The sequence below is a fragment of the Etheostoma spectabile genome, unplaced genomic scaffold (assembly GCF_008692095.1).
Source record: "Etheostoma spectabile isolate EspeVRDwgs_2016 unplaced genomic scaffold, UIUC_Espe_1.0 scaffold00000662, whole genome shotgun sequence".
NCBI lineage: Eukaryota > Metazoa > Chordata > Actinopteri > Perciformes > Percidae > Etheostoma > Etheostoma spectabile.
In genome coordinates, this window is record NW_022602627.1 from 24944 (window position 1) to 97032 (window position 72089).

At 40.9% G+C, this 72089-nt stretch overlaps 1 protein-coding gene and 12 non-coding genes across 13 annotated transcripts; 6 read left to right on the forward strand and 7 right to left on the reverse strand.

The window, feature by feature from the left end:
* Window positions 1-28381: 28381 nt before the first annotated feature.
* On the reverse strand, window positions 28382-28453 carry trnam-cau (transfer RNA methionine (anticodon CAU)). Its single transcript has one exon. It is a non-coding gene; the product is annotated as a tRNA-Met (tRNA).
* A 1005-nt stretch (window positions 28454-29458) lies between these two features.
* On the reverse strand, window positions 29459-29532 carry trnat-agu (transfer RNA threonine (anticodon AGU)). Its single transcript has one exon. It is a non-coding gene; the product is annotated as a tRNA-Thr (tRNA).
* Window positions 29533-30155: 623 nt separating this feature from the next.
* On the forward strand, window positions 30156-30228 carry trnat-ugu (transfer RNA threonine (anticodon UGU)). The gene has a single exon. It is a non-coding gene; the product is annotated as a tRNA-Thr (tRNA).
* A 705-nt stretch (window positions 30229-30933) lies between these two features.
* trnat-agu (transfer RNA threonine (anticodon AGU)) lies at window positions 30934-31007 on the forward strand. The gene has a single exon. It is a non-coding gene; the product is annotated as a tRNA-Thr (tRNA).
* Window positions 31008-34196: 3189 nt separating this feature from the next.
* trnaq-uug (transfer RNA glutamine (anticodon UUG)) lies at window positions 34197-34268 on the reverse strand. Its single transcript has one exon. It is a non-coding gene; the product is annotated as a tRNA-Gln (tRNA).
* Window positions 34269-36010: 1742 nt separating this feature from the next.
* On the reverse strand, window positions 36011-36083 carry trnat-cgu (transfer RNA threonine (anticodon CGU)). Its single transcript has one exon. It is a non-coding gene; the product is annotated as a tRNA-Thr (tRNA).
* A 1847-nt stretch (window positions 36084-37930) lies between these two features.
* LOC116674538 (small nucleolar RNA U3) lies at window positions 37931-38146 on the reverse strand. The gene has a single exon (XR_004328123.1). It is a non-coding gene; the product is annotated as a small nucleolar RNA U3 (small nucleolar RNA).
* Window positions 38147-39504: 1358 nt separating this feature from the next.
* Window positions 39505-39576, forward strand: trnap-ugg (transfer RNA proline (anticodon UGG)). The gene has a single exon. It is a non-coding gene; the product is annotated as a tRNA-Pro (tRNA).
* A 7456-nt stretch (window positions 39577-47032) lies between these two features.
* LOC116674533 (zinc finger protein 239-like) lies at window positions 47033-51933 on the forward strand. Its single transcript, XM_032506959.1, has 3 exons — window positions 47033-47039; window positions 47270-47352; window positions 50300-51933. The coding sequence occupies exons 1-3, from the start codon at window positions 47033-47035 to the stop codon at window positions 51254-51256; spliced, it is 1047 nt and encodes a 348-aa protein (XP_032362850.1). The 3' UTR covers window positions 51257-51933.
* Window positions 51934-58453: 6520 nt separating this feature from the next.
* trnas-uga (transfer RNA serine (anticodon UGA)) lies at window positions 58454-58536 on the reverse strand. The gene has a single exon. It is a non-coding gene; the product is annotated as a tRNA-Ser (tRNA).
* A 374-nt stretch (window positions 58537-58910) lies between these two features.
* trnaq-cug (transfer RNA glutamine (anticodon CUG)) lies at window positions 58911-58982 on the forward strand. Its single transcript has one exon. It is a non-coding gene; the product is annotated as a tRNA-Gln (tRNA).
* Window positions 58983-68327: 9345 nt separating this feature from the next.
* LOC116674540 (U5 spliceosomal RNA) lies at window positions 68328-68439 on the forward strand. Its single transcript, XR_004328125.1, has one exon. It is a non-coding gene; the product is annotated as a U5 spliceosomal RNA (small nuclear RNA).
* A 2017-nt stretch (window positions 68440-70456) lies between these two features.
* On the reverse strand, window positions 70457-70528 carry trnae-cuc (transfer RNA glutamic acid (anticodon CUC)). Its single transcript has one exon. It is a non-coding gene; the product is annotated as a tRNA-Glu (tRNA).
* Between the last annotated feature and the right edge of the window lie 1561 nt (window positions 70529-72089).

Consider the following 72089-nt stretch of genomic DNA (forward strand, 5'->3'; position numbering starts at 1 on the left):
AGGATGGATTGAGGGAGAAGGCGCCGTCCCCGGAAAGTGAATGAAATAGTGAAGTATGAAAAAAGTAAGTTGGAGTATGCGGAAAGGCAGGCAGAGGAGAAAGAAAAGAAAATGGTTTAAATTGACTAAACCAAAGCAGATGGAGTATGAAGCGCAGAAAGAGAAATATGGGGTGGGGTTGAAAATGACAAATGCAATACAGAAACAATTGGGATTGACAAAACAAGATGACAAAAGTTCACCAAAAACTGAGACAGAAGCTGAACAGAATAAAACCGTTAGCGCAGAGAAAACCCCGCTGCCCGCTGAGGCGCCCCCGCCAACAAACCCTTTTTATCCAGACATAAGAAACCTAAGAATTTCCGCTCCACCGCCGCCGTATACAGGTCCAACGGCATCAAAACCCACAGTCCAAGCCCCAGTGGTAACTGCCCATTTACAGCCAAATGCATTACAAATAGACGTACCACAGGACCCATTGATACCGGCATTAGAGGGCCGCGTACAGGATTTAGAATGTTATCTAAATTTAATGGTACAGTCAGCGCCAGGGGGAGCAGCAGCGGCTCCACCACAACCAGCGGCTACAGTCCCAGCCGGCCCAAGCAAAGCTAGTACCCCATATTCAGCGTCTTTTTGCCAACAAATCCAGAGCATTTTCACATGTCAGTAAAAGGACCCAGTCCACCTCACCATAGTACCCCACAAGACTCAGGAAGTAAGGAAGATAGCGAACAGTCAGACAGCAGCAGGAAAGTGAGCAAACAGACAGAAGCTCCAGCTCTAGGGAAAGGACTAAAAAACGACATAAACGCAGGCCCAGATCTAGATCACAAAGTCCTCAAGACGTTTTTGTAGCAGGCACATTTAAAGGTAAATTTACCAACGAGGACCCTGACGAAGTTATGCTGCGAAGATCAACTAGAATAAGGGAAAAACTTAACAAAGAGTTCAGAGAGATAAAAAGCAGCAAGAGCAGCTGCGTCTAACAGTAAATGAGCTCAGTGAGGGAGAGCAGACGCGCCACACACCAGAGGCGGGGCTACAATGCCCACTCCGCCCAGTAGGAGGAGGAGGAGGACTGTTGATGTACACCCCTTACAGTTTTGGTGACTTAGATTCTCTGTGTGCAAAACTCCCCTCCCTGACAGGAGGGGCTGAGCATTTCCTCACAGCTTTCAATAGTCTTACAGCAGGAGTGCAGCTGTGTTTGGGAGATCTCAGAGCAGTATTGGGTAGAGTAATGGGAGCAGATGAAGCTAGTGCTGCCCTCACCAGAGGGGGAGCTGGACCCACTGTTCCCGCATCAGTGCCTGCATCAGCAGTAACCCCTGGCATTTGGGCTGAGCTGCACCGCATGTATCCCACAGTTGGGGATCATGCAGCATGGCATGATTTAAAAAGACTAAGTGATGAAAATTTTGATGCCTATGCAGATAGAGCAAAAAAGATTTGGCAGCGTGCTATGAGGGAACCGTGGGACCAGTCCGCCGCCACAGTGGCGCTGTTCCGCCATGGGGTACTAGGGGATTACCCACAGCAGTTCAGACACAGTTAGGAGGAGTAGTAGGCCTGCAAACAATGACCGATGCAACATGGGGCGAGAATGTGCGTCATTTCCTGTCAAAACACCAAAAAGGAGCAGAGCAACAAGAAGATGAATTAAAAAGACTACAAACTCAATTGTTAAAGAAACAACTGGAAGAATTAAACAAGCCCAAGCCCAGCAAAGCTAAACAAATGACAGTCTCACAGAACCCCCAACAGTCAGAAGCCCCTCACAGTTGCAGACATGCTGTCTTTTCTGGGCCTCACAGGATACAGCCGCTCACATATCCCTGACTATACCAACAGAACTCATCGCTGTCTCACCGCCCCCCTCCTATGGACAACAGAGGCCGAGGCCGCCTTCTCTGACCTCAAAAGTGCCCTAGCAAGGGCAGAGACACTCACCTCCCCAGACTACTCACTCCCATTTCATATGGATGTTTCTGAAAACAATGGCTTTCTCAATGCCATTTTATTTCAGAAAAAAGGGGGAGACAGACATGTACTGATGTACCACTCATCAAGGAAAGATAGCAGCATCAGCCGAGATGTGCAGAATGTTGCTACCTGAGGCACACAGACCAACACATGAAGGAAGAAAACAGACTCTCCTGAATCTGTCTGAGCTGTGGTGGCACCCCAATTTGAGGGACATGGTGACACATTTTTGTCAGGAATGCAGGGTGTGTGGAGAGCATAATGTTCAGAAACCATACACCACACTAAAAGGAGCGTACCCAGTCCCCACAGCTTGTTTTCAAGATATCAGTATAGATTATACTGATATGGGCGCAGAAAATGTGGTAGGGGGAAAAGGTATCTTCTGGTGATGGTAGACAGGTTCTCTAGGTGGGTAGAAGCCATTCCCACCGGAAAAGAGGACGCAAAAACAGTGGTGAAATGGCTCAAAACTGAACTCATCCCGAGGTATGGGGTCCCCAGGCAAATAAGGTCAGATAATGGCACACATTTTAACAACAAACTACTAAGAGAAGTAGAACAGGCCCTGGGAATCACTCATGCCTTCGGATCAGTTTATCATCCACAGTCACAGGGAATGGTGGAAAGAGCAAACCAGACATTGAAGGCTAAGATAGCCAAGGCATGTGCAGGAAGCAAGTTAACATGGGTAGAAGCGCTCCCATTGGCCCTCATGGCTATGAGGTCCTCAGAAGGACGAGAAACACATTTGACCCCACATGAAATAATGACAGGGAGAAAAATGCCAGGACCTCCACTAGATGGAGGCCACATGCCAATGTTAGATGTTCAGCAAATAGAAATGACAGACTATATGAAAAAGCTAACATCTCTGGTTTCAGCCCTTTCTACGCAGGTCCAGTTGGCGAACAGGAAACCGCAGGAGGAAGCAACACTACCTGTCAAGGTAGGCGACTGGGTCAGGGTCAAAGTTCACAAGAGGAAGTGGACTGACCCCAGGTGGTCCGGGCCGTACGAAGTGGGGGAGGTTACTTCACACTCGGTCCAGGTTAAAGGTAAAAAAGGAGCACCTTGGCACCACCTGACACATTGTGCCCCAGCCGCACCTCCTAGCCGCCCATTGGCAGAAATTAGAAAAGCAATCCAAAATGTATAGATGGAAGAGATGTTTTGGCGGGGAACAGCCCCGCATAGTACATCCATAACTTGGAAGGCAATGGGGTTTGGGAAAAAGACAACAGTTGTCCTAGCAGTAGTAGTAGTAGTGGGAGTTGCAGCATTAGTTCTGGGGTTGGAACATGCGTATGGGGACCGAGACCACAAAGAACAATCACCCGGTAGTGTCCAACCACCTCTCAGTAACAAAGGAAATGAAACTAGACGAGAGAGAAGAAGAGCAGTTTGGGCAGTAGTGAAGCAACACACTAAGGCCCATCCCCAAGGTGCGGTGCCAGATTGACTCTCCCCTATGTGAGAGACTCAACCACGTCATTTACCTTTGATTTGTGTCAGGCTATAGACTGCGGGGGGTATAATAGTTTCTACAAAAACACAGATGTGTACATCTGTGACGACTATCAAAAGGTAGAGGACTGTGAAAGGAGCGCTTCCGGACAGGTGAAAGGTAGTCTCTGTAACAGCTGGTATGACGCGGGTTGGACAACAGGAGGGTGGAAACCATGGGCGAGGTTGACAGACAAAAGAGATTGGTGGGTACAACAAGATGAATGGGAGATATTATCTATACAGCGGGACTATAGTTCAGACCCCACGAAAAATCCCATAACCCTGTCAGTAAATAGAGCAATTGGGAGCAGGAACGGTCAGGATGTGTGGATGTTAGCCATAGGTGTATGGATAGCAGGAAGTGACCAGATAACCCCCCTGCAGATAAATATTTTGGATCCCCTCACGCACACACAGAATGACACTGACATGGCAGAGACTACAGTAAAACCCCCCCTGAAGGAGGAAGACGTAATAGTGCAGGACTTCTCTAAAATGAGGGTGGAAGATGTGTTAGAGTTATCAGCAGGTGCAGGCCAGGACAATTTATGGATCAGGTGGCTAATACAGAATGCCAAAGAACAACACATGGAAGGGTGCGTGGCCTGTGCCACAGCTAGACCAGTCATGTTCACTAACCCGGCCCCGTTGTTTCCTAATGAGGACCCAGCAGGATATGCATGCATGTTGAACTTCACACACTCTAAGACAGCTTCCCGCAATTGTACTACCCTAGCATCCCTCTTTCCCCCAGGCTTTGAAAAACCAGGGTATTTTACCGCCATAAAGGGGGAGGGTGCAAGATATCACTGTTTCAATCTCACCGGATCAAGCAAGCCCACAATCAAACTAGGTGATATACCCCAGACTGGTGTAATACAACTGTACAAAACAAAACAGCCCTAGGCCCAGTGGCTAGAATAGGACTATTCTACTATTGTGGTGGTCTTAGGTTGTACTCCCAGATAAAGTTCCCAAATCAAACGTCAGGAGTTTGTGCTATGGTTAGATTAGCTATGCCCATATCTTTGGTGGGGAGTAGAGTCCACTATACCCACCATAAGGCTGTGCAACTGACCGTAAAGAGAAGGCGCAGGGCCCGTAGTATGCAAGGCCCGGCTTTTGATCCATGGGCGGGAACCCCAACCTATATAGACAGCATAGGAGTTCCTAGGGGTGTCCCGAATGAATACAAATTGGCAGATCAAATAGCCGCAGGATTTGAGAATATACCACTGCTTTCAGCCATCTTCCCCGTCACTCCCAGCAAAAATGTAGATAGGATAAATTTTGTGCATTATAATGTTTTACGCTTGAGCAATGCAACTAGGGATGCCATCGAAGGCCTGGCCGAGCAGACGGCCCCAACGTCCCTCATGGCGCTCCAGAATAGGATGGCGCTGGACATGCTGTTGGCTGAAAAAGGAGGAGTCTGTTCCATGTTCGGAGAGATGTGCTGTACGGTCATCCCTAACAACACTGCCCCGGATGGGAAGGTCACCAGGGCTTTGAACCAACTTCGAGCCCTTTCCCAGGAGATGCATGACGCCTCAGGTGTATCAAATCCATTGGAGGGGTGGATGACAACCTTTTTTGGCAAATGGAAGAATCTTATCACTGCTTGTTGACATCTATTGCTGTTTTTTTCGCTATTCTAGTTACCTGTGGGTGTTGCTGTGTGCCCTGCCTGCGGACCATGACATCCCGCGTCATCACCACTGCCTTGTCCAAAGAAAAAGCGCCGCCTCCCTATTCCGCTGGGATGCTGCCATTACTCACCATGCCAGAGGACGGGGAGGACGTTGAGGCACTGCAGTTAGTGTAAAAGGTGTTCGCACCTAGTAGGTGCGAAAAGGGGGAATTTGTGGAAAATAATACAATGACTGAGGTGGTGATGAACAGGGCACTCAGGAACGGCCACGTAAAAGCTGGCTTAAAGTATATACTGAATTAACCAAAGACTAAATAAGAGTGTGTGTATGTGTGACATATTATACATTATGCTTTGCAGCTGGGTTACAGCTAAGGAGGGAGAGAACAGACAGGGCTATCTTAGTCAGATATGCTACAGTGAGCACAGAAGAGGAGATGGTGAGGCCAAGGACACTGAAGTTCAGGACGGTCTGATAACTCAGAGAACAGGACATACCAACTTAGAAGGGAGTGGACATAGCTGTCTTGTGAAGTAAATGATAACTGAAAATAATAGACATGCAAGAAGGGAGAGGCAGAGCAGGGATTGTAACCCAGCAACAGTATAGCTGACCAATCAGGCCCCACAAGGGGAACCAATATAACCTTGAGCACAATATTGTCTAAGTGCCTTTTTGGGAACCTCTGTACTAGACAAGTTTCCATCAGGTCCGTGCATGTAGAATTGCTCGGAAACGCATTTCATCTGTTGACCACAAGAATAAACGCTGTGTTAATTCATCATGGAGTCAGTTGTCAGTTTATAGAAGGATTTCCCCAACACTAAATTAGCCCTCAAAGACAGACCTGGATTGATGCCTGTTTATAAGTTGATTAGTGAGTTCATATTTTATGTTAAATGATCAATTAAAATCACTGTTAACCTAGCCGTTCCTCATTGGTAATGTGAATTGTACGTATAAGGTGTGAATGTCTAGTATGTTAGGTTCATTTTGGCTGTGTGTAGCCTTTTAACTGTCTAGTAATCTGAGCCACCCTACGTGTAAAATTGGTATGATCCAGTTTTAGGGGTGGGGTCCAGGCCTATATAGGTAGGTAGTTGAATGTTTTCTAGAGGAGAGCATGAGGGAAACAGAGGGTATAGGACGGAAGTCTGTCGGATGTTCTCTGGAATGACATGTCTTAGGTCATTGAGAAACAGTGTCAAATCAATTACTTTTACTTTTGGGGGAATTGTTTTGTCTTTCATTAATTCCATTATTTTGTAAACACTATTTTGCCTTATCGGCTGTACTCTAGGTCTTATAAATATCCCCTCTTACCAACTGCAACTGGCTTAACTTCTGGCTACATCTACCCACAACATGGACTTAGACAGTTAATATAAAATATTAATAAAGGGGTGACAGTTCCCTCACTCATCGGGAAGGGAAAAGTACAACGCTTAAAAAAATGAGGTAACGGGCGGATCTCTGCTACAAAGACAAGCAAGCTAAAGTCTAGTCCTGCCTACTTCATTTAAACAGCTCCTGAATACCCTAAACACCTAATGGCCTTTAGGTTGGCTCAATAAACATGGTAAAAAATGAAAAGAAGACCATTGAATATAGGTTTACTGCGTGTATTAGAAATACAAAACGAATTAAACATCGGACACACAACTGTTTGACCTCTCTCTGGCCTCTCACAGACTGTATATTTGTTGATGGACAGTGCATTTGGTTCGACAAGTGCTGCAAGTGTGGAAGTAACTTCAACGTGCATGTCAAGGCTAAATGTGGCAAAAATTAAAACTGACGGGGCAAACAGTAGCAGGACATTATTGGTGCATTATGGGTATTACAGTTAACCAAACATTATAAGAAACTTGGTTATACATGTGCTAATAGTTAGCGTTTGATAATGATAAGCATTAGCCAATCCCTGATTTGCATTTTGCTGACGGAAGAGTAAAATTTGATTTGCAGAAAATTAACGTTAGCATGTTTTATCATAGCTAGCTAAGTGGCAAGCTAACGTTACAGACAATTTACATGGTAACTTCAGATACATTTACTTTACAATGTGACTCGTTCTATGTAATAACTATGGGACAAAGATATACTTACTGTTAGGTCTGCTGCTGCTCCACAACCAGGATGGCTGCACCCATAACCACACACTCGACGACTCATATCAGATCTCTACAGACCGATGGGTGACGTCACACATGCTCTGTCCATTAATATTAACGGTCTATGGTTAGTTATGACGGTTATGGAAATATTCAAAATTAGACATTAACATAAAAATAATTATCAGTGTAATACTGCAGCGTTTCCTCTCTGTCAAACAGAGAGGAAACATGAAACAACACGTCAGGATCCTCTTATTGGGGGAGCGTAAGTCATTGGCCCTGAAAGCTGAAACGTATATCACGAGCTAAAAGACTAGCAACCAGCTGCTGGAGCTCGGTTACTCCTGCTGGTTAGTTCACTGTCTTAGGGAAATAGAGAAAGGGATGCATTTTTGCCCTAATTGTATGTATTTTTAATGTTACCGTAGAGAAGTTACATTAGGAAACCTGTTATTGTTGTTTTGTCGTCTAATCAGCTGCCATCTACTGTAAGCTGCATTACACGATAAACAACGGCAACGTTACTTCAGTATTCTGCGATTTAAAACATTTAGCTAAGTTAGAGCGCACAGACGTGCTAGCTGACTGTTAACCGGATAGTAGCTAGCTGTCATGAAGTAGCTACGTTAGTAGGCTACTATAGGTTAAGGAGCGTTGCCAACACGTGCACACAAATACATGAAAATGTGTGTAATCTGCAATCTGCAAAACACGGTGCAAAATTCCTCATAGAGTTTATTGGGAAATCTTCGTGAAATCACTCAACACCAACCAAAACAACACCTCTTTGGGGCCATGCTGCATCGCCATACTTAAACGTAGAACCATAATTAAAGGTTTAAACCGAAGACAAGACTTTGGTGTTTATTGGGCTGAATGGGCATTCAGATATCAAGCACGGTTTCTACTAACTTCTATTAACTGGCACATGGCTGGTTCCTTTTAGATATTGTATCTGGAACAAAGTGAGGGAATTACGTTTGAAAATATTGCATAAAACATACCCTACAAATTTATTTATCTTGATATTCATGCCAGTTGACAATCACTGCAGTTTTTGTAAGATCGAGCAAGAATGGTTAACTCATCTCTTTATGATTGTTCATTTTATATTTTATTATACATTATATATTTATTATATTTACATTCTGGAAAAGTTTTGAAAATTATATGGTTTCTAAAACGACACATAGAATCACACTTGAAGGGAAACATATTACATATTTTGAGTGTAAAGATAGAAATATTTGCAATATTGTTAATCTTTTTATTTTATTAGGGAAGTTTCATATACATTAATCTAAATTTTCCAATTCAAGACCTTGTTTAAATTATTCCAAATTGAATTGACATATATTTTGAGTCTCTTAAATTAGATACAAATAAAAATCTACAAATATATCTGATATAATTAAGAATACCTGTTGTCACAATATATATACGTGGTTGCTAATCTGTCATATTTATTTCCTTTATATTTCTTTATTATTACTACACTGTCTACCTCATGGTTTTGTTACATTGTTTTTTTTTACCGTGATACCTGATCTTATGTTATATAAGTTGCAATTTCCCTACTAGAACTTCATGTTTTGAATTGCAATGTCTGAATGGTTGTATTGTATTTGTTAATAAATATAAAAAATTAAAAAAAAAGGCTGAGTGTTTGTATTTTCTCTAAGAAAAAGGTTTTTAGTTGATTTGAAACACAGTATGATGCTAGGTTTGGGAAACCTCAACTTCAATTAAAACAATACCATGTGAAACTCATTATCAATAAAACCTTTATTTAAAAAAAAAAGTGAAAAAAGAAAAAGAAAAGTGTAAAAAAATGACAGAAAAAAAACAAGTAGTTGTCCACCAACATCACTCCTCTCCCTCCTCTCCTTCCTCTGCCTCCATTGCTGCATCTGCAAAAAAAATCAATATAAAAGTAAGCTTTGTGTATCAAAATAATCTTCTAATAACCCTATTAACAAAACCTATTTCACACACTACATGTGCTAAATTGTCGGTGAGTTTCCGATCCTGTATAGTGGTGTTTATAATGTCCGTTCCTGGACGGTAAATATCTGTATTGCTGCTAGAAACATTTGTTAAGTTGATTTTGAGCAACATATCATAATAGCCTATCCTTTTAAAAGATTAACAACCATGTAACATGAGCTATCACTTGAGGAAATGCAGGAAAATGCATGTTTATTTATGAATTACAGACACCAATGCACATGTACTGTACGCTGAGTCTTACTACAGTATGGTATGTCACTAGTGATTCATGTTTATTTATTGTTATTACTTTATAACTTTTACATATCCATTAACTTCCTTGTTATAATACCAAATAAATCTCTACTTTATTTGTAATCTGTAATATTGGATTTTATTGTATGTGAAACAATATGTTGTCTTGTACGCTCATATTTTACTTGGCCAGGTTGCCATTGCAGATGAAAATCAGTTCTCAGTGGTCTACCTGGTTAAATAAAGTATTTTAACACTTTACATATTATTATTTTGATGTGTGTGATTTTGTTTTGAGCAACTGTAACAAGGGATGTTTTCCCATTGTGTTATTAATAGTCTATTTTATGTTAAGTTTTTGTTACTGGTCTGGCCACCCACTTACATTACTCAAGTTTTTTTTTTTGAACAGATAGTATTGAACATCCATACTATCATAGTCATAACTGTGACAATATGTAGTGCAACTAAATACTTACCATCTCTATTCAATGCTGCAGTAATGTGGAACAACTCCAGCTCTTGCTGGAGTGGTTGCACTTTGGCGTTTGCAGCCTCCTTTCATTCTTCAGCTGCTCCACTTTATTTTGGAGCCACCTCTCCCGGCTCTCAGCAGCCCTCCTTTGGCGATTCTCCCGGCACACCACTGCCATTATGCCAGTTGTGGCACCCATCAATTGGGTGAACAGGGTGTGCCGGGGAACCTCAGGGTCGTTGCAAGCATACTGCAATTCCAAAAAAGTAAAGATTGTCATACGACTGCATGGTCAAGCACTTTATACAATTAATGGAACACATGGAACAATTTCTTGAATTAATTATATTTTTCATCGTTGGATGTGTTTATATTTTGTTTGTTTTATGGTTTAATCAGATCTATTATCTTTATAATATTTTCATTATCAAAGTACTGATGTTAAAAAAAATAAGGGGATCCATCCTTCCTCTTATTCTTTAAGCTTAAAATATTTTGGCTATATTGAGGCTTACTTGTAATTATGTTATGTCCTATTTTTTTAATTGTAAATTAACTTTTAGAGACCTGGTGAGATAGCTCTATACATAGCCATATTCTACGGCTCTTCATACTATTTAGCCTGCACATACTTATACTTACTAGTCTTATTTATGTATATATATAATATATATATATATATATATATATTCTTATTATTACTACCAGTATATATCACTGCTACTACATTGCACATATCTTACTATATGCCCTTGTTTAGACATGCAAAAATGCATATATAAGTGATTATATTTGTATTGTTATTTAAAATGTTATAATTGAGTTATGATAATTAAGATGTGTGGTTTACGTCAGACTGCTGTGTACCTGTGTTATTACATTATCTATGGTACATGACAGCAATATAAGTAAAAGATGGGATTCAATTAAACTTTATATTTCTTAAAAAAGTATTAAATAAATTGACTGAAAGAGACTATTATGTCAATTGCAATTATTTGTGAACCTTTTCACTGTACTACAAATTTTGGAATTGTTGCTATTTCTAGAAAGCATGTGTCACGCAGGAAGTGTACAAGCTCTTAACATGGGAGCTGAAATAAAACGGTCATGCCACGCAGCTGACATGACATGCAGACATTATTAAGAATCAAAGCACACTAAAACCATTCAACCTACCGCACACAGCTGCAGGGCCTGCCGTGTCCTCTCTACATCTGGGTCCTGAACGGACGGCAGTTTCATTGGCGATGCCATCTGAACAAATGGAGCAAAAAATAAAAATTATACATTTCAGCATGCAACATTTACACTAATATTTAGCCAAATCAAGGCACATCACAATTAGAACCCGAACGGCATCCAAGTTAGTCACTAAATTGCCTACTTCCAAAGCAATTATGCTAACCTACCATGTGTTTTTTGGATTAGCTAGCTAATGAACTAACCTTGATGTATAAAAAAATATCTATATAGGCCTATAGTGTTACGGGACAGAAAGGTGGACTCAAAAGCACAGCTCACACAGAACCCGTTTATTGCGGAACCAGGGGAGAGAGAGAGTGAGGAGGCGGACGTGGACACTGGAGCTGAGGACTGGAGGACTGAGGGGGTAACTGGGACCGAGGAGGCGTCGGGGGACCGAGGAGCCAAGGCTGGAGAGGCGAGGGAAAATGCAGACACGAGGAGACACGGATGAGAGGAGTGAAGGCTGGTGGAGATGCTGGTACAAAAGCCGGGATGAAGAGGGGGCGCCGAGGGAGAGGGTCCGGGGTCCGAAGCCAGCTGACCGGAGGGAAGGATGACTGGAAGACAAGCACAGGAGAGGTGAGCACATAGAACTAGCACAAGGAAAAGCACTGGGAAACCTCAGGAGGTTTAAGCAACATAGTATCACCACTGTAGCTGAAGCAACGATCAGGTGAAGAGTGAGAGCAGGGCCGGGGTTGAAATACTGTGGCTGATGAAGATGGCAGGCAGGTGTGCTTGGCGGGAGCAGGTGATGACAGGCAGGTGTGGAGGAGATGATTGCTGCTGGCAGACTGACGGCAGGTGTTGGTAATCAGCTGGCTTCGGACAGGCGAGGGGGAGGAAGAGGGAGAAACAAAACAAGACAGAAAAGAAATGCAGGGAAAGAAAAAAAAAAACAATACTCACGGCCAGCCGTACCCCAACCATGACATATAGGCTGTCTATAATGGTCTTTCTGAAAGTCTGCAATTATACCAGCAAATGCTAAGCCATATGGGTAACACCAGAACGACAAAAAATAACATTTGTTAAAATGCAATGCCTAGACAACATTACACCAGTCCAAATGAAAGAATGGAGTAATTCAATTTTTCTCCGTAAAAGCGATTATGGGGGCGCTGTCCCCCGATCACGGTAAAGAATCTCTTTTCTCTTCTTTTAAGGTGCCAGGTGATTGACAGCAGCAGAAAAATGCACAGAATTAGATTTTAAAAAGAAAAAAAAGAAAAGAAATGAAATTCAAAGATGGTCAAATATTATATTAGTGGCCATTTATGAAAAAGAAATTCATTCTATTACAAACTAAATGCATAATTAAGATATGTTTTATGTGGTTTTCTGTTAGGTGAAATAATGCTCACACCCCCTCCGTGATTGGTTGACTTGAATATTTGATATGCGGACCGCGCGTAGTATAAATTACCGTGCATTCAGTTTAACGGTGCTTTATTCTTAAACTGACAGCTTTGGCTACTCGGGGAGAGAATAAGGTTCAGGCTTACAGAGAGATACGGAGATTGGGAGAGATATCAGCACATTTTTCACTGTTTTCACCATTGAAGGACTTCTTGCCCGCACTAACAGTAAGTTCATTTGCCAGCTGATTGACGTTGTTAGCATGCTAACGTCTTTTTTCTGCAACACAACATGAATGTATGTAACGTATTTGTATAATTTGCTCAGCAAATAACAAAGTCAACTGAGCTCTGACTGAAACGGAGTGCGTTACTCTTGTTGTTATGTAGCTAACGTCAAGTTAGTTAGCTAAGGTTACTGTCATTCTTGGCTACCTAACGTTACCCAGAGTTTAGCAGCGGGGCTAATAGAGCTGACGTGGTTAACGTAGGTAAGTAGCTAGCTATAAGTCTGTTGTAACAAGAGATGGGAAGTAACGAAGTATAAATACTTCGTTACTGAACTCAAGTAGATTTTTCTGATACTTTTACTTTAGTATTTATTTTGTGGCGACTTTTACTTTCTACTCCTTACGTTTCAACACAAATATCGGTACTTTCTACTCCTTACATTTTACAAAATTGGCTCGTTACTTTAGTTTCTAAGAAGAGGTTTTATGTCGGAGAATAGCGTGGACACGCGCCTCACACCGCGAACGGGTGCGTGCCACACGGAGAAAAAAGTGAGAGAAGAAAAAGAGCTGTTTGGAGGATAATCAGCTGAGATTGTGTGTGTGCCTCTTTGAGAACTGTAAGTCATATAATTTATGTTGACAGTTTACTTAAGCCTGTTAGTCTACAGTTCTTGCACATTTAGAGTAAGTTAGCTAGTGGTTTGGTGTTTTCTTCACCTGTTAGCTAGGTTGCACGTTGATCTTAATCTTGATCGTCAACAGTTTCACAGCTTTATTTGCATTTATTTGCATTTTTTTTTTTTTCTGAACTTCAGATACTGTAATTCAATTGACAAGTGGATGGAAACTTAGCTAGAGAGAAGTCGTCTCCGTCTGTTATAACAGACACACCTGGGGCCAAGTTGGGAACCAGAATCAGCTTTAATCCAGTCCTTTATTGTTTACGTCACCAATACCATATTCAATCTAAATGGATGGGAATATATTTACTGTACGTTGCATTTGCCGCACGACCAAGACAACTCAACAGATTTGGCATTCTGCATTAATTCACAGCACAATATTGCGGCTTGATGGCGCTAACGTTAGCACATAATGAATAATTATGTCTGTTTAGTATTTCATATTTTAATCCTTATTTTCTTTCAAGAAGCCATATTTGAGCACACACACTGCACAGGTTTTCCAAATTGTTTAACAGATAATATGCAACATTATTTCTCATCTCAAGAGGACACATATACACCTTAAAGAGGAGACACAGGGGCACCAGATAGCTCAGTGGGTAGAGCGGGTGCCCATATACAGAGGTTGCTCCTCGACGCAGCGGGCCCGGGTTCGAATCCGGCCTGTGGCCCTTTGCTGCATGTCTCTCTCCCCCCCTTCACATCTTCATCTGTCCTCTCTAAAAATAAAAGGGATAAAACCCCCCAAAAATAACAAAAAAAAAAAAAAAGAGGAGACACATACCTATGGCAGAGTACAATCAGTAGAAGCCATCAATTAGCTGTATCAGATGAAGTCAGATTCACTCATACCTTGCAGACAAATGCCCCACATGATGTAGCATCTGGCTGCCGGGGATGGTCAACAGTGCTACAGGACCATCTGGAAAAGTGCCATTGTATTTGCCTCATGAAAGATCTGTGGAATGGAAATGCATTGTTGCAGTTTGGAGTAGAAAAGGGTCTATGGCATCACTATTAGCCTCCAACTCACCTTGTGACATCCTGGCATTTTTTAATGCCATCAGGGGTATCACCAATGGATCCAGGATACAGGGCCCGTATTTCCTTGGGATATATGACCTTCACAGTAATGAAAAGGGGACTGATCAACAAATCATCTTAACTAAGTTCCAACTCTTACACATACCTCTCTTAAAGCAATGCCAGTGTATAGGTACTGCTCACCACAAGTGTCCAGTGGTGTCGGTCACATACAGTGTCAGTGAGGACATCATAGGTCCTGATGTCAAGCTGAAAAGACGAGCATACACACATGAGAACCCGTGCATTGCATTAACCTTTTTAACCCATTTAATGTAACAATTGTTTACAATAATTACCTTGTTTAGTCCCCTGTATGAGCCTTGCCATATTGAGGTCATCCGGAATGAGTCCACATAAAACAGCTGCTTCTCTAGTTGCCCTCTCACTTTTTCCAAAGTGCAATGGATAAAAGCATTCATCACCTTGAAGACCACAGTTGTATTTTTGCATTGGCAATACGCAACCATTAAACCATTTTACACATGCATTCAAGAAGATCTGACACTTTCATTTACCTCACTTTCAACCTCTTTTTCTGGGGCCAGATTTTCCAGATCCCTGAAAAATAACTTATAAGGCCCCACCTTGCTCCACAGTACACCTTGCCGTTTTCCTGACCAAATCTCATCTATCACTGAAATAAAAAAAGGGGTTATGCATTTGGCATAGAGAAATAACACAAATTAGAGTACAACTAATACTTACATTCCTCTGGGGAGACCCTGAGGGCTGAGGGGAACTGAGGAACAGCAGATGGGGAGTTCATGGTGATGGAGTCAGGCTGAGGACTGGCAGATTGGAGGGACTGAGGCCTGGTGGATGGGGGGGATGGAGTCAGGCTGAAGACTGACAGACGGGAGGGAATGGGGACTCGAGACCAACTGTCAGGGGATCCGTGGCTGGGGCTCAATGAACTTCTTCAGCTGGTCCAGATTAATTTTTTTTATTGTCTTCTCATTGGCGGCCAGCAGGTCAACACTTTTGCCCTCTATTTTATGATAGTGTACGGCCCCAGGAGCTCCCTCTCCATCTTCCCTCCTTACGCTGCTCTTCCCTGATGTTCTTACGGAGGACTTTGTCCCCAACCTCAAAATGGTCATTCATGCCCAGAGACCATTTCCTCTTCCTCACCTTCTCTTGGGCAGCCTTAATGTTTTCTCTCACCTTGGGATACACCTCCCTTTGCACAGCTGCAATATGAGGGCATGGCTTTTCTTCAGCGGCTAATGCCTCCACTTTGTCTTGGCTTATCTGCAAAAGTCGGAGAAAGAAACGTGTTACTGCAGTTGCCAAAGCCATTCCAAGTGCTAGAAGGAAAAAAAGAAGAAAAAAAAACATAAAGACAGCGGGCCTCCCTCCTATAAAGCAAATAAAAAGGGGTGTATTTAGTTGTGGATTGCTTTTTCGTGCGTAGACCAAAAACAGTTGGCTTGATGTACAAGTCCCAATTGGTTGGATGGTCCTGCACCATTTTCCTCAAGACCCTGAAATACAAAACAATCATTTATAAAATTCACACATTATATGACATGATATAAAATTAAATAAGTCTATAGTCACCCTTGAATGGTTCCATTCACCTTCTCCACCAAGCCATTTGTTTGTTTGTTATACTTCAACCCATTTTGACATAAAGTCAATCATCACACACATGTAGGTATGTTCCCGAGGTGTTATTCCCAGCTTCCCCAAAAGGTCCATACCCACGAGCTCAAAAGCTTCAGAAACCTGAAATGTAAAGCCCAACAGATCGTTAAATTTCATGTAATAGAAAATGCTTATGCCTATTAAAGGGGATGCAAGCATTCACCTCTATGGGGTCGTACTGGGTTTTGTCGTTAATAGTACAGGCCATCTTCAGCTGACATTTCTCACACTGGGAAACCTAACAAAGAAATGTAGTCAGTCACATAGTCTTCTTTTTTAGTTCTACACATTTGTGGAGAGTTAGCCAGAGTGGCTAAGATTGTGGTAGGTGGGCAGACTCAAACATTGCACATTTTCAAAGGTGATTAGTTTATTTCCATGGTCTGCAGTACACGGATAATTAACCCATCAAACTTAAAGACAGTGGCACATAAACTAATAGCAGCAATAACAGGCACATGTTCCTGGCAGCACAGTACAATACCAAAAACAACCAAAATAAACATTCCTATACAAAAGGAAACCCTCTACTTGGTTTGGCCCGGTGATGTCATCAATGACCACCCTATCCTATAAAACAGGAAATACTTAGGCCTGCCCCTCCCCAACCAATTGTCTTGCATGGTGGAACTGAACAAAGGAACAAACAATTGTAAGTATCAATACAGGGAAAACCATGTTTCAACTTGCAACCTAATAAAATGGAACTGAAACTAACGTGACTGTGTGTCTACTTTATAATGGCCTGTTTGGGACAAGTGGTGAGCAAACCCACTTCGTCACACACCCTCCCTCTTAAATAGAAAGTCAGCAATGACATTCTTCTTTCTGGTCTGTACCGGACCTGAAAACAATACGGCTTGTAATGGGAAAATTACATTTAACCAATGATGTTCATATTATTTATTCATAATAAGATCTCTAATGCCTCTCAGAATATATGACTTCTGTATCTGTCATATATGTGTTTCTCCTTGATGGGAGACAACTGGGTTTGTTATGACTCCACACCATTTCCACCAAGAATAGATGACGTGGAGCCTGACAGAAACTGTTGTCTAAAGCTATATTTATCATAGCAGGTCCCAGGTCGAGACCAGAGCCTATCCAAGAGACAAGATGTCCTTTTTCAGCTAAGATAGAATGACCGGTCAAGAAACTTGGACACACGAGGGGCAGATTCAGAAATACATAAGAGCTCCGACTGTCTGCCTGAGGTCACTGATTGTTATGTGAGAGATTAAACTTTTTCCTAACAAGGGTTGGTTTTCCTCTGGGGGCACTGGATATAAAGAATTGTATGACGGCTTGTATTCACCAGAACTTTTGTCACTCTGTAACTTTGTGCATGTGAAAGCTGTTCTTGTCATTTTGATTGTTCTCTGCAGAAACAATTAAACCCTTCCACCGAATACCTAGACCTTTAATATCATTAGCTCCAATCGACTGCATATATTTCCTAATTCATTTGTTTTTGTCTTTGGGGGGCCATCTATCATACTTTCATCTATTACTGTATTAATAAAGTATTGACATTTTTCAATAAAGTATTGTCTTTTTCCTCGCAAAAGTTTTGTTCGAATAACATTTACCATGGACACGAGACAACACCTCTGATTCATAGTTGAATCATTTAATAACCATAAAAGATAGAAAATTACCGATTGTTGCGGCTGAAAGCTAACGAGTTAACGGTTGCTGAGGTCTCTTCGGGTCTTTCTAGCCTCTACAGATGATTTTCTATCCAGCCTGGAACTTGTGCCCTTTTTCAGGGTCGTTGAGCATTAAATCCAAACTGTTACATCCAAGATTTATCCACTTTATGTCCATAATTCATTCTGCTGTTAGCTCCGGACTCCGTGTCCCCCTGTGTGTGTTGGAAGTGTAGGCAAGCAGCATGCCCATATATGGGAGACAACATAACCAAAGAGTTCAGTGGGAAAGATAGTGATCCGGGATTCCCCCAGTAAAACTAGTCTAGTATGTGAGCAAAGATACGTAGTGAACAACATAGATAGCATGCGAGAGGTAGCGGGATCAATGCCCGCATTTCCGGAGGACTTTTACAACAAGAACTATAAATTTGGACTTTTTACGACATACTATACTACGACTTTTTAGGAATATTTCGACATACTATACTATGACTTTTTATGACATTTATACATATTTTGTCATACTATATTATGACTTTTATGAATTTTTGACATATTATACTATGAATTTCTTTGAATATTTTGTCATACTATACCTTTATGAATTTGTTGACATATTATGCTATGAATTTTTATAATTTTTTTGACATACTATACTATGACTTTATGAATATTTCGACATACTAAATTATGACTTTTTATGACTTTAATGAATTTTTGACGTACTTTACTATGACAGTTTTAGGAAAGGGGATTTAGCTCAAATGGTAGAGTGCTTGCTTAGCATGCGAGAGGTAGCGGGATCAAAGCCCGCATTCTCCAGAGGACTTTAGATTCTATAAATCTGGACTTGTTACGACCAACTACACTGCGACGTTTAGTAATATTTCGGCATACTATAACTTTTTACGAGGTTTTAAGAATTCTTGACATACTATGACTTTTACAATTTTTTGACATGCTATACTATGACTTTCATGAATTTGCGACATGTTATACTATGACTTTTCTTAATTTATTTACATACTATACCATGACATTATTCGAGAAGGGGAATTAGCTCAAATTGTAGAGCGCTTGCTTAGCATGCGAGAGGTAGCGGGATCAATGCCCGCATTCTCAGAGGACTTTAGATTCTTCTTGTTTTACAACAGGAACTATAAATCTGGACTTGTTACGACCTACTACACTACCAACTTTTTAGGAATATTTCGGCATACCATACTATGACTTTTTATGACTTTTTGACATATTATACTATGAGTTTGACATACTATACTATGACTTTTATGAAGTTTTTGAAATACTATACTGTGACCTTTTATGAATATTTTTACTTACTATAATATGACTGTATATGATTTTTTTAAACTTTTTATGAATTTTGACATAGTATGCTATGACTTTTTATGAAATTTTATGAATTTTGTCATTCTATACTCTGACTTTTATGACTTTTTTTAAATACTATACCATGACTTTTTATGATTTTTTATGAATTTTTGACATACTATACTGTGACTTTTATGAATTCTTTGACATACTATGACTTTTTACGACTTTTTAATAATTTTTTGTCATACTAAACTATGAATTTTATGAATTTTTGACATGTTATACTATGACTTTTTTTGAGAAGGGGAATTAGCTCAAATGGTAGAGCGCTTGCTTAGCATGCGAGAGGTAGCAGGATCAATACCCGCATTCTCCAGAGGACTTTAGGTTCTTCTTGTTTTACAACAAGAACTATAAATTTGGACTTTTTACGACATACTACACTACGACTTTTTAGGAATATTTCGGCATACCATACTATGACTTTTTATGACTTTTATGAATATTTTGACTTATTATACTATGACTTTTATGAATTTTTTGAAATACTATACCATGACTCTTGTCATACTAAACTATGACTTTTGAATTTTCGACATGTTATACTATGACTTCATGACTTTTTATGACTTTTTATGAATCTTTTGACATACTATACTATGACTTTGTGAATTTTTTGACATACTATATTATGACTTTTATGAAGTTTTTTGAAATACTATACTATGACTGTTTATGATTTTTCTTTTACTTTTTATGAATTTTTGACATTGTATACTATGACTTTTTATGAAAGTTTATGAATTTTTGTCATACTATACTATGACTGTTATGATTTTTTGACATACTAAACTATGACTAATGAATTTTTGACACGTCATACTATGACTTTTTATGAATTTTTCGACATACTACACTTGAAAAGGGGAATTAGCTCAAATGGTAGAGCGCTTGCTTAGCATGCGAGAGGTAGTGGGATCAATGCCCGCGTTCTCCAGAAGATGTTAGATTCTATATACTATAAATTTGGACTTTTTACGACATACTACACTACCACTTTTCAAGAATATTTAGACATACTATTCTATGACTTTTTATGACATTTAATGAATATTTTGTCATACTATACTATGACTTTTATGAATTTTTGACATATTATACTATTACTTTAACATGCTATACTGTGACCTTTTATGATTTTTTATGAATACTTTGACTTATTATACTATGACTTTGTGAAATTTGTGAAGACACTGAACCCCGAGTTGCCCCCGATGCTGTGCATCAGAGTGTGAATGTGTGTGAGTGTATATCTGATGAGCAGGTGGCACCTTGTACGGCAGCCTCGGCCACAGTGTATGAATGGTGAATGGTGAATGTTCCTGTAGATGTAAAAGCGCTTTGAGTAGTCGCTAAGACTAGAAAAGCGCTATATAAATACAGCACATTTACATTTACACACTTTATGAATAAACCTCAGATACAGTGGTGTGAAAAAGTGTTTGCCCCCTTCTTCATTTCCTGTTCCTTTGCATGTTTGTCACACTTAAGTGTTTTGGAACATCAAACCAATTTAAACAATAGTTAAGGACAACACAAGTAAACACTAAATGCAATTTGTAAATGAAGGTGTTTATTATTAAAGGTGAAAAAAAATCCAAACCCTCATGGCCCTGTGTGAAAAAGTGATTGCCCCCCTTGTTAAAACATACTATAACTGTGGTTGTCCACACCTGAGTTCAATTTCTCTATCCACACCCAGGCCTGATTATTGCCACACCTGTTCACAATCAAGGCATCACTTAAATAGGAGCTGCTTGACACAGTAAGGTCCACCAGAAGATCCTTAAAAGCTACACATCATGCCGAGACCCAAAGAAATTCAGGAACAATTGAGAAAGAAAGTAATTGAGATCTATCAGTCTGGAAAGGGTTATAAAGCCATTTCCAAAGCTTTGGGAATCCAGCGAACCACAGTGAGAGCCATTATCCACAAATGGCAAAGACATGGAACAGTGGTGAACCTTCCCAGGAGTGGCCGGCCGCCCAAAATTACCCCAAGAGCGCAGCGACGACTCATCCAAGAGGTCACAAAAGACCCCACAACAACGTCCAAAGAACTGCAGGCCTCACTTGCCTCAGTTAAGGTCAGCGTTCATGCCTCCACCATCAGGAAAAGACTGGGCAAAAATGGCCTGCATGGCAGAGTTCCAAGGAGAAAACCACTGCTGAGCAAAAAGAACATCAAAGCTCGTCTCAATTTCTCCACAACACATCTTGATGATCCCCAAGACTTTTGGGACAACATTCTGTGGACCGACGAGACAAAAGTGGAACTCTTTGGAAGGTGTGTGTCCCAGTATATCTGGCGTAGAAGGAACATTGCATTTCATAAAAAGAACATTATACCAACAGTAAAATATGGTGGTGATAGTGTGATGGTCTGGGGCTGCTTTGCTGCTTCAGGACCTGGAAGACTTGCCGTGATAAAAGGAACTATGAAGTCTGCTGTCTACCAAGAGATCCTGAAGGAGAATGTCCGGCCATCTGTTCGTGTACTCAAGCTGAAACGAACTTGGGTTCTGCAGCAGGACAATGATCCTAAACACACCAGCAAGTCCACCACCGAATGGCTGAAGAAAAACAAAATGAAGACTTTGGAGTGGCCTAGCCAAAGTCCTGACCTGAATCCTATTGAGATGTTGTGGTATGACCTTAAAAAGGCCGTTCATGCTCAAAAAACCCTCTAATGTAACTGAATTAGGACAATTCTGCAAAGATGAGTGGGCCAAAATTCCTCCAGGACGCTGTAAAAGCCTCATTGCACGTTATCGCAAACGCTTGGTTGCAGTTGTTGCTGCTAAGGGTGGCCCAACCAGTTATTAGGTTTAGGGGGCCATCACTTTTCACACAGGGCCATGATGGTTTGGATTTTTTTCACCTTTAATAATAAACGCCTTCATTTACAAATTGCATTTTGTGTTTACTTGTGTTGTCCTGACTATTGTTTAAATTGGTTTGATGTTCCGAAACACTTAAGTGTGACAAACATGCAAAGGAACAGGAAATGAGGAAGGGGGCAAACACTTTTTCACACCACTGTATCTGTTATTTACACCTATGTATCATGTGAGCTGACTCTCCTCGGCATCATGGCCTATGATAGACTTGTTGCTATTTGCCAGCCTTTACACTATCACAGTAAAATGACATTTAAGATGGTAACACAGCTTGTAATTTTTGCCGTGCTCTACCCTGTATTTGGTGTGGGTTTCATGCTCTATCTTACTGTCCGATTACCGCTGTGTGGCAATAAACTGCACAGAATTTTCTGTTCCAACTGGCCTGTGGTTCAGCTTTCCTGTGTGGACATAACTGAACAACATAGTAGGTCAGTTCTTGTGGTGACAATCATCTTCATCCCTCTCTCCTTTGTCCTGTACACCTATCTCCGTATCCTTCTTGTCTGCAGGAGAAGCTCGTCTGATTTCAGAGGAAAGGCGTTCCAGACCTGCCTGCCTCACATCATCACATTCACCACCTATTCTCTTTCTGTCTTCTGTGAGCTGTCATTGACTCGATTTGAGGTTGATAAAAAGAATCCTATCATCACAGTTGTTTTATCTTTACAGTATTTGATGATCCCCCCATTAATAACCCTCTAGTTTACGGCCTGAGTCTGCCTCAAATCAAAGGAGGGATTGTTAGATTTTTTAAGAAGATTCCTGCTGAAAAGATGTAAAACGTAAAATGGACATATAGCAAACCATATATTGCAAAAATACAAAATATGCTTCTAATGCGGCTCTAATACGTGAAATGTATTTGTCCAGTTATCTTGTTTCATTTAATTTATTTATCTCGAAGGATTAGTTTGAGAAGGAGCAGGTGGAAGCAATTTGAAATGACCCCTATGTCACAAAATCATCTCATAGCAAAGTAAAAAGATATGCAAATTCTTATACAACAATACCTTTGCATTACATTTCCATTCCTATGTTTCGATTTCTTTTCTGTACTGGTCCAGTAATGATTTTTATAATCCTTTTTTCAACTAAATGGTATTATGGCTCTTTTTGATGTCATTGTTCAGTCCATCCCATAATCTCACCCCACAAACTGAAACACACGTGCTTTTAACAGTAGTTCATAATGTCCTCTTAGATGATGTCCCCGGCTCTTTCCTTCAACATTGGGCGCATGTTACATGATCAATTATTTTCTTTAACTTTACACATAAATTGTGCAGTTTTGAATGTAACAATGTCCATAAATATCAACAAATGTGAATTAAAAACAGATGATTAGTATGCTCATGTATGTGATTTATTATCCTGATTGCTCTTTATTGCAATGTGCAAATATTTTTCTAGGTACAGTATTTCCCCAAACTCCCACACAATATAACAAATATTGTAAAAAGTGTGCAGTACAGAGTATGTAATGTATTTTGGATCAATATGTAGTTATTAGTTAGTATACTCCTGGCCATCTTCATACAGATATTTAATAAGGGGCTTCCAGAACAGTTTGGATTCAAGTTCAACCCCCAGAAATGTAATTTCATAGACTCTTTTGATTGTTTTTTTTATCAATTACTAATTAACATCTGTATTTGTAGTATGATTTCCAAATATAATGCATTTAGTTTTGTTTAAAGTTAAGTTTAAGTTTAAAAATAACTTATTGAAATCAAAACAGAGTTTTAATTTATTAATTTTGCAAGTTATCCTCACAACAAAATGCTCTTACATACATTTTAAGGGGGGGCTTTTTAAACTCACATTGTGGGTGTGGATTAGTCTCAACTGTTCATTACAGTAAGTGTTAAAGCACGTCTTAGAATATTAAACATCGCTTTTTCAGGCCGATTGGATACCAATAAAACTTGGGCCATTGATACCATAACCTAGAACTGTGGTTTCCAAAACTTTTTTATATCCAGTGAAGGACACCCAAACTGACACTCATTCGGCCAGGGGACCCCATTTGACAGAATAGGTGAATTAAATCCATGATTAAAATAGTAATACATTCTGATCATGGTGTAACTAATGGATTGGATTATAGTGAAAATAGTAATTCTCCCTTTTGCTGGGGACCCCATAGACCCCCTCAGGAACCCCTTTAGAACCCCAGACCCCACTTTGGGAACCACTGACCTAGATCAAACTACAATTGATAGGATTTTAGGTGTGTTTGATTGGAAGGGTCGCCTCCCTACGCCTGCGGGTGCTGGGGGGGAAAACTCTGACTGTTGTTTGTGCTTATGCACCAAACAAGAGTTCGGAGTATTCTGCCTTCTTGGAGACCTTGAATGGAGTCCTGTATGGGGCTCCAGTAGGGGACTCCATAGTTCTGCTGGGGGACTTCAACGCACACGTGGGCAATGATGGAGATACTTGGAGAGGCGTGATTGGGAGGATGGCCTCCCTGATCTAAACCAGAGTGGTTGTCTGTTGTTGGACTTCTGTGCTAGTCATGAATTGTCCATAACAAATACCATGTTCAAACATAGGGTGCTCATAAGTGTACGTGGTACCAGAGCACCCTAGGCCGAAGATCAATGATTGATTTTATAAATGTTTTCATCTGATCTGAGGCCGTATGTTTTGGACACTTGGGTGTAGAGAGGGGCGGAGCGGTCATCTGATCACCATCTGGTGGTGAGTTGGGTCAGGGGATGGGGGAGGACTCTGGACAGACCTGGTAAGCCCAAATGGGTGGTACGGGTAAATGGGAACATCTGGAGGAGGCCCCTGTCCAACAGACTTTCAACTTGCACCTCCGGCGGAGCTTTTTGTACATCCCTGTGGAGGCTGGGGACATTGTTCAACGTTCAAAGTTTCCATTGTTGAAGCTGTGGATAACCCTAACCTCTTTCAAGTAACATTGTCCACCACGGACAAGACAAATATTTAAAGATTGGCAATGACTGTAGTTAATTAAATAGTTTAGGTCATTTTATTATGTCTTTTTCCATTAGCTTTCCACATATCTACTAATACCACTCAGATCATACTTCCTTTCTCAATGCTCCATAAAGAAGCAAAGAACGATCATCAATGACAGAGAGCAGATGAAGTGAAGACTGAGGGGGGGGAACTGCATCTCATTCACTGCAGAGTGATTGTCACTCAGGGTTCAGAGGGACAGAAGCTAATCGTTACGTGCTCCAGATGACTCTGAGGTGAGAAAATCTATTTAGATCTTTAAGAAGACCGATATGTAGATTGAATTAGATTTTCAGTCTCTGTTGTCTCAATACTTCAGTGTCAGCATACTATTCTCTACAGTAAACGCTCCAGTCCTTTCTTTGAATTAATACTGGTTCTTAACATGCTCCCACTGGCTCAGATTATGGAAAACAACAAAATAAATTACCATAGTTATGCGGACGACACACAAATTTACATAACCTGATCGCCAGGGGACTATAGTCCAGTACAAAAACTGACTAAGTGTATTGAACAAATTAACGTCCGGATGTGCCAGAACTTTCTGAAATTAAATGAAGGAAAAACTGAGGTAGTTGTTTTGGAGCAAAAGAGGAACGATTAAAAGTCTGCGCTCAGCTTCAAACAACAATGTTAAAAACAACAGACAAAGCCAGAAATCTTGGTGTAGTCATGGACTCAGACCTGAACTTTAACAGCTACATTAAGACAATTACAAAGTCAGCCTACTATCACCTTAAGAATATATCAAGGGTTAAAGGACTTATGTGTCAACAGGATTTGGAAAGACTTGTCCATGCTTTCATCTTCAGTAGACTTGACTACTGTTACGGGGTCTTTACAGGTCTCCCTAAAAAATCAATCAGACAGCTGCAGCTGATTCAGAACGCTGAAGGCTGAAGACCTTTCTTTTTTATGTTGCCTTTCTTTAAATGGTTGTTAATTTCTTTAATGTTTGATTTCGTATACTGCACTCTAACTTTTATTCTTGTGTTTTATCTGATTTTATTTTTAACTGTTTATTCTTGTGTTTGATCTATTTTTATTTTTTAACTCTTTTTTAACTGTTTTTGTGTAAAGCACTTTGAATTGCCCTATGGCTGAAAAGTGCTATACAAATAAAGCTTCCTTGCCTTGCCTTAAATAGGTTATCACTATTAGTGCAAATCGGTATTTCTCTGCTTTTTAGGTTGTCGTGGCCGAGTGGTTAAGGCGATGGACTTAAAATTCATTGGGGTTTCCCCTCGCAAGTTTGAATCCTGTGGCCGAAAACGAAAGCCATAATTTAATGGTGGTCACACATCCCTTCATAACCAATGGCAGATGTACCTTCACGGACAATCTTGTAATATCTCATAGGTACTGGAAGCCACTGTTGCATCTCTGAGCATTTATTTTCAGTCTCAATGACCAGATGTGTTGCAACATTTGCAGTGAATGTTATATTGTCCAGCAATGGTGGTATAGTGGTGAGCATAGCTGCCTTCCAAGCAGTTGATATGACTTTGATTCCAAGCAGGTATTATGGTAGAGTCTTTAAAAGAGCTGCAAAAGATATTACCTCCTGTGGTAATCTGACTGGTAGGGTTATAGAACGTAGTGGTAGACTAAGGCTGAATCCCATTCCTTCCCCTTACCCCTACCCCTTGGCCCTTACCCCTACCCCTTGGCCCTTGAAACCAAGGGGTAGGGGTAAGGGGTGAAAACATACCCCTATGAATTGGGACACCACTTGGTGACATCACCATACAGTATTGATCACAAACTTCCAAGATGCCGTCTAGGTCTGTTGATTGTGTGGGTTTGGACAACAGTGTGTGTTATATATTTTATAGTTATTTTAGGTTCACTTTGGTAGTGCAGAGTACTTATCTGTGTAGTACTTAGGTCTGTTTGCAATACAAATGTGTATACACATGCATCATGTGTACATATACATACATATACATGGTGTGTTGTATATCTGTTTCAGTTATCACCGTTTGAATGTCATTGATGTTCACAAAAACATTTTGACAAAAATCTGTCTTTATTGGTGATAAATTGAACATAACAGGCAAAAACGTTACATAAAATAATGTTACAGAACCATTGTCAACTATTAGAACCATAACTAACATGTCGCACACAATAAAAGGCACTCATATGTGTAAAACTAAAAAAATACACACAAGACCACAAACAAACTACACACACACTACACTGTTGTAACTACAGCTGCTCTGATATTCCAGACCAGTCTGGAGCCTTTTGGCCAGTAACCCCCCCCCCTCACATATCATCAGTGTCCCATATCAAAACCAACAACAATATAACAAGTGCATGAACAATGAACAGGAATTAATTACAGATTATTACAATAATAGTAGGCTACCAATGCAATAATGAATGGGTACAGCATGAACATATGAATTAGGAAACGTCTGCGTTTTCAGCCCCAACCTGGATCAGCTGCTGTGTCCTCCTGTGTCCTCCTGTGTGATACAGGGCGGTATATGTTAAGCACGTAGCGATGTATCATAGACCGTTAATATATATCTAGCTATACAATCTATGCGATCTATACAGTCCATTCAAGGCAGAAATATGTGGGACTGTTCAACGTTAGCGTTAGCGATTAGCGTTAGCATTGCAAGCTAGCGATTTTTAAAAAGTTTCAGTTAGGAACATGGTTGCAAGTATACATGTACAGGACTGCATAGACCACAAAACAAGACTGTCGTAACTTTTTAATCAATTATTTAAGCCGAAAGTACTTACATTCATGTGTCTCTCTGGTCGATGCAGCAGCAACACACTGCCTTTGTGTTTTCTAGTGAGGTCGCGTCCACACTAGGTCCCAAGGGGTATACAGCCCTTGATCTATGCCCTACCCCTAGCTCTTAATACGTATTGGACCGGCACTAGGTGCCGCGTGAACGCGCAAAAGCTAGGGGAAGGGTAAGGGGAAGGAATGGGATTCAGCCTAAGACCTCCTGTGACACTAACTAAGCGGTATGCTCTCTCTTTTATACCTCAGACTATAAGACAGCACAACAAGCACTTTAAATGTACATGTTTTACGGTATGTATGTACTTGTAGTGCAGTATATTTATTGTTTTATGCTCCAGTATTTAGGTGGAACCATTTCATTTCAGAAACTGATGCTTTCTTAAACATCAACAGACAGGAAATAGATACAATCATAGTCATTAGCAGAGGATGGTTTCGATCCATCGACCTCTGGGTTATGGGCCCAGCACGCTTCCGCTGCGCCACTCTGCTCTGGATTCTCTACCCAGGTCTGTGATTCACATTTTGATGGAAGGTGGCAACCAAGGTTCCAGCCGCTCTCGGGTTGTAAAGTTAAACATTTGGTAGACCTAGCAACTATCTTTTATGTGAGCTTCCTGATTACTCACACATTGATTATTCACATGTAACACTTGTGATTTTCTGGTGTTTTAAAAACAGGGCATTGTGAGTAAAGATATAAACATCAGTAAGGACCAACCAACTTGCCTCGTATCATTTTAGTTTGGACACCCAGTGAGGCTTACCGCGATGGTTTGGACTGGGTCGACTAGGGTTTTGGCTACTCTTGTAATTGTCAGCCCAAACATATCGGCGTTCATGGAGACATGGAAGAAAGTCACTAGGGTGGAAATTTGCTTGACAAAGGCCATACATTGCGCGGGATGTTAATGGCATCTTATTGATCTTGTACCCCAACGTGCAATACAGACTAAATCCCATGGTGGGAGTCAAGATCCACCAATGTTTCTGTCCACAATGTCCACCTGAATCCAGAAATGTCCCTGCCAGATGGGAAATAGACTGACGATTGAGTCAACATTGAGCATTTATCTTCAAAATGTCCAACTGAGTCTACAAGTATACCTGCCAGATGGGAAATAAACTGATAGCTGTCTTCATGGTCTGAACGTGTCAAATATTGCCAGCCAATGCCCATTGAGTCCAGGTGTGTCCGTTTTGGTTCCTGATCCATGCTATGACCCCAAGAGTGCACAATTTTCAATTGAAAGCTGTGGGGAAAGGGGGTTTCAAAGCTAATAGACCATTCAACAAGCAATTCTGATGCATTATACTGGCCCATTCAGGATGAGCACTGTATACTCTGACTGCAGCAACACAAGTTCAAATTTCAGTGATACCTAATTTTTATGGTGATTACGAGACTGAATGCAAAGTGATCTGTTTAATGGGTAGCATAAGGAATTGGGTGGACATGATGATGGGAGGCAAATTGAGGTAATCTCTGTAACAACAAGGTGCTGCTGGGATTTAAACCCAGGATCTCCTGTTTACTAGACAGGCACTTTAACCAACTAAGCCACAGCACCTCCATTAGTAGGTATAATGTTAAGTCTTAATTTCTCTTTTACCTAGAATAAGCTAAACATACAGTATACTGACTGGCAGTATTGGGAGTAACGTGTTACAAAAGTAACGCAAATAAAGTCATGTATTCCTTTTTGCTTTAACACAGTAATATAACGTATTACCAATTACATTTCATTAATATTATACTTGTTTAAACAACAAGAAACACAAACATTAAACTAGAGCCAGTGAAGCTCAGTCCACCAGGTGGACCAGTCACCATTTGAACCAGACTGGGGTGGACGCTTCAGGGCCCAGCACTCTTCCAGATCGTTGAGAAGCTCTAGCAGCTGGGTGTGCTGCAATACAAAAATGAGAAATTGGTGACCAGGTCAAGATGCCTCGTGGGGCCTCCCTAGGGAGGTGGTCCAGGCACGTCCACCTGGGAGTAGGTCTTGGGTAAGACCCAGGATTAGGTGGAGGGATTATATCTCCAACCTGGCCTGGGAACGCCTCGAGATCACCCAGTTGCTCTGAAAAGGGAAGTTTGGGGTCCCCTGCTGGAGCTGCTTGACAAAGATGGATGGTTGGAACCCTGTTCCCTAGCTCATTGTAATCTTACATGACAGGCAAACCTGTCGGAGGCGCTGTAGCTTAGTGGTTAAAGCACCTGTCTTGTAAACAGGAGATCCTGGGTCCAAAACCCAGCAGTGCCTCCTTATCAGTTACTAATTATGTTATCTGCCTTACAAAGAGTGAATACATTTGTTATTTATTTTTGCTATAGTGCTTAGCAAGCATTATTTAATTTTGCCCAGTTGTGGCCTGTTGATGGGTAATAAATATATAAAGGGAAATGGATTAGACCCATTTTTTAATGCTTTTAAACCTTGTTTTGTTGGGGCTGAACGTGGGCCCGGTGTACACCATGACCCTGTGACATCACTGTTGGGTGGGGTTTTAGGTGCGTGTGATGCTGACTGAGGTCAGAGGTGAAATAAACATGAACTTTACCGGCCAAGGCACTTTGGGCGCTGACTGCCTGATTTTAACGTCTTCGATGCTTCTGGAATGAAAATTAATAAATTAATTATTTGATATTAGTTGACTATATCGGAATATGCATCTGAAGGAAGAATCACCGGGTTGTCATGGATCTAAGATGAGGGAGCCAACTCGTAGGGATCTGCACCGCCAATAAACTGTAATTTCTCGAAATATCATCCTTCCCTATATGCCTTTGCATCTTAGATGTTTTTCTGTTGTTAAGACATGGCTACATTCACATAAAGTATCCAAAGTGCATAATACTCCACTGTACTCTGTTCAGTTGTTTGCACCGAGTGCCTCCAATATAGCCGTGCATCCGGGTTACTGCCCAGAACATGACATGAGTGAAAACCCTCCATGGCTCCAGTAGAGGTGCTGTGGCTTAGTTGGTTAAAGTGCCTGTCTAGTAAACAGGAGATCCTGGGTTCAAATCCCAGCATTACCTTGTTGTTGCAGAGATTACCTCTATTCGCATTTCATGTATTGCCAGCCAGCATTTGGGCTCATCAGAAGATGATTGTCTCTGCTTTCTGGTAATCTATGGCCGTAGGACTACTATGCTGGTCTCCACCCTGTAAAGCTCCTACGCAGTAACATTGATGAGTTCCCTCCAAATGTTAAACTTGTCCGCATCTGGAACTGGAGAACTATGCTGTGGAAGCAACTGCGCAGAAGATCAACGTCCGGAGTTCTGATACCTCTTCCTCAGCTGAGGTGGTCGGTTTCACGGGCCAGCTGTCTGAAGCGTGGAGCAGGAATGGAGGGTCTTGACTCCAACTATTTGGCTCTGTGAGATCACTTAATGTCTTTCCTCTTGTGATGTCATCTGAAGGATTCCTCGCTGAATCCACATAACGCCACACTCAGAGGACAAAGAGCGCATCAATCCTATCAAGTAGCCAGTCAGCAGAAGAGGTAGAAGTACCTGGCAGGTCTCTCCCTTCAGCAGTTTGAGAACGCCAGCCCACTCCTTCTCATTGGTGCCGTACTGTTGAAAGTCGGTGTGCAAATGTGTGCTGATGTTTGTGTGACCCTTGCAAGCGACTTATCTTATCACCCACCCCCCCCCAAGCTACACCATCACAACAACAGCAAAAAAACAATATCCCCAATATTGAACCTACACCTCCGGTGGAAACTGTGACCTGAACGCAGCACCTTGGACCGCTCAGCCATCCTGACTGAATATTCCAACGTGTAGTAGGATCTCTCACAGAAATAATAATATGGTAAGTCAACTATGTCATGATACAGTGGTGTGAAAAAGTGTTTGCCCCCTTCTTCATTTCCTGTTCCTTTGCATGTTTGTCACACTTAAGTGTTTCGGAACATCAAACCAATTTAAACAATAGTCAAGGACAACACAAGTAAACACAAAATGCAATTTGTAAATGAAGGTGTTTATTATTAAAGGTGAAATAAAATCCAAACCATCATGGCCCTGTGTGAAAAAGTGATTGCCCCCCTTGTTAAAACATACTATAACTGTGGTTGTCCACACCTGAGTTCAATTTCTCTAGCCACACCCAGGCCTGATTATTGCCAAACCTGTTCACAATCAAGGCATCACTTAAATAGGAGCTGCTTGACACAGTAAGGTCCACCAGAAGATCCTTAAAAGCTACACATCATGCCGAGACCCAAAGAAATTCAGGAACAATTGAGAAAGAAAGTAATTGAGATCTATCAGTCTGGAAAGGGTTATAAAACCATTTCCAAAGCTTTGGGAAACCAGCGAACCACAGTGAGAGCCATTATCCACAAATGGCGAAGACATGGAACAGTGGTGAACCTTCCCAGGAGTGGCCGGCCGCCCAAATTACCCCAAGAGCGCAGCGACGACTCATCCAAGAGGTCACAAAAGACCCCACAACAACGTCCAAAGAACTGCAGGCCTCACTTGCCTCAGTTAAGGTCAGCGTTCATGCCTCCACCATCAGGAAAAGACTGGGCAAAAATGGCCTGCATGGCAGAGTTCCAAGGAGAAAACCACTGCTGAGCAAAAAGAACATCAAAGCTCGTCTCAATTTCTCCACAACACATCTTGATGATCCCAAGACTTTTGGGACAACATTCTGTGGACCGATGAGACAAAAGTGGAACTCTTTGGAAGGTGTGTGTCCAAGTATATCTGGCGTAGAAGGAACACTGCATTTCATAAAAAGAACATTATACCAACAGTAAAATATGGTGGTGGGAGTGTGATGGTCTGGGGTTGTTTTGCTGCTTCAGGACCTGGAAGACTTGCCGTGATAAAAGGAACTATGAATTCTGCTGTCTACCAAGAGATCCTGAAGGAGAATGTCCGACCATCTGTTCGTGTACTCAAGCTGAAACGAACTTGGGTTCTGCAGCAGGACAATGATCCTAAACACACCAGCAAGTCCACCACCGAATGGCTGAAGAAAAACAAAATGAAGACTTTGGAGTGGCCTAGCCAAAGTCCTGACCTGAATCCTAATGAGATGTTGTGGTATGACCTTAAAAAGGCCGTTCATGCTCGAAAACCCTCTAATGTAACTGAATTAGGACAATTCTGCAAAAATGAGTGGGCCAAAATTCCTCCAAGGACGCTGTAAAAGCCTCATTGCACGTTATCGCAAACGCTTGGTTGCAGTTGTTGCTGCTAAGGGTGGCCCAACCAGTTATTAGGTTTAGGGGGCAATCACTTTTTCACACAGGGCCATGATGGTTTGGATTTTTTTTCACCTTTAATAATAAACACCTTCATTTACAAATTGCATTTTGTGTTTACTTGTGTTGTCCTTGACTATTGTTTAAATTGGTTTGATGTTCCGAAACACTTAAGTGTGACAAACATGCAAAGGAACAGGAAATGAGGAAGGGGGCAAACACTTTTTCACACCACTGTATCATGACATAGTTGACTTACCATATTATTATTTCTGTGAGAGATCCTACTACACGTTGGAATATTCAGTCAGGATGGCTGAGCGGTCCAAGGTGCTGCGTTCAGGTCACAGTTTCCACCGGAGGTGTAGGTTCAATATTGGGGATATTGTTTTTTTTTGCTGTTGTTGTGATGGTGTAGCTTGGGGGGGGGGTGGGTGATAAGATAAGTCGCTTGCAAGGGTTACACAAAGGGGGCAAACACTTTTTCACACCACTGTATATTAGGTACTCAGTCATCCAGGTCATAGTTATCAAAGTAAGGTTTCCCTATTGTCAGCCCAAAATATATGGGTGTTTATGGGGACATGAAAGAAAGTCACCAGTGTGGAAATGTGCTTGACAATGGCAATACATTGCGTGGGATGTGAAGGCATCTTACCGACTCTGTACCCCAATGTGCAATGCAGGCTAAATCCTGTGGTGGGAATCAAGATCCACCAATGTTTCTGTCCAAAATGTCCACCTGTGTCCAGACATGTGCTTACTTGATGGGAAATAGACTGACATTTGGGTCAACATTGTGAAAATATCTTCAATATGTTCAACTAAGTCTAAATTTGGAGCAACGTTAAGTTAACTTGAAGTACAGGTCACAGCTCAACCAGCCACCACCAACATACTGTTTTCAGTCAAACATCCAAGAATATTTTACCCGTTAGCCTAGATGTGAACAGTGTGGAGGTTGATTTTTTTAATTTCACCAGAACTCTGGCTTAAAAACAGGCTCCACCGAGACTTGAACTCGGATCACTGGATTCAAAGTCCAGAGTGCTTACCATTACACCATGGAACCACTGTTCTGAAAGGCAACATTGGTTTGCCAGGCAGCTTCTTCCATAACATTGAAGACACACAACAATTACTAACTTAAGTCATTTAGTAAGTTAAGCGTTCATACAGGATGTGGAATAAGAAAAGTCAAGAATAGGTTTTAAAGCTCTTGCCACAAACAATGAATACAGCAGTAGATAGGTCTACTGTGTACACATGGTAACTTTACATGGGTTGATAATGCAGATGCTCACAAAAGGTGCGGCTGTACTTGCATATTCAGTATCTTTGCGCAAATTAATGTCCACTATAATGTACAGAATAGCTGAGTTCAAGCTTCCCAATACCATGTCTCTGAATTAGATCTAGAAGGAAACAATTCATGTAAGAAGTGGGATTTGAATCCTAGCCTCCAGTGGAGACTGCGACCTGAACGCAGTGCCTTGGAACGCTCAGCCATCAACTAAGCCCTAGTAACCAGTTGTTTTAGGTCAACCAAAATAAAATGTTACCTGGTTGCTGACGTAGTTGATAGAGATGTGACTGGAAACGTTAATTTTTATCTGCTATCCTCATAACGAGGTAAAATGCAAACAATGGAACGGAACACATTGGGGTTCCTTGCCGGGTGAGTTAGGGAAACTTTTACAGCATAGCGGAGTATTCTGTCCACCTCCACACGCGTAGTCTTCTCTTCAAGCAAACTTACTGCCTCCTGGTCTTGTCTTGACCCGGTTACCACTTTCTCATTTTTGTATGGCAGCACATCCAGCTGCAAGAGATTCTCAACAATCTGGAAGAGCTCCATGTTGGAAGGAACAGTGGACGTCAGAAGGCACTGTTGCATCCGTAGCTGTTGCTCCACGATCCGTGCTGGGCCCTGAAACGTTCCCCCCCAGTCTGGTTCGAATGGTGACTGTTCCACCTGGTGGACCGAGCTTCACTGGCTCTATGGGGGTGAGATGTGGATGATCAGCACCAATGAGAAGGAGTGGGCTGGCGTTCTCAAACTGCTGAAGGGAGAGACCTGCCAGGTACTTATACCTCTTCTGCAAACTATCTACTGGATAGGATTGATCCGCCAAGCCTAGGCGAGCTAACCCGTTACTCCCAATACTGGCAGTCAGTACACTGTATGTTTAGCTTATACAAGGTAAAAGACAAATTAAGACTTAACAGGATAGCGACTTGTGGAGGTGCTGTGGCTTAGTTGGTTAATGTGCCTGTCTAGTAAACTGGAGATCCTGGCTTTGAATCCCAGCCGCACCCTGTTGTTGGAGAGATTACCTCTCTTAGAGTGTCATCACCTCTCGGGATGAACCTCGATAAGCGGCCACGAGGAACTCTGTGTAAACAACTGAACACAGTGCAGTATTATGCTCTTTGGATACTTTATGTGAATGTAGCCATGTACAAATAATAAATGTATTAATTTTTATTACAGCAGCATCGAAGATGTTAAAATCATGCAGTTAGCCGAAGTGCCTTGGCCGGTAAAGTTCATGCTTATTTACATCTGACCTCAGTCAGCATCACATCCACCTGAAACCCCACCCGACAGTGATGTCACAGGGTACTGGTGTACACCTGGGCCTCAATCAGCCCCAACAAAACAAGGTTTAAAAGCATTACCAAATGTGTTCAATCCACTTCCCTTTTGATATTTATTGGCCATCAACAGGTCAAAACTAGGCAAAATTAATGCTTGTTAATCACTACAGCAAAAGCAAACTCTTTGTAGTGCAGATACCGTAAGTAATAACCAGGCACTGCTGGGATTTGGACCCAGGATCTCCTGTTTACGAGGCAGGCGCTGTAACCACTAACCTACAGCGCCTGTGACAGGTTGGCCTGTCATGCCAGAATGAGCTAGTGAACAGGGTTCCATCCATCCATCTTCATCCACCAGCTCCAGCAGGGGACTAAACTGGACAAACTTCCCTTTTCCAAGAGGTTGGAGATATAATCCCTCCTTACCTCCTTCAGGCATCCTTTGCAGATGCCTGAACCACCTGGTGGACTGAGATTCACTGGCTCTAGGGGGGTGATGAGATGTGGATGATGGGCACCCATCAGAAGGAGTGGGCTGGCGTTCTCAAACTGCTGAAGGAAGAGACCTGCCAGGTAGTTCTACATCTTCTGCAGACTGGCTACTGGATAGGATTGATCCGCCAAGCCTACGCGAGCTGCTGTGAAGGCTTTGTCAATGCGGAAACTCTTCTTGGGCTGAGGGACAGGGGAGACATGGAATGACAGCTCCAGCACTTGTTTTTAACAAGCCAGGACAAGGTGGAGAGATTTTATCTCCAACCTGGCCTGGGAACGCCTCAGGATCCCCCAGTCGCTCGGAAAAGGGAAGTTTGACCAGTCCCTTGCTGGAGCTGGTTGACAAAGATGGATGGATGGAACCCTTTTCACTAGCTCATTGGATATTTAAATTATATAGGTTAAAAGTACTCAAGGAGGTGTTGTGTGCCTCTCCGGGAACCATCACCTTATCGTGGTGGAGAGGTTTGTGTGTCCCTATGAACCTGAGGGCTGTGTTGTCTAGAGCTTTGTGCTCCTGGTAGGGTCTCACATGGCAAAGTGGTCTCAGGCGAGGGGCCAGACAAAGAATGGTTCAAAAATCCTATGATAAAACGAGGAAGAGATCGAGGAACCCTGACCGGAGGAAGCCCGGGGCCCCGGTCTGGTGCCAGGCCCAGACGGATGGCTCGTCATTGAGCACCTGGTGGCCGGATTTGCCACGGAGCCCGGTCGGGCACAGCCCAAAAAGCTATGTGGCTTCTCTCTCTCCATCCCATGGGCCCACCACCTGTGGGAGGAACCAGTGGGGTTGGGTGCGCTGTCACATGGGTGGCAGCGAAGGTCAGGGGCTTTGACAGACCAGACCCGTGAAATGTCACCTCTCTGTAGCGGAAGGAGCCGAAACTTGTGCGGGAGGTGGATTGCTACCAGTTAGATCTGGTGGGGCTTACCTCTACGCACAGTCTTGGTTCTGGAACCATACTCCTGGATAGGGATTGGGCATTGAACTTGAGTGGACAATGTTCAAAGTTTCCATTCCTGAAGCTGTGGCGGAGAGCCGTGGTCTAAGGGTCTTAGGTGCCTCAAGGGGCAGTAACCCACGAACACCCTGGTGGACACCAGTGGTTAGGGAAGCCGTCCGACTGAAGAAGGAGTCTTTCCGGGATATATTATCCCAGCGGACTCCGGAGGCAGTGGCAAGGTACCGACGGGCCCAAAGGACTCCAGTTTCTGCCGTGACAGAGGCAAAGCAAGGGAGACATTCAGAGAAGACATGGAGAAGGACTTTCGGTCAGCACCAAAGTGCTTCTGAAAAACCGTTCGCCACCTCAGGAGAGAGAAAGAAGAAATCATCAAAGCTGTGTACAGTAAGGATGGGACGTTATTGACCTCAACTGAGGAGGTAATAGGGCGGTGGAAGGAGCACTTTGAGGAACTCTTAAATCCAGCTGACACGTTTTCTGTGGTAGAGGATGATGGGGTATTGTCCTCAATTTCTCTGGTGAAGGTCACTGAGGTAACCCTATCCTCTTTCAAGTAACATTGTCCACCATAAATAATACAAATATTTCAAAACTAGAAATAACTGCAGTTTACTAAATAACCTTGCACATTTGATCATGTTTATTCACATTAGTTTTCTACACATCTACTACTACCACTCTGATCATATTCCCTTCGTCAATGCTCCATAAAAAAACAATGAACGATCATCAATGACAGAGAGCATATGAAGTGAATCATTACTCTCTGTCAGCTTCTTGCTCAGAAAGGAATATCACGACTCATCATCGTGGGCAGCGAGACCAAACATTTTAGAAACACATTCCTCAAGTCAGAAACTCTAGAAATGATCCCTGAAAGTATAGTCTTGGTTAGACTGAGGGGGGGGGGGAACTGCATCTCATTCACTGCAGAGTGATTGTCACTCAGGGTTCAGAGGGACAGAAGCTAATAGTTACGTGCTCCAGATGACTCTGAGGTGAGAAAATCTATTTAGATCTTTAAGAAGACCGATATGTAGATTGAATTAGATTTTCAGTCACTGTTGTCTCAATACTTCAGTGTCAGCCTACTTATTCTCTACAATAAATGCTCCAGTCCTTTCTTTGCATTAATACTGGTTCTTAACATGCTTCCACTGGCTCAGATTATGGAAAACAACAAAGTAAGTTACCATAGTTATGCGGGCAACACACTAATTTACATAACCTTATCGCCAGGGGACTATAGTCCAATACAAAACCTGACTAAGTGTATTGAACAAATTAACGTCTGGATGTGCCAGAACTTTCTGAAATTAAATGAAGGAAAAACTGAAGTGGTTGCTTTTGGAGCAAAAGAGGAACGATTAAAAGTCTGCGCTCAGCTTCAAACAACAATGTTAAAAACAACAGACAAAGCCAGAAATCTTGGTGTAGTCATGGACGCTGACCTGAATTTTAACAGCCATATTAAGACAATAACAAAATCAGCTTATTATTACCTTAAGAATATATCAAGGGTAAAAGGACTTATGTGTCAACAGGGTTTGGAAAAACTGGTCCATGCTTTCATCTTCAGTAGACTTGACTACTGTAATGGGGTCTTTACAGGTCTCCCTAAAAAATCAATCAGACAGCTGCAGCTGATTCAGAACGCTGCTGCTCGGGTCCTCACTAAGACCAAGAGACTGGATCACATCCCTCCAGTCCTCACTAAGACCAAGAGACTGGATCACATCAGTCCAGTTCTGAAGTCTTTACACTGGCTTCCTGTACCTCAAAGAATTGATTTCAAAGTACTTTTGCTAGTTTATAAATCCCTCAATGATTTAGGGCCAAAATACATTTCTGATCTGCTACTACACTATGACCCACCCAGACCTCTCAGGTCATCTGGGACCGGTCTGCTTTCTGTCCCCAGAGTCAGAACTAAACAGGGGGAAGCATTTTAAGCTTGTTGCATATTTCATTAGCATTGTGTTGGGGGGATGGGGGCAGGTGGGCTTGACAATTCCCCATTCCCCCAATTTTACCATCACTTTTTACTGACAAAATCAAGTCTTTGTTTTGGTAAAAATATTTTTTATCAAATGTTTTCTGTTGTCAAATTATATCTGAAAGCTCAATCGTGCCGTGGAGCCGTGAAAAGACCCCAAGCCAATCTACTTGACCTTAGTAATTGCCTTTCGAGTCACTGACTGATCACATTTACGTGATAGAAAATTTCTATTGAGAAGTTTTTAATGTGGCTCGTTGGTCTAGGGGTATGATTTGCGCTTTGGGTGCGAGAGGTCCGGGGTTCAATTCCCGGACGAGCCCTGAAGGGCAGGAGCTGTTACAATCCTAATCTGTAATTCAAAATCCAGTTTAATGTTGAATTATCCCAGATTAGGAACCAGGAATCAAAATTGTAGTACAGCATGTTTGCAATTTTTCACATCCTGCTTCAACTGCACGCAACAGAAAAAACTGGGAAAAAATAAGAGGAACAATGAGCAGAACATGGCTCTTCTTCGTTCGTTGCGTCTCTTCCTGTGAGAGATTTTTTTTAAATGTTCTAATTTATTCAATCTGTTTGATCCGTAGAACATTCCGGTTAAAGCCCCGCCCATTTCAAGACAACCCGACCCACTTCCGAGTTAAATCCTGTCCGAGCACAGATACAGATACAGATAATGCTGTACTCGCTCATCCTACCAGGTACTTTAAGATCAGATGGTAAGGTCTTCAATCTTCTGAGGTATGATCCCATCCAGAACCGTGCCATAGCTGCAGTCTTAGGATTTCTGGATGGGGCCGTGGCTGCTGTTATGTGTATAGCTGTAAATCTGCTCTTCACCCGCTTCTTTGATATCTTTGATAGCAGGATCATTCTGAATCCTGTTGTAAAACCTTTGTCTTTCTTGGAGTATATCCACTCTAATACTTTCTTAAAAACACATATCTTTTGCTATGGTTAGTCCTCGCATCCAAACTACTCTGGCAGATGTAGTAGTGTTGATGTAGCCTTGGTAAATAATTAGCAGCTGGTAGATAAATCTCCCTATCAGGGAATCAAACCCCAATCTTCCATGTGACAGACGGAGGCGGTCATCCAAAGTTTCAGTAGTATAGTGGTTTTTGAGTTGGAACAAGTTGCACTATTTGAAATATGCCTTTGAGATACAAGAACCTCTTCACTTGGGACAGCCACTGACTCCTAACCCGATGGGAACAATCCTGCGCTTTCACACTTGGATGTGTTTTCAGTGACGATATGATCACCTACCTCAGGATCCCGGAGAGTTGGAAGACAGCAGGAGCTATGAGGCTAGGAAGTTGAGGTCCAGGTAATTCAATTCAATTTTATTCATTTAGTAATCAGGAAGCTCACACAAAAGATAGTTGCAAGGTCTACAAAATGTTTAACTTTGCAACCTGTAAGCTGTTGGAACCTTGGTTGCCACCTTCCATCAAAATGTGAATCACAGACTTTCCAGCCCCTGGGTAGAAATTACAGAGCAGAGTGGCGCAGCGGAAGCTTGCTGGGCCCATAACCCAGAAGTCGATGGATTGAAACCATCCTCTGCTAATTCATATGCTTTGTATCAGCAAGTATATTTCGAGTCTGTTTATGTTTAATAAAGACTCTGTTTCTGAAATGAAATGTCTCCACCTGCTGAAGAGTGAACTTAATGGCATGTGAAGTTTAGTAGTTTCATCCATAAAAATGGAAACTACAGTACTCATACCTGCTGTAACACCCATAAAAACTGGAGCATAATACAAAAAATATACTACACTACACTACATAAATACAAATGGGAAAACATGTACATTTAAAGGGCTTGTTGTCCTGTCTGATAGTCTGAGGTATGAAAGAGAGAGCATACCGCTTAGTTTGTGTGACAGGAGGTCTTAGTCTACCACTACGTTCTATAACCCTACCAGTCAGATTACCACAGGAGGTAATATCTTCTGCAGCTTTTTTAAAGACTCTACCATAATACCTGCTGGAGATGCCAGGTCCTCATACATGTAAAGCATGAGCTCTACCACTGAGCTACATCCCTTGAAGATTTTCAGATTTTTTTTACTTTTTTCTGAGATAGACTTAGACTTATCTTTATTAATCCTTTTGGGAAGCCTCCCGCAAGGAAATTGAAATATCACTGAATAAAGGAAGAAACCTGGGTAAAACATGTAATGTTAATGTTGTATATGGCTTCAAAACCTGTAAATGTAACTGCGGTGGCTGGAAATCAAACCTGGGCAAAATGCTTGCACTGCTAATGGTACAAATCATAGTCAAAAAGTAACACACCTGTTGCCTTTCTGCTGGACAATACAAAGCTCAATGCAAATCTGGTAACACAGACTGAAAATAAGTGTTAGGAGATACATTGCTGGACATGGGTTTATTCCAGTACCTATGAGGTAACACAATATTGTTCATGAAGGCATATCACTGCGATCGGCACCCGTTGCATGCCGGTTAGATTTCTGTCCGACTTAATCCCAACTTGCTCTGACGTCATGCACACGTGGGCAACGGAAATGTCACGAGAGCAAGGCGGACGCAGTTTCTTTTCACCGACTGCAAGAGCCAGGCGGACCCAGGCGGACCCAGGCGGACCCAGATTGGGTCGAACCCAGGTCCTTATAAATTCAAAGCATGCATTCGACCACTGAGTGGCATCCCCTGAAGTTTGTCTGATTTGTTTTTACTTTCTTGAAACCTGGGTGAAATATGTGGTGTTAATGTTGTATGTGGTTTCAAAACGTGGCGGTGACTGGAAATCAAACCTGGGCAAAATGCTTGCACTGTGATGGTATATATCATAGTCAAAAATTAACACACAGATGGAAAACTGCTAAAACTCTGTGTTTCATGGCTTGTTGGTCTACGGCAGGGGTCGGCAACCTGCGGCTCCAGAAAATGATTCAGTTGATACCACTAAAAGGCCAAACACGGGGGGATGTCTGTGAGGCTGTCTTGAATTGTTTAAGAGCAAGAGGAATAACCCCCCCCGGTGTCAGTGGTACAGACAGAGCACCGAGTATGACAGGCGCACACAACGGCTTTGTGGCTGTACTGCAGAAGTTGCTGGACAGGAAGTTGCTGACTTTTCACTGCATCCTGCACCAAGAAGCACTGGGCGTTTCTCAATCTGTGTTCTTCTATGGACTTGTGTTCTTGTGTTCTTGTGCAACGTCATGTTTGGTGGCCAAAGTACTGACCCAATACACAAGTTAGCATTTTGCCAAGAACAGTTAAAATCCCTGGATGTGATCTCAACACGCCCATTTTACCGAGGATACATCGGATGGTAACTTGTGTTAACTTGGCCGGGCCAGTATCCCAGCATTCAATTCGGGTGTAAAGCGCGTATGGTTTCCGGTACACAGATTTTCACAATTTACGTCTATTATTAAATCAATAAATTCATTTTTAAGATGTTTTAAGGCGAGAAATCAGCTGTGTAGATTTTGAATATAGGCAGTTCAACGAAAATTGATGGTGAATTAAAGAAGCCTTCGGAGTTTGAAAGCTCCGCAAACCCCGGCGGGCGAGCTTGCTACGCCAGCCGGGAATGACTCTCGCGAGCCAGTCAGTCAGTCAGCTCACAGACCCCTCTGGCCCCACATTTAGACAGACCCCTGCAGCAAAGCCAGGTCCACAATTTACAAAGATATTTAAAACAATTTTTACCGCTGTTATATATATCTATCCTCATCCTGGCTCTCCTCACTCGCAGGCTCCTCTTCTGCTTCTCGGTAAAGTGTTTATTTGCGAGGTGCAGTCAGGAGAAAGATGCTTTTATTGTTTTAATTTGGAGATATTCTCCTCACCCAAGAGGGAGGGAGCGGTGCATGTAAAGGTAAATGTCAGACAAAAACAAGTAGGGTTAAAATATATATTAAGGTAGTAAATATTAACAGCTAAATGTACTTAAAGTATCAAAGTAATATGTGACACGGAGGCCACTTGAAGAGATACCTGCTGCTGTACTAATGCTGATCTTCAGCTCATTAGATGGTCAGTTAGCTCCATCTAGTGGACAGATAGTAGAACTCCATCATCTGATGAAACTCAGTACACAGAGACCTCAAACTGTCTGACAACAACAGGAAGGTGACAAATGTGGAGGAGGATCAGTCATATCCTGAACATCCAGACAGATTTGACATCTGGCCTCAGCTGCTGTGTAGAGATGGTCTGACTGGTCGCTGTTACTGGGAGGTCGAGAGGAGAGGAGAGGTTGAGATATCAGTGAGTTACAGAGGAATCAGAAGGAAAGGAGACAGTAGAGACTGTGTGTTTGGATACAATGATCATTCCTGGAGTCTGTTCTGCTCTGATGAAGATGTTTACTCTGTCTGGCACAATAAGAGAAGAACAGACCTCACTTCCTGCTCTGTCTCTAACAGAGTAGCAGTGTATGTGGACGTCCCTGCTGGCTCTCTGTCCTTCTACACAGTCTCCTCTGACTCACTGATCCACCTCCACACCTTCAACACCACATTCACTCAGCCTCTCTATCCTGGGTTTATGGTCTGGTCTGGTTCCTCAGTGTCTCTGTGTCCTCTGCAGGACTGAGAGTCTCTCCTGTGGACAGAAACACTGACTGAAGACCAGCTGCTGAAATCAAAGTTCAGTCTGTTCACCATCACACACACTCTGCACTGTGAAGCAGATGTGAGACTCAAACACAGAAACATTCATCTGATTTCATCTCTGGTTATCAACATTTGAACTGTTTGACTAAAACATTTCATGATATGTCACATCTAAAAAATAATCAACTGTTATTGGTCACTATTATGTCCTTTTATATTTTAAATCATATTGTAATATATTTAAAATGTGGAAAACAAATGTTTCTATAAACAATCATCATATAGTCTAATGTTTCTAAATGCTTTTAATAAAATCTATATGTTTCATCATTTGTTCATTTGATCATATCATGATTTCATTCATAAGTTGTCTCTCTTTACTGAGATTGATCCACTCCTCCCAAAAAAGTCAAAGGTATAACTACTGGGGGGGGGGGGGGGGGGCAGTAGCTCAGTCCGTAGGGAGTTGGGTCGGCTGATTTATTTGTCTGACTTGTAGAATAACGTCAATGATCGACTTGTTTTAAATGTCGGGAAATGCGGAACAACTTAATGCAAAATGAGTTCAATAAAACAAGGCCACATGCTGATTATTTGATGGATGTATTCTTCCTCGTGTCTGTGTTTCAACTCCTAATTAAAAGGTAAAGTTTCCGTCCACTAAAGGTTCAGTTGTTGTCTCTGACAGACTCAGATTATTATTCTAAGAGTCTGACAACATTATGGGATGGATCCCTACAGAGATAGACCTTTAGTTAAAGAGTAAGATCCTTTTAGTTTAACATGAAACAGCCCCGAAATCACCATCACCAAACCCACCAGACTCCATGTAAATAATCACTACTTTTAGCGTGTATACAGCAGCATATCTCCACCAGACTCCATGTAAATATTCACTATTTTAGCGTGAATAGAGCAGCATATCTCCACCAGACTCCATGTAAATAATCACTATTTTAGTGTGAATAGAGCAGCATATCTCCACCAGACTCCATGTAAATAATCCCTACTTTTAGCGTGTATAGAGCAGCATATCGCCACATTTATTTCAGCTTGAATGTGTGATACACCCTTAAGGGATAACATAATAACCAGCGTAGCGTTTAGTACGAATTTCAAATTTTATTGGTAAGCAAAATTAACGTAGCGGGGAAACAAAGAAAGCGGAACCAATGTGCGGGTATCGGTACACCACGGTGCCCAGGTGACGGACACTTTCCTCCTCTTTGGAGACGAGGATGGCGGTTTGTTTTCTCACTCTCTGATGCCGTAATTCTGCTTTCCAGGTTGGTACTCGGTAAAAATGACAACAGACGGTTTCCTTCTGCCGTGTGTATGGTGGACTGAAGCTGTGGTGGGTTAGTTATGGAGTTTATGATGTGTAAAGGCGAGCTAAAGAGCCGCGTTTGTAACCGGAAACGGGTTTTGTAAACATTAGCGCTAGCGGCTAGCTAACAGGTGTGTAGGGGTGATATCATAGACAGTTAAAGAAGTGGACCAACAGGTCCCGTTGCTCCGGACGGAGACCAGTGAAGTCTACTAGAAGCTATTTCCCGGTGATGCTGAGCGTTACTGCGCAGCCTCCAACTGAGCTTGAAGACGTAGATGTGACGTGAGCAACCTGTCTGAAAGCTGTAAGTCTTCTGGTAGCTGTGCAAGAGAAATCTCAATCATTCCCAATCAGCAGAGACGTAGAGGTAGGTATATGTTAGGAGATAACATAGGCACAGGCTAATTACTGCTAACTAACATGCTAGTTAACATTAACATAGGCACAGGCTAATTACTGCTAACTTACATGCTAGATAACATAAACATAGGCACAGGCTAATTACTGCTAACTAACATGCTAGTTAACATTAACATAGACACTGGCTAATTACTGCTAACTTACATGCTAGGTAACATAAACATAGGCACAGGCTAATTACTGCTAACTAACATGCTAGTTAACATTAACATAGGCACAGGCTAATTACTGCTAACTTACATGCTAGGTTACATAATCTTAGGCACAGGCTAATTACTGCTAACTAACATGCTAGTTAACATTAACATAGGCACAGACTAATCACTGCTAACTAACATGCTAGTTAACATAGGGTTGTGTGTGTGATTCTGGGTGCTGGTGCTTCCATTCCCTGGTAATGAGTTATTTTGTGGTTTTTAACGTATCCTGGCAGGATTGTTAATGTTAAAATGTTGTTTAACTCTTAAAGGGGAGTTCCTCCCAAAAGATGTACAGAGTATTAGAGAAGGAATGTATTATAAGTTGAACTATTGTCCCCAGGTGTATGATGGCTCATGTTTTGACTCTGAAGTCGTTTGAATATTTATTTCCATATTTATTTCCATTTATTTACGAGGACGGCGGTTTGTTCTCTCACTCACTGACTCCGTGATTCTGCTTTCCAGGGTTTCTCCTCTGAGAGTTAAGTAGTGAACCCCAATCAAGAAAAATCATTGGTTACCACGGTTACTCAATTTGAAACCCCCCCTTGGGGCAGACGTCAAGCTGGCGACCGGAGCAGGAAAGGAGGAGGAAGAGGAGGAGGAGCCTGCAGCAGTGAAGGAGGAAGAGGAGGAGGAGTCTGTAGCAGTGAAGCAGGAAGAGGAGGAGGAGGAGCCTGTAGCAGTGAAGGAGGAAGAGGAGGAGGAGTCTGTAGCAGTGAAGGAGGAAGATGAGGAGGAAGAGCCTGTAGCAGTGAAGGAGGAAGAGGAGGAGGAGTCTATAGTAGTGAAGGAGGAAGATGAGGAGGAGGAGCCTGTAGCAGTGAAGGAGGAAGAGGAGGAGGAGGAGCCTGCAACAGTGGAGGAGGAGGAGGAGCCTGCAGCAGTGCAGGAGGAAGAGGAGGAGGAGCCTGTAGCAGTGAAGGAGGAAGAGGAGGAGGAGGAGCCTGCAACAGTGGAGGAGGAGGAGGAGCCTCCAGCAGTGAAGGAGGAAGAGGAGGAGGAGCCTGTAGCAGTGAAGGAGGAAGAGGAGGAGCATGTGGTGGAGAAGGTTTTGGACCGCAGAGTGGTGAAGGGAAGAGTAGAGTTTCTGCTGAAATGGAAGGGGTTCTCAGAGTAAGTATGAGTCTAGAATATTAATAACTGGTGATTTTGGTCCATATACACACACTCAAACACACACACACACACACACACACATATACACACACACACACATACTTTAATGGAAGGTTTGGTATTTTGACTCTAAGATGCAGACGCGCAAATAACCTATCACCATGGCAACAGATAAAAGGAATAATCCATATTAGCAGCTAGAGTGAGAATGTATTTCCTAAAAAACAAAGTGTGAGGAGTTGTTCTTCTGTCTGCACTCACCTTTCCAGTGAGGATAACACATGGGAGCCACAAGACAACCTGGACCTGGACCTTATCACAGAGTACCTGCAGAGACACCAGGAGGAGGAGGAGGGCAAGAGGAAAGGTGTCAGGGAGGCCTCGGGAGACTCAGAGGAGCGAGGGAGCAAGAGGAAGAAGGAGGAGGTGAGTGAAGGAAAGAGGTTACTCCAGACTGAAGAGACCAGAAATCTAATCTCAATATTAATGAATGCTCACAGACGCTTTCACTAATGTCTTTTAGGATTTTTATATAAATGACTCTCGACATTGAGATATGCTCATGCATATACATCCATGTCTAGTAGTCGGGCTGTAATGGATCACCAAGCTCACGGCTCGGTTTGGATCAGGTTTGAGTCAAAGATGAGATACGTTTTCAGACCAGCACAAAACAGTTGTCATGTCAACAGACTTTTTCCTTTATTGTTCCTTTCCCGTTTTTAGACTTGTTGAAGTGAAGAACGGAAGTTAAAACTATGGAACTATGTGGAAGGTTAGCCCGTGGTACCATGTGATGGGGGAAGGAGAGAGAGACACACACAGAGAGAGAGAGAGACACACAGAGAGAGAGAGAGAAACAGCCAGAGAGAGAGAGAGAAACAGCCAGAGAGAGAGAGAGAGAGACAGCCAGAGAGAGAGAGAGAGAGACACAGAGAGAGAGAGAGAGAGAGAGAGAGAGAGAGCCAGAGAGAGAAAGACAGCCAGAGAGAGAGAGAGAGACACACACAGAGAGAGAGAGATTATTGCCTTCACATTATTGCTGTTGCTGTGTATCTTATTGCGTCTCTGATAGATGTGCAAATTGTTTAATATTCCTTGTGCATCCATGTGTTGATGTTCAGGTTGTTGCCTAGCAACGTGCTATTACCAGCCTGTGGAGCCACGTGCTTAAATAGGGCGGACGTCGTGGTTGCCTTTAAATAATGCTGCTGTTCACATTCCAATTTACCAACAAGTCTTCAGTAGTCCACCGATGGTTGAGAGGTTGTTGGGCCGTCCAGGTGAACTCATCATGCTCATCAAAGACAGCAACCTAAATAGCTAACAGCCGAAAGTTAAATTATAGGTTCAGTTGGCTAACGTTAGGTCGGGGTGTATCTACCTAATTATTAGAGCAATTTGTACAAGCTTTAAAGTGTTAAGCTTTACATTGATGTAAAACATTAACAGTGATAACAAATGTACGGTACACACTAAAGATACTTACATTTAAATTATCATTTCACCGTCAGCGATGCCGCTCGAACTCCCGCTTAGGTCCGCTAATATTATTATTTTTTAACGAGACTACAAAGGCCCGCGCATAGGATTGTGGGTGATTTGGGACCGCGAAGGATACACATAAGCATCCTTCTCTGTCCATGGGAAATTTTCTGACTGAAGAACCTTCCGTGACATTAAGAAATGGCTGCTGATTCATCTTCTACATCCCAACAGCATAATTAAACAGCACAGTTACCACTTCCACAACCATTTCATTTCATGAGTAGTTCCTGCACCGCGCAGTTTAATTTCTAGATGTAGACAGTCACAGAGGACAGAGTAACGGGAGGAAAACTCAACAGATAGCAGTCGGTTATACGGCGGTCTCAAGGTTTACCAGTTTGCTAGTAAACGCAACACTTTGTTCCATCTGTTGTTTTTCAGACAACAGCAGTGACCAGTGCTAGTCGGTGCTAGTAGCGTCTGTTAGCAGTTAGCTCCTCTAGGACGCACCGGTGCTAATGTCCTCGCATCCGCTGCAATGCTGTTTATATGGATATGGTTTCATTTTCCGTTACGTGACCCATTTTGTCTGTAAAGCCGTGCCTGTGTTGAATCTCTCCTTTACTCTCTCTCCTCTTACTCCGCACCCGGCCACACAGAGCCGGTCCACACTTCTGACATTTGTCCACAGTTTTGTTAATAACACAGCTGTAAATTGTTAAGAGAGGCAAACCCGTATTTGTACCAGTGTTTCCGTGGTAACTCTGCTACCGCGGCCGCCACGGCGAAGAACACAGAAGTTATTGAATGCAACTAACTTCAGTTGGTAGAGTAATAGCGTGTGAGATGGAGCTGCTGGACCTGGGCCACAGATGTGACCCATTGCTAGAGTATCATAGTTCATAAAAATGCAGCCCATTGACGATACAGACATTTCATACACACAACGTGTGTATGCGCCGTTCGACCCGTGCTGGACCCGTTCATAATGAGTCAGCCGTCTCTGTGAGTAGCGTCCATCACACTCCCTCTCGCAGTTATAAATAGCCTACGTGACGACAAATTTTTTTTTGGGTAAAATCAACAAATAATCGTGAGAATAATCGCAATCAAAATTTTGATCAAAATAATCGTGATTATCATTTTGGCCATAATCGTGCAGCCCTAGACGGAGGGCAGGTTGGCACCGATGATCCTTTCTGCAGTCCTAACTGTCCGTTGTAGTCTGCTTCGGCCCTTTATGGTGGTAGATCCAAACCAGACAGTGATGGACGTGCAGTGATGGACGTGCAGAGGACAGACTGGATGATGGCTGAGTAGAAGTGGATCAGCAGCTCCTTAAGCAGGTTGAGCTTCCTGAGCTGGACCAGGAAGTACATCCTCTGCTGGGCCTTTTTAATGATGGTGTCTGTGTTGGGCTCCCACACGTCCTGGGATATAGAGGATCCCAGAAACCTGAAGGATTCCACAGCAGACACAGGGCTGTTGAGTATGGTAATGGGGGGAAGAGTGGGGGGTCTCTTCCTGAAGTCCACAATCATCTCCACAGTTTTGAGCGTGTTAAGCTCAAGGTTGTTCTGACTGCACCAGAGAGCCAGCTGATCCAGCTGAAAACTGAAGAGAGTGCAAATGTTTTAGTTTTTAAATTGCCAATCATTTAAATTTGGAAACTTTCCTAAAAAACGTAGAATATTTCTGAACTTATAAACGTTATGAGCACTACATTTGCTTCCATGATGACATGTCTGCAACCGGCTCATATTTCATTCATTTTATCATGAATTATTGTATGAAGAGTGAGAGCAAGTCCAGGGTTTAAGAAGGTTGTTCACTAACTCTCTCTCGCTCTCTTTCTCTCTCTTTTCTCGTTTGTCTGTTGCTATAGAAACAGAGAAGAAGACACAGACCAAAATGTCACCACTGTCAACACTGTGACAAATCCTTCACATCTGGACATTTAAAGATTCATCAGAGAGTTCACACTGGAGAGAAGCCTTACATCTGTGATCAATGTGGGGCAGCTTTCACACTGAAGAGTAACCTAATGATACATCAACTCATTCACAACGGAGAGAGGCCGTACAGCTGTGATCTATGTGGTCAAACCTTTTCTAGGAAGGGTAACCTAGTAATGCACCAGCGTGTTCACACCGGAGAGAAGCCGTACCGGTGTGATCAATGTGGGGCAGCTTTCACAGTACAGCGTAATCTAAAATTACATCAACGCATTCACACTGGAGAGAAGCCGTACAGCTGTGATCTATGTGGTAAAACCTTTTCTAGGAAGGGTAACCTAGTAATGCACCAGCGTGTTCACACTGGAGAGAAGCCGTACAGCTGTGAACACTGTGGGAAAATGTATTCTCATAGTAATGCCCTTAAAACACATCAACGCATTCACACTGGAGAGAAGCCGTACAGCTGTGATACATGTGGTAAAACATTTATTGTGAGCGATAGTCTTAAAAGACACCGACATGTTCACACCGGAGAGAAGCCGTACTCGTGTAAACAATGTGGGGAAACGTTTTCTCTGAGATGTTACCTTAAAAAACATCAACGCATTCACACTGGAGAGAAGCCGTACTTGTGTAAACAATGTGGGGAAACGTTTTCTCAGAGAAGTCACCTTAAACGACACCAACGCATTCACACTGGAGAGAAGCCCTACAGCTGTGATCTATGTGGTAAAGCCTTTACTGATAGTGGTGGCTTTAAAAAACACCAGCGTGCTCACACTGGAGAGAAGCCGTACTTGTGTGAACAATGTGGGAAAACGTTTTCTCAGAGAAGTCACCTTAAAAAACATCAGCGCATTCACACTGGAGAGAAGCCCAAATAGTCTGAACAAGTAAATTAGCTTTAAATAAGCAAAACTACAAAGAGACAGATGAAAGTGCAGCTTCAAGAAGAAAACAATAACTACAGTTGGGTTCGAAGGTTTGGGCACCCTAGATAAATATGTGTGTTTATGTGCATAAAGAAGCCAAAAAAAAGATGGAAAAATCTCCAAAAGGCATCAAATGACAGATAAAACATTTGTATAATATGTCACAAAAAGTTGGATTTTATTTACACTATTTACACTTTCAAAATAACAGAAAACAAAAAAAATGACGTCTGCAAAAGTTTGGGCCCCCTGCAGAGTTAATACCTAATACCTTAATACCCCCCACCCCCCCTTTGGCAAGTATCACAGCTTGGAAAGCCAATAGTCTTTAATTCTTGTTGAAGGTATCTTTGCCCATTCTTCTTCCAAAAGTCCAGTTCTTTGAGGTTTCTGCTCCTTTAAGGTCTATCTATAGATTAACATGTTGAGGTCAGGAGATTGTGAAGGCCATGGCAAAACCTTCAGTTTACGCCTCTTGATGTAATCCCCCGTGGATTTTGAGGTGTGTTTAGGATCATTATCCATTTGTAGAAGCCATCCTCTCTTTAACTTCAGCTTTTTCACAGATGGCATCAAGTTAGCGTCCAAAATTTTTGGACGCTAACTTGCTTTTGACTAATTCTGGTATTTTTAACCCATGTATAATCATTTGTTTAATTCATTTGATCTGTCTTCTTCTTAAATAAACTGAACTGAGTTGAACTTTGACATTTAGTTTCTTCTTATTTTACAGATTTATTCTTTTTTATGACACTGTTATGACATCATACTTCAGTTTATCACAAACATTCAACATCAACACACATCTGGAGATGCGTGGTTTTCATTGGAACTTCCCTTCAGAAAATGGCGTAGTGTTGTGGCGATGTTGTGCGTCCATGTTTGGTTAAAACCTCGGCGCTCTGTATCAACCTCTCTTTCTTTCCCATGAGCTGATGTTTTTCAGGGATAACAGCTGATTCCCGTCCATGTTAATGTCTCCCATTCAGGTCTCAGCTCGCCGCCACAGGGGTCAGACCGTTCTCTTAACACATCCATGGGTCCGACCGCGCCCACACGGTACACTTCTTCTAGTTCTTCTTTTTAATTACGCCTTGCAACCACAGAAGAAGGAGCTGCATACATTGGCACAAAAAAAATGCCCAGGTCTGGTGTAGCCGGTGTGATTTTTTTATTTATTTATTTTTTCTACCTTTCAGTTTTCATTAGTCAAACTTCTTTTTACTCAGTAACAATAGGATTTGTAATGTAGCAAAATACAATCCTTTACCTTAAAGTCAAGTACATTTAACTTGAAAAAAACAAAATACACAACAAAACTGCTCAATACAGTAACGTAAGTAATGTATTTCGTTATTTTCCACCTCTGCCAATACCTCACTGTCCTGTGTGTATTAAATGATCCAAAAAATTAGTGAACAATGTGAGTTTCCCCTCACCGGATATACGTCTAAAGGGATGTCATTCCTCTACAACTGTGTTACTTCTTAACATTAATAGAATAATTCTACAACGTGTGAGTTTCTGGTGTCGATGTGCATTTGATCCGATGACGCCGTGACATCTTCATAACTTCAGAGTCAGAGAGTTGTCAGAACCAGTCCAACCTGTTCCCAGAGCCAGTCAGTGTGAGAGAAGTCCCCCATCAGATGATGGAGTTCTACTATCTGTCCACTAGATGGAGCTAACTGACCATCTAATGAGCTGAAGATCAGCAGCTTGTACAGCAGCAGGTATCTCTCCAAGTGGCCTCCGTGTCACATATACATTGTACATTTAGCTTTTACTACTTACTACCTTGATACTTCCTCCACAACAGCCCCTGTTTCTCATGTGGCCCCTTGGGAAAATGAATTGCCCCCCCTTTCCCTAGGGATCACATTATACCAAATCACAGTTGTGCCTTCATGAACAACATTGTATTATCTCATAGGTACTGGAAACCCGTCTCCACCAATGCATCTCTGAGCATTTATTTTCAGTCTCAATGCCCAGATGACAAGATTTGCAGTCAGCATTGCTTTGTCCAGTGATGGTGGTATAGTGGTGAGCATAGCTGCCTTCCAAGCAGTTGACCTGGGTTTGATTCCCAGCCATCGCAGTAGTTTTTGTTGCTTTATTTGTCAAGAAGTAACCAGAAAAGTTACTTGCCCAACTTAATTTGATAAAATATTAGATCTCTGTTATGGTACAAATAAGGGCCCATATCAATCAATCAAGCTGCCTCCACGAGGATCCACAGACACAGGCAGTGCACAACGATTTGCACTTTGCCCTTTTCTGGTAACTACTTCTAACCAATAGAAAAGTTTATGAAAATTCTGCAAAGAGGTATAGTGTTGTGTTTCAGGTTGTTGTGGCTGACCGGTTAAGGTGATGGACTAGAAATCCGTTGAGGTGTTCCCGAGCAGTATCAAATCCTGCTGACAACGAAAGTGGTAGCAAACTAATGACACATCACATTATACCAAATTGCAGATGTGCCTTTACGAACAATATTGTGTTATCTCATAGGTACTGGAATCCACCTGTCTCCACCAATGTATTTCTTAGCATTTATTTTCAGTCTGTGTTACAAGATTTGCAGTGAACGTTGTATTGTCCAGCAGAACGGCAACAGCTGTGTTACTTTTAGATTATGATTTATATCGTAGCAGTGCAATCATTTTGCCCAGGTTTGACTTCCAGCCACTGCAGTTGCATTTACAGGTTTTGAAGCCATATACAACATTAACATGACATGTTTTACCCAGGTTTCTTCTTTTATTTAGTGATATTTCAATTTCCTTGCGAGTGTCATCCCAAAAGGATTAATAAAGATAAGTCTAAGTCTATCTCAGAAAAAACTCAAAAAAATCTGAATATCTTCAGGGGATGTAGCTCAGTGGTAGAGCTCATGCTTTACATGTATGAGGACCTGGCATCTCCAGCAGGTGTTATGGTAGAGTCTTTGCTAAAGATATTACCTCCTGTGGTAATCTAACTGCTAGACAGGACAACAAGCACTTTAAACGTACATGTTTTACAGTTTCTATTTACAGTATTTATTACCTGTAGTGTAGTATATTTACTGTATTACACTCCAGTTTTTATGGGTATTACAGCGGGAATAAAAGGTATGAGCACTGTAGTTTCTTTTTTTATGGGTGAAATAATCTCAACATGCCATTAAGTTTACTCTTCAGCAGGTGGAGACATTTCACTTCAGACACTTGCAGCAACACATGCTGTGTTAAACATCAACAGACTGGATATATACTTACTGCTGATACAAAGCACAGGAAATAGCAGAAGATGGTTTCAATCCATTAACCTTTGGGTTATGGGCCCAGCACGCTTCCGCTGCTAATATTAATATAAAGGCTTATATTGCAATCTCGTCACCCTACATGTAGGTGTACCTATGTTTAAATAAACACACGGTAGCAAAGTTTATGTAGTGTTTTTTTAATTTTACCTGTGTTTTTTTTCTGAGAGGGACAGCTCTGCTTATTTATGTAGCATGGAAGCTAGCATTGGCTAACTAGCAGCCGGCCTGCTTCTAAACAAATACTTTTTAATTATCTCAACACTTTTTAACAGTCAAACTGAAACACTGGCGGTGAGCTCCAGGTCCTGCAGCTGCAGACGGACATGGATAGCTTCAGACCCGCTCACCACTAGTGTTGGTGGATTAGCAAGCTAGCGTTAGAAAACTAACCCAGCTTATAAATAAATACCTTTTAATTACCTTCACGCTTTTAACAGTCAAACTCAAACACTGCCGGTGAGCTCCAGGTCTTGCAGCCACGGACGGACCACCATCAGTGGGTATAATCCGTGCCTTTTAAATTCAAATGTATTTTTTTATAAGCGGGCTGGTTGGTTAGTTCGCTAACGCTAGGTTGCTATTCCACCAACTCTGGCGGTGGGCTCATGGGGGGTTGTGCCGCTGCTACCGGGTCTAGAGCTCTCCGTGTCCCTGTGCTGTCACAAAACACAAAACAACCAAAACAAAAAATATACACACTAGTCTATACACACAATATATACGTACTCTAAACAGAACAATACAGAGGCCGTCAGAGATGGCAAAAGTACTCACTGCCCGTGCTCAAGTAGAAGAACAGATAATTGTGTTAACAAGTACTCTGGTAAAAGTAGAAGTACGGATTTAACTTCTTTACTCAAGTTAAAGTACCAAAGTACAGGCTTAGCAATATACTTAAAATATCAAAGTAAAAGTAGCCTTATGAATGACAAAGCTACCTGGACCAGACAGATGTTACTAGAGAGCACGCTGAGAAACTACAGTGGACATGGAGAAAATACTCTTTATTCTTTATTCTTTATTTGCCATTGGCTACATTGTAAATGGCTGTCTGCCAATAGGCCTAAAACATATATAAACATATATGAAACATATAGCTTATTTATATTGACAGAGACTGGGACTCCAGGTTAATAAGATTCTGACCGAGTAGCAAGATATGAATTCAAGTGTGATTTTGTGAGAAGTCTGTGTATGTTCCCATCCAATTATGTTAATTTTTGTATTGGTAACTACACTGAAATTATTTGAAATTTAGTGAGAACTAGATTAGGACTGGATTTAAAGCTGATTCTGGTTTCCAACTTCGGCCCATGTGTGTCTGTTAAAACACCAACGGAGACAACTTCTCTCTGTTGATGCTTTATTTTTTTTTTAATATATATATATATATATATATATATATATATATATTTTTATTTATTACAATCAAGCATCAGTATGAACATGGGGGTGGGAGGGGTAGCTCTGCTATGGCTGTGTGTGTGGTAATAAAAGAAATAAACAACATTGTAAAGGCTACCATACACAATGCATAGGAATCATATATGCTAGTAAATAATAACAATAATCCCACTATTAATTACATTATCTTAATGAGCAAGGGCAATCAACAATCACCATTATATCGAATCAACAGGCAGGTGTAACCTAGGTAACAGGTGTAACCTAGGTAACAGGTGAAGAACACAAACAAGCTAACTTTTAAATTTGCCAGATCTATAGACCAATACGACAACAGGCTTAAATGAACTGACAACATCAGTTATAAGACTTCCAGTTCTCAAAGACCACACAATCTCAGCTGATTATCCTCCAGACAGCTATTCTCTTTTTCTTTTCTCTCACTTTTTTTCTCTGTGTGGCGTGCACGCCCGCTCGCGGCGTGTCTCCGTGCTATTCTCCGACTTGGACTAACGATCACTCCTGATTTACGACCTTTAGTACAAAACTAAAGTAACGAGCCAATTTTGTAAAAAGTAGGGAGTAGAAAATACCGATATTCATGTTCAAATGTAAGGAGTAAAAGTAAAAAGTCGCCAAAAAAATAAAGAGTAAAGTAAAAATATCTGAAAAACCAAGTTGAGTACGGTTATGAAGTGTTTGTACTTTGTTACTTCCCATCTCTGATGACCTTAAAGATTAATATGTATATGGTTTGCAGAACTGTACCTTCTGATAGACATAAGGTCACTTGTGTTATCTTTGGGCTGCTCTATGGTCTTCTGCAGAAGGATAAATCCCAGAGTTGGCTCACTCCAGGTTGTTTAGGCAACAAAGGTCCCTGGGTGGACTTGAACCACCATCCTTTCAGTTAACAGCCGACTGCGCTGACCTATTGCGCCACAGAGACTGCGCCTGTCTGATGATTTATGAGCGGGATCTCGATCTTTAAGCCACAAGCATTTGCTTATGGCTTTTTGAGGTTGAGCTGCACATGTATGCTTATCAGGCTATTTTCCTGTTACTCAGAAATTGGGGAAGCTGACTCATGCAGAAGTGTAGAAGCTGGACGTGCATTGTATTGTTCTTACGTGTCAACTGGATTCTGACTTTGAATTCAAATATTTGGCATCCAAGAAAATTCCGTAACTGATGATGTATCAGTCATTTTGCTGGTGGTTTCTTGGTCACAGCAACAAGCTTGATCATTGACATACAGTTGCACGCCACGTATCACAAAACTGTTGGGTAGGGCCTTATGTATTTGCTTGTATTACATCAAGTGACCTGCATACCAATGACCGTCAGAGATGGCAAAAGTACTCAATGCGCGTACTCAAGTAGAAGTACAGATAATTGTGTTAACAAATACTCTGGTAAAAGTAGAAGAACTGATTTAACTTCTTTACTCAAGTAAAAGTAACAAAGTACAGGCTTAGCAATTAACTTAAAAAGAGTAAGAAGACTCGCCCCAACGTTGCTATTAAAAACCTCCTTCACCATTCTAAATGTCTAAGGGACAGTTGGTAGGTTTCATGTGTTGTACAACCTCACTAAGTAACGTCAGAGAAACGGGCTTAAATTCCTCAAACACAGCTGAGTGTGTAGGAGAAGCAGATAAAAAGACCTTAAAATTAGCACTGGCAATTTCCCTGATAGATGCTACTTTGTCAATAAAATAACCGAGAAATTTCTCACATGTACTAATTGACACATCTGTCAGAGCAGAGGTGCATGGATTTTTGACGTTATATGAGTTAATCGTATTTAACAACAATCTAGGTTTGTGGCCATTGCTAGCTATGACAGAAGAGAGATGCTGCATCTTCACCACCTTCACAGCATTCTGGTATGTGGATAGACTGTCCCTTAATACACCCAGTGACACATGTAGATTGTCTTTCCATCTTCGTTCAGATTATAGATAGATTATAGATAGATTGTCTTTGATGCAGCGTCTAGAAGCTGAGGAGACAGGCTTAATTGCGGGTGGTGGAACATGTCTATGTCTGTGGATCCTCAGCTTGATAGATTGTTATGCTCCCTTATTTGTGCGATATAACCAAGATCTAATTTTTTATCAAACTGGGTTGGGAGAGTAACCTTTCTGGTTACTTTTTGACAAATAAAGCAAGTTACGTCACTCAAAGAAAGATACTGGCTGGGAATCAAAGCCATATCAACTGCTTGGAAGGTAGCTATGCTCACCACTATACCACCATCGCTGGACAATATAACGTTCACTGCAAATCTTGCAACACATCACATATTGAGACTCAAACATAATTGCTCAGAGATGCATCAGTGGCTTCCAGTACCTATGAGGGATTACAATATTGTCCATGAAGGTACATCTGCCATAGAGGGATGTGTGACCACCATTAAATTATGGATTTTGTTGTCAGCAGGATTTGGACCTGCGCAGGGGAGAGCCCAATGGATTTCAAGTCCATCGCCTTAACCACTCGGCCACAACAACCTGAAGAGCAGTATGATACTGATTTGCACTAATATTTGCACTGACTCACAAAAAAAAAACACGAGTAAAATTAAAAAGCACTGCATAAACCTTGCTACCGTGTGTTTATTTAAATATGGGTACACTTTACATGTAGGTGTATACTTTACTGCAAATTAAACTGAGATGTCAGGGTTTCAATCTCCACCTCTGAAAAGTGCTGCTTCTTAGCCGGATTACGTCTGGCCATGTCGTAAATAGTAGGGGCGAGGACTGAAAACCGAGAATATGTTGGGCGTGATATTTTAATTGTTGTGATTGCTGTGTGCCTTTAACATCACACATGTGGCTATTATGAAAGAAACTGCCTAGCAAACCCTTGCAACTCTTTTAAAGGTTCCATGGTGTAATGGTTAGCACTCTGGACTCTGAATCCAGCGATCTGAGTTCAAATCTCGGTGGAACCTGTTTTTAAGCCACAGCACTGGTGAAAAAGATCAACCTTTCAACTTTCCACATGTAGTTTAAAGTAAGCTTACATGTTTAATGTCCTTGGCCATTTAGACTGTAAACAGTATGTTGGTGGTGGCATGTTGAGGAGTCACCTGGTCGTTTATGTAACTTGAAGAAGCTCCAAATTTGACAGTATCTACTGGAAGTGATAGGGTTTGAGTTACATGGGGGATACACACTTTGCATTCAGTCTCGTTATCACCATAAAAATTAGGGATCACTGAAATTTTAATTTGTGTTGCTGCAGTCAGAGTATACAGTGCTCATCCTGAATGGGTCAGTATAGTGCATCAGAATTGCTTGTTGAATGATCTATTAGCTTTGGAACCCCCTTTCCCCACAGCTTTCAATTGTCAGATATGGGTGGGGGAGTGGACACTGTCCCAACCCTTTCTGTGTAAAAAACAACTAAAGAAGTCTCTTGGATGAGAGACAAAACTTCTGCGGAAGACATTTTAACAAGTCCTGTTGCCCTTGGCCTAGTTTGCACTTTTGGGGTAATATAAGGTGACCAGATTTCTCAGACAAAATCCGGGCACATTTTCAGCTCAGAAGCGTTTACCTCCAAAACAAGTAATGTTTTTATTTTTGTAAAACTTAAAACGGGGACACTAGACCTAGAGCTGTTCTCATTAGGGGCTGAGCCCCCCCCCCCAAGGTGTGATCCTAGACCCACCCCTGCTGCTACTTCCTACTCCACTACACTACACCTCAAGATAGAAAGTCCTAATATTTCAAGATAAAAAATCCATCCTTATACTTCAAGATAGAAAGTCCTAATATTTCAAGATAAAAAATCCATCCTTATACTTCAAGATAAAAAGTACTAATATTTCAAGATAAAAAGTCCTAATATTTCAAGATAGAAAGTCTTAATATTTCAAAATAGAAAGTCCTAATAGTCCTAATATTTCAAGTAAGAAAGTCCTAATATTTCAAGATAGAAAGTCTTAATATTTCAAGATAGAAAGTCTTAATATTTCAAGATAGAAAGTCTCAATATTTCATAATGTTGTAATGTTTACGAACTACTGACAGCTTTTGCTTTACTGCTCAAGGCTTGTTTCTGCAACAGCTCATTGAGAATCAGATACAACAAAAACTACTGAGGACATATTTTCCTTTGACATTGATGCAGTATTAAACGAGATCGCTGCAATGTAAGTTAATAGGATAATTGTCCAGCTTGTGTTTACGTTCATAAAAGTGCTCGTTTTGCTGCTAACAGACTCAGATTAATATTTATTATATTAAGTGTCTGACAACATTATGGAAAGGATTTCTATGGAGGTCGACCTTTCTGTTAAAGATTAAGATCCTTTTTAAAACATAAAAGTCCGCGAAATTGCGTTCGCTAAACGCACCAGACTCCATGTAAATAATCAGTGATTTTAGCATCGTAAAACACGGCTTCTAAAACCTCTCTGAGCACCGCTGGCTCTGGCTGTCTAGAGCATGCGTGTGTTGGGTGTGCGATTATCGGCTACGTTTTGTCAGTTTTTTCTTTCTTTCATTCCAATTTCGGGTCTTTCAGTCACAGTGAAAACCGGGGACATTATCGGGGACAGATCCAGCCGGGGACAAGTAGCCAAAATCGGGGACTGTCCCCGGAAACTGGGGACGTCTGGTCACCCTATGTTAGCCTGCTCTGGACCAGGCTAGCCGCAAAGAATAAATCTCCATGGTAACTTGGCTGGGCTTAATTCAATCTGGTTTCGTGCAACCGAGTCCAAGCTAAATTCATCCAGGATAACTTGAATATCCCGGCTTAATCCCTTATCTTAGTTTCATGCAACAGACCCCAGGAGTCAGACCTAGAGTCTTCTGATCCGTAATCAGACTCATTATCCATTGCGCCACAGCTGGGGATCAACAGTTTCATAGGGGGCGGAAGAAGAGGAAAAAGGGGAAGAGGAAGAGGAAAAAGGAGGAAAAAAGAGGAAATGAGAGAAAAGATGAGAAAGATGCTAAATTACACACAAAGGAAAATCACATCTACAAAAATATATTTGAATGATGTGACTCCCTGATGGTCTAGTGGCTAGGATTTGGCGCTCTCACCGCCGTGGCCCGGGTTCAATTTCCGGTCAGGGAATGGTTAGCACATGACAGATAAAGGTGTAATATTTGAAAGAGTGCGTTTCTGGACTTCTTTTTGGTTGATTTAGATTTGTCAAATTCTTCCTCATTAGTTTAAAGCTAACCCCAACACTTTTAAAGAGTACCATTTCCTTTAAATCAGACCCCCGACAGCGGATGTATCCTTTTGTCATCATTGATGGGTCATAAACACTTCATCTGCCTCTATCAAGTAATGTTATTTTGGATTCAGGTCTAAATTTTGACATTTTAGTGCAATGCAAAGGTGCATAACAGATTGCTTTCTACTTACCTGGAGCGATGCAGAGCAGGGGTGGCCAACTAGTCAAGGAACAGCAAGAGACTTGGTATTTAAGAAAACAAACTGACTATGTGACAGATGTGTAATCTGTCATGTCCTGCCTTCTGAAGCTCTAGCCAGGCGCCATTCCTCGCCTAAAACAATATGAGTCATTCCAGTAAGAGAAAGGAAACTCACATCTACAAAGATAACTTTGATGGATGTAAGTCCCTGATGGTCTAGTGGTTAGGATTCAGCACTCTCATCGCCGCGGCCCGGATTCAATTCCCAGTCAGGGAATGGTCAGGACTTGACGCACTGTAAAAAAAGAATCTGTAACTTTACATACATTTTCCTGTTAACTTTATAGATATTTTCTGTATTCTTTAAATACAGAAAAACACCAATAAAATAAATAACAAAAATAAACTGTAAATTTAAGGGACAACTAGCAGGGGTGAAACCACCTGTGGGAGTGGAACATGGATGTGTAAAGATGGGCTTTCAAACAATGCACCTTTTGACATTTTAGACTAGTGACACTCACGTGTACTTATAATGAGATTGCATTCTTTTTAAATAAAGATTGATGGATTTGTGTATTGCATAATTGGGTATTAGGTAAAGAGTGCTTGGGGAAACAGAGGATGTGCTGGGGAAATTTGGCACAAGTTGGGTGTGCTTGTGTAACTATGGCCGGGGGGTATGTGGGACAGGGACCACTCATCAATTTTTATTAAGGAACATTATTTTTTCCACATTATTGGACTGGAAAACTCTGACTGTTTGTGCATATGCAACAAACAAGAGTTTGGAGTATTCGGCCTTCTTGGAGACCTTGAATGGACTCCTGTATGGGGCTCCAGTAGGGGACTCCATAGTTCTGCTGGGGGACTTCAACGCACACATGGGCAATGATGGAGATACTTGGAGAGGCGTGATTGGAAGGAACGACCACCCTGATCTGAACCAGAGTGGTTGTCTGTTGTTGGATTTCTGTGTTAGTCATGGACTGTTCATAACAAACACCATGTTTAAACAAGTGTACGTGGTATCAGAGCACCCTAGGCCGAAGATCAATGATCGATTTCATAATTGTTTCATCTGATCTGAGGCCGTATGTTTTGGACACTCCGGTGAAGAGAGGGGCGTAGCTGTCAACTGATCACCATCTGGTGGTGAGTTGGGTCAGGGGATGGGGAAGGATTCTGGACAGACCTGGTAAGCCCAAACGGGTGGTACGGGTAAATTGGGAATGTCTGGAGGAAGCCCCCTGTTTGACAGACTTTCAACTCGCACCTCCAGCGGAGCTTTTCGTGCATCCCTGTGGAGGCTGGGGGCACTGAACCTGAGTGGACAATGTTCAACGTTTCCATTGCTGAAGCTGTGGCGGCGAGCTGTGGTCTTAGGGTCTTAGGTGCCTCAAGGGGCGGTAACCCATGAACACCCTGGTGGACGCCAGTGGTCAAGGAAGCCGTCCGGCTGAAGAAGAAGTCTTTCCGGGATATGTTATCCCAGCGGACTCCAGAGGCAGTGGCAAGGTACTGACGGGCCCAAAGGACTGGAGCCTCTGCCGTGACAGAGGTAAAGCACGGGAGGCGTTCAGAGAAGACATGGAGAAGGACTTTCGGTCAGCACCAAGGTGCTTCTGGAAAACCGTTCGCAACCTCAGGAGAGGGAAGCGAGGAATCATCCCAGCTGTGTACAGTAAGGATGGGACGTTGTTGTCCTCAACTGAGGAGGTAATAGGGCGGTGGAAGGAGCACTTTGAGGAACTCCTAAATCCAGCTGACACGCCCTCTGTGGTAGAGGCAGAGGTGGAGGATGATGGGGGATTGTCATCAATTTCCCTGGTGGAGGTCGCTGAGGTAACCCTAACCTCTTTAGAGTAACATTGTCCACCATGGACAAGACAAATATTTCAAGATTGGCAAAAATTTTAGTTAATTAAATAGCTTATCATGTTTATTCACATTAATTTAATAATATAATAATTAATAATAATAATTAAATAAGAGGAACAATGAGCAGGACATGGCTCTCCTTTTTCATTTGTCGCGTCTCTGCCTGTCAGAGATTTTTTTTCTTCTAATTTATTCAATCTATTTCATCCGTAAAACACAGTCCCCCCCGCCTCTGATCAACCCATATCCATTGCATGCTTAAAATAACATACCAGTTAAAGCCCCGCCCATTTAAAGACAACCCAACCCACTTCCGGATTAAATCCTGTCCACTTCCGGGTTAGGCCCTGCACGATCCAAGCACAGATACAGATGCAGATACAGATACAGATAATGCTGTACTTGCTCATCCCTAACAGGTACTTTAAGATCAGAGGGTAAGGTCTTCAATCTTCTGAGGTATGATCCCATCCAGAACCGTGCCATAGCTGCAGTCTTAGGATTTCTGGATGGGGCCGTGGCTGCTGTTATGTGTATAGCTGTAAATCTGCTTTGATGTTTTTAATGTTTTTGATATTTTTGATGTTTTTGATGTTTTTGATGCTTTTTAATGTTTTTGATGTTTTTGATATTGTTGATGCTTTTTGATGTTTTTAGTTTTTGATGCTTTTTCATGCTTTTGATGTTTTTCATGTTTTTCATGTTTTTGGTGCTTTTGATGTTTTTTATGCTTTTTGATGTTTTTGATGTTTTTGATGTTTTTGATGCTTTTGATGTTTTTAATGTTTTTGATGTTTTTGATATTTTTGATGTTTTTTGATGTTTTTGATGCTTTTTAATGTTTTTGATGTTTTTGATATTGTTGATGCTTTTTGATGGTTTTTGTTTTTGATGCTTTTTCATGCTTTTGATGGTTTTGATGTATTTGAAGTTTTTAGTTTTTGATGCTTTTTGATGTTTTTGATGTTTTTGATGTTTTTGATGTTTTTCATGTTTTTAATATTTTTGGTGCTTTTGATGTTTTTGATGTTTTTGATGTTTTTGATGTTTTTATGTTTTTGATGTTTTTGATGCTTTTTAATGTTTTTGATGTTTTTGATGTTTTTGATATTGTTGATGCTTTTGATGTTTTTAATGTTTTTGATGTTTTTGATATTTTTGATGCTTTTTGATGCTTTTTGATGTTTTTGAGTTTTTTATGTTTTTGATGCTTTTTAATGTTTTTGATGTTTTTGATGTTTTTGATGTTTTTGATGCTTTTGATGTTTTTAATGTTTTTGATGTTTTTGATGTTTTTAATGTTTTTGATGCTTTTGATGTTTTTAATGTTTTTGATGTTTTTGATGTTTTTGATGCTTTTGATGTTTTTAATGTTTTTGATATTTTTGATGCTTTTTGATGTTTTTGATGTTTTTGATGTTTTTTATGTTTTTGATGCTTTTTAATGTTTGTGATGTTTTTGATATTGTTGATGCTTTTGATGTTTTTAATGTTTTTGATGTTTTTGATATTTTTGATGCTTTTTGATGCTTTTTGATGTTTTTGAGTTTTTGATGTTTTTTGATGTTTTTCATGTTTTTAATATTTTTGGTGCTTTTGGTGCTTTTGATGTTTTTTATGCTTTTTGATGTTTTTTATGTTTTTGATGCTTTTTAATGTTTTTGATGTTTTTGATATTGTTGATGCTTTTGATGTTTTTAATGTTTTTGATGTTTTTGATATTTTTGATGCTTTTTGATGCTTTTTGATGTTTTTGAGTTTTTTATGTTTTTGATGCTTTTTAATGTTTTTGATGTTTTTGATGTTTTTGATGCTTTTGATGTTTTTAATGTTTTTGATGTTTTTGATGTTTTTAATGTTTTTGATGCTTTTGATGTTTTTAATGTTTTTGATGTTTTTGATGTTTTTGATGTTTTTGATGCTTTTGATGTTTTTAATGTTTTTGATGTTTTTGATATTTTTGATGCTTTTTGATGTTTTTGATGTTTTTAATGTTTTTGATGTTTTTGATATTTTTGATGCTTTTTGATGCTTTTTGATGTTTTTGATGTTTTTGAGTTTTTTATGTTTTTGATGCTTTTTGATGTTTTTGATGTTTTTGATGTTTTTGATGCTTTTGATGTTTTTAATGTTTTTGATGTTTTTGATGTTTTTAATGTTTTTGATGCTTTTGATGTTTTTAATGTTTTTGATGTTTTTGATGTTTTTGATGTTTTTGATGCTTTTTAATGTTTTTGATGTTTTTGATGTTTTTGATATTTGATGCTTTTTGATGTTTTTGATGTTTTTGATGTTTTTGATGTTTTTGATGTTTTTGATGCTTTTTGATGTTTTTGATGTTTTTGATGTTTTTGATGCTTTTTAATGTTTTTGATGTTTTTGATATTGTTGATGCTTTTGATGTTTTTAATGTTTTTGATGTTTTTGATATTTTTGATGCTTTTTGATGCTTTTTGATGTTTTTGAGTTTTTTATGTTTTTGATGCTTTTTAATGTTTTTGATGTTTTTGATGTTTTTGATGTTTTTGATGTTTTTGATATTGTTGATGCTTTTTTATGTTTTTAGTTTTTGATGCTTTTTCATGCTTTTGATGTTTTTGATGTTTTTAATGTTTTTGATGTTTTTGATGCTTTTTGATGTTTTTGATGTTTTTGAAGTATTTTATGCTTTTTGATGTTTTTGATGTTTTTGATGCTTTTCATGCTTATGATGTTAATGATGTTAATGATGTTTTTGATGTTTTCGATATTTTTGATGCTTTTAATATTTTTGATGCTTTTGATGTTTTTGATGTTTTTAATGTTTTTGATGTTTTTAATGTTTTTAATGTTTTTGATGTTTTTGATGTTTTTGATGTTTTTGATGCTTTTGATGTTTTTGATGTTCTTGATGTTTTTTGTTTTTGATGCTTTTGGATGTTTTTGATGTTTATGTTTTGGGTGCTTTTGATGCTTTTGATGTTTATGATGTTTATGATGCTTTTGATGTTTTTGAAGCTTTCGATGCTTTTTATGTTTTTTATGTTTTTGATATTTTTGATATTTTAAATGCATTTGATGTTTTTTATATTTTTGATGCTTTTGGTGCTTTTTATGTTTTTGATGCTTTTGATGTTTTTGATATTTTTGATGCATTTGATGCATTTGATGCTTTTGATGTTTTTTGATGTTTTGGATGCTTTTGAGGTTTTTGATGCTTTTGATGTTGTTGATGCTTTTGATTTTTTTGATGTTTTGTCACTTGTTCAGATTTGTTTTCTGGGGTTTGTTTATTACATTTTTGTCCATTTTTTAATACGTTTTTTCTCTTTTTCTGAATTTTTTCTCACTTTTTTCTATATAAATGAGGGTTATTGACCATGAATTCCAGAAAGTATAAAACTAGTAAGGTGTTGGTGGAAACCTAAAAAAAAGTCTGAAAAACGGACGAAAATGTCTGATTTGTCCCTTTTTGACCCGGGAGGACAACACGAGGGTTTTTAAAGTCAGGTTAAAAGGATAGAAGATGCGTCTGTCCTCACGGTGTAATCAACGGATGTTTTTCTTTGATTTTAATGCAGTTGAGTTGTTTTTGGCTCTTTTGTGATTATACATTTTTAGATAACTAAGAACTAGTTTTTCTCTCTAGAAAAGATATAAAAAGATTTTATATTTCAGTGAGAATACATATGTATTATTTATATACTAGTACATATGTATTATATTTACATCTACAAATGTATTATATATGTACATGTACATATGTATATATATAAAACATATGTACATGTCTATTTAATACATATGTACATGTATATATATACATAATACATGTGTACATGTATATATCTAATACATATGTACATGTATATATGTACTATATATAATACATGTATACATGTATATATCTAATACATATGTACATGTATATATGTACTATATATAATACATGTGTACATGTATATATATATATAATACATGTGTACATGTATATATCTAATACATATGTACATGTATATATGTACTATATATAATACATGTGTACATGTATATATCTAATACATATGTACATGTATATATGTTTTATATATAATACATATATACATGTACGTTATAACCAGCACGCTGCATTGGAGAAAAAACAACTGATAAAAGAACTTGTGTCAAATGTAAAAAGAAAGTCAAAAAGTTTTTAAAAAAGTGACAAGAACATCGGGGGAAAGACACAAAAGGGTCAAAAAAGACGACCATGACGTTGATAAAAACGGATTTCATTTTAAATTTTGACTCGATAAAGTAACTGATAAAGAACTTGTGTGTGTGACAAATGTAAAAAAAAAAGGAAAATGTTAATTAAAGTGACCAAAATGTGAACAAATGAAAAAAAAAAAATTACAAAAATGTCAAAAAAACAACTTTACAAATATGGGAAAAACTCACAGAAATTTCAAAAGGCTCAGAAAAGCTTTAATTAATTAAATGTCCAGGAGACGTATAAATAATAATTATAATAGTTCAATTATAATTATAATATAATTATGCCATTAGGTTTACTCTTAAGCAGGTGGAGACATTTCACTTCAGACACTTGCAGCAACAGATGCTTAAACATCATCAGTCTGGTAACATACTTGATGCTTATACAAAACATAGCAATTAGCAGAGGATGGCTTCGATCCATCAACCTCTGGGTTATGGGCCCAGCACGCTTCCGCTGCGCCACTCTGCTCTGCTACGCAGGCTCAGGGGCTGGAAAATTGGTAATTCACATTTGGACCAAAGGTGGCAACCAAGGTTCCAACAGCTTACGGGTTGTAAAGTTAAACATTTGGTAGACCTTGCAACTATCTTTTATGTGAGCTTCCTGATTACTCACACAATGATGATTCACATGTAATACTTGTGATTGGCTGGTGTTTTAAAAAAAGGGCATTGTGAGGGCATTGTGTTTAGTTTGGACACCCAGTGAGGTTTATCGTGATGGTTTGGACTGGGTCCACTAGGGTTTTCTGCTGCTGTCGAGCAGACGGCTGTACTCACTCTGGTTTCTCTTTATAACAAGTCTTTTGCTTTTTACTAAAGACTGCCTTGGAGGGGAACGCCGATGAGTTGAAACTATTTTTGGTGGGCTTTGCTGTTTGGCCGAGCCTTTTGTACTTGCTTTTGCTTACCTTTGCTTTTACTCATCAGCTTTGTTTTTATCCCACCCAGAAAAAATATTTTGGACCTGGAACGAGCCATCTTTTAATTCCTGTGGAGGTCCAAGTGGGAACGAGTGCAAAGAAGAGTGATGAAGAAGGCAAAGGAGAAAGGAGGGAAAGGAGTTCCGGACCTGTTATTGTTTTTAGGGAGCAGATTTACAGCTATACACATAACAGCAGCCACGGCCCCATCCAGAAATAATAAAACTGCAGCTATGGCACGGTTCTGGATGGGATCATACCTCGGAAGATTAAAGATCTTACCCTCTGATCTTAAAGTACCTGTTAGGGATGAGCAAGTACAGCATTATCTGTATCTGTATCTGCATCTGTATCTGTGCTTGGATCGTGCAGGGCCTAACCCGGAAGTGGACAGGATTTAATCCGGAAGTGGGTCGGGTTGTCTTTAAATGGGCGGGGCTTTAACCGGTATGTTATTTTAAGCATGCAATAGATATGGGTTGATCAGAGGCGGGGGGGGGGGACTGTGTTTTACGGATGAAATAGATTAAATAAATTAGAAGAAAAAAAATCTCTGACAGGCAGAGACGCAACGAATGAAAAAGGGGAGCCATGTCCTGCTCATTGTTCCTCTTATTTAATTATTATTAATGATTAATTATTGTATTATTAAATTAGTGTGAATAAACATGATGAGCTATTTAATTAACTACAATTTCTGATTAACTACAATCTTGAAATATTTGTCTTGTCCATGGTGGACAATGTTACTTAAAGAGGTTAGGGTTACCTCAGCGACCTCCACCAGGGAAATTTACGACAATCCCCCATCATCCTCCAGCTCTGCCTCTACCACAGAGGGTGTGTCAGCTAGATTTAGGAGTTCCTCAAGTTCCTCGCCCTATTACCTCCTCAGTTGAGGACAACAACATCCCATCCTTACTGTACACAGCTGGGATGATTTCTCTGCTCTGATACCACGTACACTTGTGAGCACCCTATGTTTAAACATGGTGTTTGTTATGAACAGTCCATGACTAGCACAGAAGTCCAACAACAGACAACCACTCTGGTTCAGATCAGGGAGGCCGTTCCTCCCAATCACGCCTCTCCAAGTATCTCCATCATTGCCCATGTGTGCGTTGAAGTCCCCCAGCAGAACTATGGAGTCCCCTACTGGAGCCCCATACAGGACTCCATTTAAGGTCTCCAAGAAGGCCGAATACTCCGAACTCTTGTTTGTTGCATATGCACAAACAGTCAGAGTTTTCCAGTCCAATAATGTGGAAAAAATAATGTTCCTTAATAAAAATTGATGAGTGGTCCCTGTCCCACATACCCCCCGGCCATAGTTACACAAGCACACCCAACTTGTGCCAAATTTCCCCAGCACATCCTCTGTTTCCCCAAGCACTCTTTACCTAATACCCAATTATACAATACACAAATCCATCAATCTTTATTTAAAGAGAATGCTATCCCATTGTAAGTACACGTGAGTCTAAAGCCTCCTGTCCACTATCTTGTCGGGATCATTTGGATGCAGCCTTGGCCCTTCACCAGGCGAGGTCCCTGTTACTGAAGCTTCTAGTAATGAACCCATTTTCAAACCAATTCCTCTAAGTGGTTCAGTGCTTCACCAAAGCTTCATCTGCCCTTCACTATGAGCACCTAGTCTCTTGACTTTGTAATGCCTTATGTCTACTGTAAAAATGTAAATTGAGTTGAGCCATAATTCATTTTTATTTATACCTTTTCTTTTCCCATTGTGACATGTCAAAATGTCAAATGGTGCATTGTTTGAAAGCCCATCTCTACACATCCATGTTCCATTCCACAGGTGGTTTCACCCCTGCTAGTTGTCCCTTAAATTTACAGTTTATTTTTGTAATTTATTTTATTGGTGTTTTTCTGTATTTAAAGAATACAGAAAAAATCTATAAAGTTAACAGGAAAATGTAAAGTTACAGATTCTTTTTTTACAGTGTGTCAAGTCCTGACCATTCCCTGACCGGGAATTGAACCCGGGCCGCGGCGGTGAGAACGCCGAATCCTAGCCACTAGACCATCAGGGAGTCACATCTATCAACTTTATCTTTGTAGATGTGAGTTTCCTTTTCACTTACTGGAATGACTCATGTTGTTTTAGGCGAGGAATGGCGCCTGGCTAGAGCTTCAGAAGGCAGGACATGACAGATTACACATCTGTCACATAGTCAGTTTGTATTCTTAAATACCAAGTCTCTTGCTGTTCCTTGACTAGTTGGCCACCCCTGCTCTGCATCGCTCCAGGTAAGTAGAAAAAAATTCTCTTATGCACCTTTGCATTGCGCTAAAATGTCAAAATTTGGACCTGAATCCAACAATAACTTTACTCAACACTCACATACATTGGTTTTCAGGTAAAAAAATCAGGGGTCAGGGGTTTAGTTACTGTTTGAATAAAGGAAAAGAATTGTTTTATTGAATTGAGATAGAGGCAGATGAAATGTTTATGACCCATCAATGATGACAAAAGGATACATCCGCTGTCGGGGGTCTGATTTAAAGGAAATGGTACTCTTTAAAAGTGTTGGGGTTCTAGCGTTAAACTAATGAGAAAGAATCTGACAAATCTAAATCAACCAAAACCAGGAACTTACTCTTTCAAATGTTATACCTGTATCTATCAAGTCCTGACCATTCTCTGACCGGGAATTGAACCCGGGCCGCGGCGGTGAGAGCGCCAAATCCTAGCCACTAGACCATCAGGGAGTCACATCTATTAAAATTATCTTTGTAGATGTGATTTTCCTTTGTGTGTAATTTGGCATCTTTCTCATCTTTTCTCTCATTTCCTCTTTTTTACTCCTTTTTCCTTTTCCTTTCCCTCTTTTTCCTTCTTCCCTCCCTCTTCCCCTTTGTCCTCATCATCCCCCCCCCTTACAGGCTATTGTTCCCCAGCTTTGGTGCAGTGGATAATGCGTCTGACTATGGCTCAGAAGCTTCTAGGTTCAACTCCTGGCTATGTCGTATTGTCTTTAGTGACTAAATCCCTTATTCGTCATTTCCAACTTTACCCCCCAGTACATTCTCTACAAAGAAAATGTACATCTATAAAGACCCAAATGATGAGTACTTATTGTTTCAACATGTGTGTAAATTTATCTAAGCCTCTAAGTGTCAGTCAACTACAGCAATAATCAAGCTCTTGCTGTTGTTTTTCTGTTTTTGCTTGCTAATCATCTTTCCTTGAAAAAAAAAATGTGTCCCTGAAGGACAGAATCAGCAGTGCTAGATAAACCATCCATGAAATGTTCATATGTTAGTCAACAATCAGGGAAAACAGGAAAATATCAGTAGAGTTGATATTCAGAGTTCCCGCTATGCTTTCACAACAACAAGGCCCTACTGCTGTCAAGTGGCCGTGATCGTATAGTGGTTAGTACTCTGCGTTGTGGCTGCAGCAACCCCGGTCCGAATCCGGGTCACGGCAGCTTTGTAAAGCCAGTTCTCTGTTATGCCTCCAAATTACTCAATCCTCTGCTTCATTTAACACTGACAGAAACTGGACAGCTTAGGATAAAGGTCCTGCAAGAGGCCCCACATTTTGGACTACAACAAAGATTTGACTGGCTTTCTGTACACTTGCCAACA

Bases quoted from the DNA above. Each gene is read 5' to 3' on its own strand.
- LOC116674533 (XM_032506959.1), top strand. The intron at 47,353-50,299 runs GTGAGTGAAGGA...CTGTTGCTATAG, and splicing joins GCAAGAGGAAGAAGGAGGAG to AAACAGAGAAGAAGACACAG.